Source organism: Carya illinoinensis, chromosome 8 (assembly GCF_018687715.1).
Source record: "Carya illinoinensis cultivar Pawnee chromosome 8, C.illinoinensisPawnee_v1, whole genome shotgun sequence".
NCBI lineage: Eukaryota > Viridiplantae > Streptophyta > Magnoliopsida > Fagales > Juglandaceae > Carya > Carya illinoinensis.
The window spans coordinates 852,064-913,011 of record NC_056759.1 but is presented as its reverse complement, the minus strand read 5'-3'; the positions used below and the strand labels follow the sequence as shown (position 1 = coordinate 913,011).

Here is a 60,948-nt window from a genome sequence, read left to right as displayed (position 1 = left end):
GATGGCCAGTGTAGTGGATGACGGTAAGATAGAAGTGGGGTCTCCGTTTGGTGGCGGCAACGGTGATATCTCAGTGGCCGTTGGTCATTCAACAGCTGAGAAGAGTTTATTCGGGTCTACGTTAGTTTCAGCAGAACATTAGTTTCAGCATGAGTAAATTTGATTTTTCAGCTCTTTGTTTTCAATCTTAATCTCCTGTATTTTAGTCCATGGTATTAATTCCCAAAATGCTGATGTGTCACAATCTGATTGGTGGGCTGGTATTATGAGATAAACAGATGGGCTGTTTAGCGTCTCTCAAAAAAATAAAGGGGAAATTCTTCAAATATGTGCTCGGGAAAAGGCGTTGATGATGGAGAGAGGGACTCCGATAGACTTCCTTTCTGAAGACTTTCAACCATTTTACTTAACTCTCTTTATTCTTCGAAAATATTTGGAGAAATTTGACATGGTTTCTCATTTCTCTCTTTGTAACCACGGAAGGCGGGGGGCTAAGCCCACAGATTTTGTTGTTCTAAAAAGCCAACAGAGTTTGGGCCTATTTGGCGAACCAAGATCGCAGGCTTAGGTCATGGAGTCTTGGATGATGGAAGTCGTTTCGAGCCCGCGTCTCGTTCCTCAGGAGCTCTTTGTTTTAACATTCAAAACTCAAGTCTCCAATTACCATTGGTTACAAAGCCCAACTCTATTGTACTTCTTGCCACTTTTGAAGCATTGCATTGGGTAAGACTCGATCGTTCGAGCATGCTGATATTTTTATTCGTACTGCCCAACGTGACATTATAATGTAGACGTGGCTTACTAAAAAAAAATTGCTAGAAAACATAAAAAGAAGGATACTAAAATTCTAAATTCTCTAAAATTCCCTCTATGTTTGCCTTTTTAATTTTTTAAATAAAGCCACATCGTGATGCCACGTATCAACTAGCACTACCATTTAGGTGGCATGCTAGCATCTCTCTTCTATTTATCGATACATCAAACACACTACTGGCGTGAAAACGTATCCACTAACAACATAAAAAACAATTTGTGTTTTAAATTTTATATCATACCATAAACGAAGTGTTTATACAACGATTTCTAAATAACAGAACTCTTTGAAAATACATCATCTTCAGCCGAGCTAAAGATCATTAGTCATAACCTATAAAATGATCCATCCATGGACCCACCAACAACCCCACAACAGCTCAACCTTGCATTGCCATTTGAAGCACCATGGCTCTATGCGTACCTTCCAACCTTATCTTCTAATGCCCAGCTCCATAATGACACCCAAGGTATGCCGACAAGGAAAACATTTGGATTGCAAATTCTCCCACTAATTATACATGATCACAAGTATCCCACGCTCAAAATAAATAAAATGTCTCCCTACAATCCATAATGATAAAGCGACTAGGGTCCCCTAATCCCCCACCTACCTTGACTTCAAAAGGACTCTCCTCTGTCATTCCCTCTCAATAAACTACATCTCTTACCAGTTCAACGTATGTATCCACAACTAATTAACAAAGGGAGAACTGCAAGAAGTAATTCCACAAGTTAAAAACCGAGAATTGTAAAGGCATATTTCCATTGAAGTAAAAATAGAGGATTTTACAGAGCAGAAACGCTGCAACCTTCCCAAGCAGCGATTTTTTTCCTACCCATAAGACAATATCAGTGAAATTAATCTGAAAGACAGTAATTTTCTATTTTGCCTATCTTTTTTGCTCGACTCTAGAGAACCCTAGTAAGTATCAAGATCAGAATGCCATTAAAGCTTTAAAGTCAAGGTTGAAATTGAAGAAGAATGAATCAAAGAGGAAGACGGAGGGATATAATGGCTTTGTCTGGCACTTCTGCTTGAAGGAGGTAGAGGATTAGCAGAAGATGCAAACCTACTTGACTGGCTCCGGAATTTCTTCTTCTCTCTTTCATAGACCCTATCTCCCGATTTAACTTGCCGAACTTTTGCTTCACTGACACCTGCCGGAAGGACGCAATTGCAGAGAGAACCTGTAATTCATTAAAAAAGAAAAGATGATTATTATAACATTATGTCGCATCTTCTTTTTTTTTTTATAAGTGAATGTCGCATCTTCTTTTTGCTTAAGTGAATAAACGGAGAACTATGGCTGCGGATGTTCATAAAAGTGGTTCTCATAAAGTGTCTTTTCCCTAGTATATCTAACCAAATATCTGATTGACGCTTTTCATTATTGATGTGAGAGAAAATCTACACAAAACAGCAATGGATTGGCTAAATAGGGCAGGTATGAAACAAAATGAATCAAACAATTGAATTCAGCAGAGTGAAATTAAAATGTATGCAATTTTCAGAAATAAAACCAGAGCTCATTTCATGATGCCGTTTGAATCTTGTTTCCTAATCTCTACTATCTGTCACTGAAAATTAGCCGCTTATTCATTCCTGAAAACAGCTTTGGTAGCAAGAGCTCAAATTGGGATGTTGAAGAACATAAAATGACAAGAAAACACAGTGGAACATAATGATAAAATGCATGCTAGAATTGGTTATGATATCTGTGGGTAAAGGAGAACCATTTGAGGGCCATCAATAAAATTGGGATACCGTCTTCTTCTTTGAAAAAAGAAAAAAAGAAAAAAAAAAGGGAATCACTAATCTCATACTCATGGTAACTTATGGGTAGTCACGTTAAAAAGGAAGAAAGCTGTGTTTATGAATTTGAAGGTCTTCTGTTGTCAAAGCAGCAGTAATACTTCAAAGGGTCTATTTCAAATTTCCAATTGTTGCATCAATGACTTTGTCACCTTGGCAGTTGCAGAAAGGTGGAGTTTGAGCAATGGCGTCAATTCCGGTGAAAAATGTGGCGTTTTTCCACCTTTGGCAACAGAAAATCCACATTTTTTTTTTTTTGATAAGTGACAAAAAATCAACATTGTTAAAGTTCTAGATTTAAAAAAAAAATAAAATTATACAATGTTCTAACAAGTAAACGGTTCATACATTCAAACAGCAATAGAAATTTACAACAATGCAATCTTATGGTCAGTTTCTTACCAAGTCGAGCGAGTCTGTTGACCCACCTAGGAATGGGTTTTCCTGTCAATCTGGTACAAACGTCATTGCAGAAATGGTTGCAGTTCTTCGTGATAAGATGGTAAGTGTTTCCATAGTACCCTTCAGCTAATTTCTCCATAAAGGCACGGACCTCCTTGGAACCTAGATCAGTTCTTCCTATCAATATCGATTTCCTGAATGTGAAACCGGGACAACGCTTTGGTTCCACTTCAAAAACCCCTGAAGTTCCATGATCGTGTGCACCAAATGCGTATTCAACATCATGAACTGTACCAAAATTAACAAGAAAATCACACAACTATCGAAAAAGTAAAAATCTAGAACTGCTTAGGATTTGATGGAGTTAACAAAGAAGCATATCTACTACATAATTTAATTCCCTCATTTACCATTTATTTGCTTGCCGAAAATTAAGAGTCACCAAATAGTTTCGACCATAATTTTCTTGTTCGCCGGAATACTAAGAAACTCGAGCCAATCCAAATAAAGTCACACAGTTAGATATATTTAATTAAAGCTTTTCTTTTCCTCACTTTCCAACAAAGAAATAATCATGCATTCAACACAATTACTTTTCTTTGGAATATATCACTCCTTACCCGATCCCACTTACAAAAAAAAAAAAAAAAAAAAGAAGCCTAAAGACGCATATTAATAAAAATCTCCATGGTAAATTCACCAATTTCTAAGCATCCAAAAGAAAAGAAAAGAAAATCTGGGTTTCCATCACTCAGCTACTAAACAAACAGACTACAGATCTGAACTTGAACCCAAGAAGAAAAATGCAACGAAACATGGAATGATAGGCATCTTATGACAGCCCCAAGTTCAATTAGCCGTTAAAAACCCAACTTTTCGTTTCTCTCATTAATCTTCCTTCACTATCTCAGCACCGAAAACCCTCAAAAACGTTAAAAATAAATAAACATCCCATGATTTAAAAAAGGAAAATAAACAGATAAATATAATAGCCCATGCTATAAAAGAATCTCACCTTGCACGCCGGAATGGTAGACCCCAAGGCCGAGCCAGTACGCGTAGCCATTAATCGGCGTCAGATCGTAAACATTGAGATAAACTGGCACTGTCCCTTTCTTCTTCTTCTTCGCCAGCGATACCATTCTACACAACATTCTTGACCCTGGATACTGTCGCTTCCGGGAAGAAAAACAGGATTTTGGGGTTTAGACAATAATTTCGAGGAATTCGAGGGGGTACAAACAAGGAATTTTGGGTAGTCGTCGGAATTTCTAGGTGAGCTTTATTTATTACTTTTTTTTCTGGGAAGAAAGATCTTCTAACTTGTGCTCTTCTGCAGCCGAACCCGAAAGTGCCTTTAATGCGTGCTTTTCCATCGGGACAATACTCCACTACCTCTTGAATCCTGATATTTTATTTATTTATATACTTATAAATATAAATTTATCAATTTTCACCATCATACTTACTACTTAAAATAATTTAAATTATTGCTATTACTCAAAAATTCGAGAATTTCATAAATTAATAAATTGCTTCTGATTTTTTTCTCCCTCTCTTTAATGTCTGCATGCTGAAAAATTAAAGATAACATCTCATCATTTTTACAGACTTTAATAGAATATTTCAGTATATCTAATTTATTTAGAGTATTTATTGTATTATTTGGTATAATTTTTACAATTAATAATTATTTAAAGTTAAGTGCAAGAATTAATTAAGGTGGGCATGCATCATTTAGGTTGAATTAAAATCAAAGTCATGAATATAGGATTTAGAGTAGATATTTTTTCTTCTTTCTTTACATGATTCCAATAGCTATAGACCTTGGACTCACCACTCAATGAAATGGGGAACAAAAAAAAAAAAATCTAATAAAGTAATGGATGGGATGTAGTCTAAGGTTTGTTTATTTTTTATTTTCTAAAAAATAAATATATATAAGTTGAGTGGCTCCAACGAATCAGATTCTTATTTATTTTAAGATAAATAATAATAATTATAATAATAATTAGTCCAGAAGAATTGAGGAAGAAAGGAAAGGACATGATTAAGAAGATGGGTGGACAACTGGACATGATGAAGAAGATGGCTCCAGGCCGGGGGAACAGAGACGCACGCGGAGCAGCATGGTGTGTGGGCTGCCCCCACGCGCAAACGGTTTTATATATTATTAATTAATGCTTATGCTTTTGGGCCCAAAAACAAAAACAATTTCCATCTAAATTTTAGACCACACAGTTACCTATGGTTATCAGAAGATAGATGATTCTTCTCTGCATATATTAATATTAATTTTATATTTTAATAAATATTTATGAAATTCACGTGTTATATGTATTTCATTCTTTCAATATAGATTTTATAATTTTTTGTATATATCGATACGTTGCAGTTGGTAAATGATCTGGGGATGGGCTCTTGTCTTAAAAAAAAAACGAATGATCTGGGAATGGGTTGGTTGGGCCCAATTCAATTAGTATTAGTTATTCCTGCAGAAAAGTTGGGCTTTTGCCGGCCTCACTCTACTAAATCAGTATGATAACAAACTTCTCAAGGAAACATTGATATATAAAAGTGCTTTTATATATTAGTCAGATTTCTACCAACTATTTAAGTGGGATCAAAGACTGACTAGGCCTTACGTGGGACCTGATTTTAGGTGGGAGGGAATATTTTTCACACACATCACACATTGTTAGTTCCATGCTTATGAAAATAAGATTAAAATAAGGGCGCTTACCGTCGGAAGTGACTGCTAGTTTATTCTTTTTTTTTTTAAAAAAAAAAAGAAGACAAATTCATTAATAATAAATGTTTTTTTTTTAAATAAAATAAAATGTCAACCACTGGGGGCAAACCATCATTTTTCTTAAAATAACTGGATAAAATCAAATAAATTTTAGAAGCAATACGGTTGCCTCTTGATTCTTGTTCGGAGCCAAATAGATCATGATCAGGACTAATGATATTTTGGATTGCATCTTAAGATGATCAAGACCTACCTAATTTGTCTTCAAGGAAACTAGCATGCATTAGGATGTCTGCTAATTTATTTCTCAAATAGTGTTACATATACTTATAGTTTTACTTACACTTGTTTATTGTTTTTTTTTTTTTTTAAATTTCTTTTAAACAAGTGAAGAAGGGGTGGCTTGGGTTCAATTATTTTCATTAATAACATTTATATATACATATATATTGTCATGAAAAATGTGATGCGATGTAGACTAGCTTATATATATAAAAGATAAGAATACAAGTAAATCTTTCATAGATTTGTTTGAGGTACATAATGAAAGTGACAAAGTACACGCTCCTCATTACACGACAAACATACTCTACATCTCCATTGGTTTGAAGATTAAAAATAGTGGAACACGTCTCTATCTAACTTTGCAAGTGTGAACAAGAAAACTATTTATATCTTAATCATCTAAATTATGTTCGATCCTAAGCTTATCCGACTCATCGTGATGCTTTTTTTGTACTTTTTGGTTCATATCTTCATGTATTCCGTGTAAGCTTTTTGTTTTTGGCCTTTTGTCGACGTTACCTAAAGCTAAGCTTTAAAAAAAAGAAAAAAAGAAAAAATGGAGTGGGAACTCCACGTAATCTCTTTCTCATTGGCCTTCTTTTAGCCAAAGTGATATTTCTTGACCCTGAGTTTTGGGGGATTCTAAAATGTTTTACGTTAATCACCTTCATAGGGAATTTGGGTTCTAATGACTTCAATAAACAACAATATTAATTGGGTAAACCCATTTGTTTTCTTTAATCAGAGAAGGAATTGTCATGCCTCGTCATGTGAAGCTTGGTCAACAAATTTTTTTTTTTTTGATTCAATCCTAAAAGATGAGACTGCCGCCAAGGCTTTTTGGAGGAGAGCTTGGCGTGTAAGTTTTAATGGTTACAGCTCAACATTTTGGTACATTATAGTTGGGCTATAGGAGCTGCAAGGTCTCAAGTTTTAATTAAAATTGTTGAATGTGGAAATTTCTGAAAAATGATCACTCTTAAATTTCTACAATTTTTAGCTCCAATTATTACAATTTCTTTTGATCCAAGCTCCACCTATAAGGCTATGTACAGAGGCAGATCATGATGATCCAATCTTAACTGACAACAATGCATTTTAATCCAACCAGAAAATGAAGTCAATTCCAACTCTCAACTACATGAATCCACAGGGGTTTTTAATATGAAAATATACAATTTAATACTGAAAGTAGAAAAATTTGGATAAACTTTTGACTAGGAACAAGAGTGAAGATAATAAAATAAAAAAAAAAAAAGTAAAAAACGAAAAAAGAAAGACGAAGCGTGCAGCTCTTAAAGCTTGAGAGATAAGTCAAGCTTCTTCATCTCCTCTTGATTAGTCCTGTAAAGAGCAGCACTATCTGCAGACCAAAATCCACTAAATTCATCATCACGGGCTGGAGAACCATTAATCGTTCTTAGCAAGCCAAATCTACCAACGCTGCCTCGCGAAAGCGATCCTACTGGTGTGTGAAAATTCCCAACTGCTGGTTGTTGGTCAATGAGGGGTCTTGACCAGCCCTGAGGTTCCCAGAACCCAACCGAAGATGATTTGTAAGAAGGCTTTTGGATCATAGAATGCGCCTGAATTCCGAGCGATCTGTTATTGTAATTAGCACCATGAAGAGGAAGAGAAGCCATGCTTGGGTAGTGCTGGTGGTGGTGCTGGTGGAGGGAGTGCCCAAAAGCTTCTGCGGAGGCCAATATGTGTGCTGCTATCTTTTGTCCTCTTTTTGCTAGAGTCCTCTCTCTTTTGTGGGCATTTTGGTGGCCTCCTAGTGCTTGTGAACTATAGAATTTTCTTTTGCAATAGTTGCATGAGAAAACTCGTGGCTCGGCATAAGAAGCCTGATCATCATGGGGATCAGTTTCTGATGATGGAATCTGAGATGAACCCACGTCCAAGCAATCAATGAGATTGAGCTCTGCATCAAACCCACGATCGGACTGATCCTCATGACTACAGACATTCAGATCTAAGAAGATATCTAGCTTTGTCTCCTTTTCATGACCTTCATCCTCTTCTGTAACTCCCAGGTGCTTGTTTTCTTCTGGGTTTTGCTGTGGTGTATTCGGACATGGATAAGCCTCTTGATTAGCAGAGAAGATGCTATTACATGGCTCAGTCTTTGTTGTTTTCATTGGAGGATACCTCTTTTTTCTTGGCGGTTTACGAAAAAGAGATTATAAAAAGTCGTTCATGGGACAAAGTAAAATGCCTTGTTATATATCCAACAGACATACAGCACTGTTCTAAAAGAGTTTAAAATAGTAAAAGCTGAGCCGTATGTTGGTAGGTTTACTTGTTCCCACACGCTTAATTCACGACACTTCGATCGACTTACAAAAATAGAACTGCTTAAAGTGCCATTTAAGTTCGATTAATGAGACTCTTGGGGGCATCTAAAAATATTTATAAATTTCTTTTGATTTTTCTGAAACAAATTTTCTTTCAGCGAAGCTATATATATATATATATATATCATGCAGTAGCAGAACTGCTCAAAGTACCCTGATGATCATCATGTGGGGACAGGCAACCATGCGTGTATGTATGTAGCCCGAACAACTTTTCTCTGCACCGTGACCCTGGTTCCATGTTATTAATGCATGTGTCCCTCTGCACAGTTTTGTGGGGGATCACTTTCCCTTCTAAAAATAAATGTGGCCGAACAAGGAATCATTGATACCATTTTATCTTATGCAGAGTCGAGCGAGCTACTTGATTCACTTCGGCCACTTCTGTCCCATTTCACCAAAAATAATTGATTTCGTCTATTTATAATCTGCATAACCGAATACATTCATTGAAAAAATCACTCCGTGTAGGCCCCAAACTATCCTTAAAATTTACCATCAGATCAACTAATCAAAAGGGTGAGACTATAATTCAATACTTGGGCTAGTTAAGATTTAAAAAAGAAGAAGAAGAATGCCATATATGCATACATGCGCCTTTGGCCTTAACACCGTTTCATGCGTAGCTAGCGATCCCGTTCTTCTGTTTATATATAAAAGCACCACAGAAAGGGTTAAAGCATGCTAGCTAGCTCTTACCAATTACCGTAACTGTCATATAATTTTAAGTTGAATATTGTTTTTTTTTTTTTGAAAAATAATCATTACATTAATTAAGCGTGGACTCGACATGATCAAATCGACATTAATATTAATTATTTTAATTAATTATAAATAAGTGAAATAGCTACAATAAATAGAACATTTGAAAAATTGTCATGATCATCTTATTTTAATCTCTGACATCTTGATTAACCAAATTAATCTTCTATATCCTAATTACTATATCTCTTTTTGTTTGAGGAGCGAGCTAGAGATCAAACTAAGAATAATAATAATTTATATAAATGTTTAATTTTATTATGGTAATTTTGTGATTTGCCATGATTAGTGGGGAGCGACAAATGGCCGACAAGTACAAAGGGGGAGGCTGATGAAGATCATCAGCCCCTCTTTTGCCATGATATTATATGGTGCTATATATATATATATTATATATGCTGCATTATTAATGTAACATGAAGATCATATAATCTCTAAAGTTAACCCTTGGGATACATAGCAATCTCTAATAATATTATATAATTACAAATAATATTATTCCCACAAGCGCCACAAATAAGAAAGTTTGGCATTTCATTTTTTTTTTTTTTTAATATTACGATTGAGCCCATTACTTCTTTAACCCCACAAATAAAAGTTGGCCAGAAAAAAAGATATGCATCGGAGTGGACTTTTCCATTTCACTTTCATAGGCTTAGGCAATACAATTGCAAACAGTACTGATGATCATCATATCTAACTTCATGTACCCTTTGCTTTTCTTATTAAAAAAATAGAACCAAATCTCTTTGCCAGATCTGTCTGTCCCCATAAAGGCTCTAAATAATTCCCGTTTCAAAGGCCAGAAAAAGAAATTGACAAAGTGCCATCACTTCCCGGCATAAAAATATCTGAACTACTCAAAAGAAGACAAATTAATGCCCCCTCTTCGTACTAATTAAAACCATCTAGCTTGTTATATAAACACCACTCCCCCTCCCCCACCTCTATCTCTCTCTCTTTCTCTCTCTCATCATGACAACTCGGACATGACAAGGCCAACATGGGCACGATGGAATATGTATTTGACTATGGAGTTCGGTAAACTCTTTATCTACTGATCTTATCTTTGTCACTACCGGCCTCTCACTGTCGTTTCTTTCGTATACTGTCTCTTTGTACAACAACCAGATTCCATGTTTCTTGTTTGTATGATATATAAAGATAATATATATTTACGTACAGTTACTATACCTAGCTAAAAGAGGTCAGATCAGACGCGTATATATATATATATATATATATGAGTAATGCTACATATAGTCACTTTTACATATTTTCTGCGCACTCCACTGATATGATTGGCTGGATTAATTTTTTTTTTAATATCCAATCCATCGTATCACTAGAGTGTACAAAAAAATACACAAAAATGACTGCACTTAAAATTTTTGTATATATATATCGAAACTTCTTGCGAGTAATGAGGTTAATTATAATGTATATTGATAAACACCAGAATTCTTTTCTTTTTCATTGGAGTAAAAGAATAAAATAGTTAGTAAAATTATTAGGTTTATGGTAAAAAAGCAAGTCATGTTTATTTGAAACAACGTCCTAGTTTCGACCATATTAGCTTTATGTTTTGATAAGAATATTGCTTAGGCATGTTTCGATGGAAACAAGATGATCATCACGAGCGTTTGACATGAAATTTTGTCGTGCGTCATCATATAATCTGTCTTTGTATTATCACATCTAAAATATTAGGTAAGGGCAAAGGAGTAAGCGAAAGAGTCCAAGCTTGAGAGGTCTCCAAAATTATTATTATTATCCATTAATATTGTATCCTGCATGTTCTAGAACCCAATATATATATATATAGGTATTATTTGTGAAATAAACTTATCAAATTGAGCTATTGCAATAGTACTAGTACGTACCTATTAGCTGAATTGTAATTAAATACTACTGTTAGCTTTATATAATTGGTTACAGATTAGTTAGAATAGGTTAGCTTATTAACACAGCACTTAAACTGATCAGATCATCAGAGTATTGTATATAAGAAAAACTTTACTCACCATATTCACACTACACATGACCACACATAATTTTTTTCTCTTATCAAATGTGTGGTAATGGATGATAAATAAAAGAATTTAATTAGTTTAGCGAAAAAAAAAATCCCAAAAAAAAAAAAAACTAAAAAAGATCAAAATAAGTGTGGTGTGTGGTGTACATGTAGGGATGATGAGTAACAAAATCTACATACAATCGTGAAATGTATAAACGCCGTATAATCATTTTCAAAATAAGTGAGATTCATTATTAAAAAATTAATTTTTTTTATGTGGGTCTTATATTTTACTCAATTTTTTTAAAATAATTATACGGCTGTTGTACAATTCAAGTTTGCAAATATTTTTTCTCCTTTAATTAAACACTAGCTCCCTCACTAAATTTTTCTTTCTAATTAAACATATATATATTCATCGTTTAATCCACCCACTTTTTTCAAACGTTAATAAAAATATTTCTGAAAGTTTTTCCAATCTAAACATATTTTAATGAATCCCATCGCTTTCACAAAATCTCATAAACTCCTGATGATCATCTTTAAATCTTTCTATAAAGCTAATTTACAAAAATCTTTCAAGAAAATGTTAAATTTACGTACACGTACATGATTCCCAAAGATAAGATGTACTATAGTATGCATTAATCATTCATGCTAGATATTCTATCTTTTTATAAAAGAAGTAGTACTACTTGTTATAAACTATCTTGAATTATATGATTATATTTATCTAATCGTCAAGTGCATAGTGCTAATATAGTGACAGCATAGTACTGCATAGTAACTGGCATAGTAAATGACCAACATAGCACAGTGCATAGTGCCAGCATAGTACTGCATAGTAACTGGCATAGTGAATAGCCGACATAGCACAGTGCATAGTACCAGCATAGTACTGCATAGTAACTAGCATAGTGAATGACCGACATATGTACAGTACTAGTATAGTACTGCATAGTAAGTTAGCATAGTTCCCTTTGTACGCCTATATATATCGTTGAATTCTTTAAGAAATTCATAAGTTTCATAACTTCTCTGAGTTCTATCTCTCTCTCTCCTTTTAGAAAGTTTTATAATAAATCTATCTCTTTCTTTCTTTACTTTTCGATAGTTTCATAACACGTTATCAGCACGAAAGTTCTGACGATTTTGAAGCTAGAAGTCCTCTACTTCAAGTAAGTTTTTTAATATATTTTTATATTCCTGATTTATATATGTAAAAAATGTCAAATCTTACAAAATTGAAATTCGTTGCTCTTGACATTTCTGGAAAAAATTATTTATCTTGGATCCTTGATACTGAGATCCATCTGGAAGCAATGAACCTGGGAAATACAATTAAAGAAGGAAATCAAGGGTCCCTGCAGGACCGTGCTAAGGCAATGATTTTCCTTCGGCACCATCTTCATGAAGAATTAAAAACTGAGTATCTAACGGTGAAAGATCCACTTATTTTGTAGAATGATTTAAGGGAGAGATATGAACACCAGAAAACTGTAATCCTCCCAAAAGCTCGTCATGATTGGATGCACCTGAGGTTGCAAGACTTCAAGAGTGTTAGTGAGTATAACTCTGCACTCTTTAAAATTAGCTCGCTATTGAAATTATGTGGTGAAAAAGTCACTGATGATGACTTGTTAGAGAAGACATATACTACTTTTCATGCCTCGAATGTGCTCCTGCAGCAGCAGTATCGAGAGCGAAAGTTCAAAAAATATTCTGAACTTATATCTTGTCTTCTATTAGCTGAGCAAAATAATGAGCTTTTGTTAAGAAATCATCAGTCACGTCCTGCTGGTTCTATATCATTTCCTGAAGTGAATGGTACTAGATTTACATCATTCTCAGAAGCGAATGGTGCATCTTTTCAAAGAAAACGAAGGTGTGGACGTGGTAGGAAAAACTATGGAAGTGGAGATCCTAGAAGTGACCACACTAAAAGGGACAATAATAGATATACACCGTACCACCAGAAGTGGTTCAACTCAGAGAAGGGCAAAGGTCCCCAAAACAAATTTTTAAAGAAAGATGAAGATGGATGCCATAGATGTGGTATGACTGGACATTGGGCTCGTATCTGTCGTACAGATAAGCACTTGGTTGACTTATACCAATCTTCTATAAAAGAAAAAACAAAGAAATTTGAAACAAATTTTACTTAACCATCATATGCTTTAGATTCTATAGATGGAGAAGATATTACAAGTCTTGATGTTTCTGATTTCTTTGAGGATTCTAGTCGTAGAGTTGATAATGAAAGTATTCCTTTTTAATTAATGTATTTCCTTTATCTTATTATAAAATATTTTTATATTCTACAATGTTTTGTAGTAATGAAAGTTTTATTTATTTATACTTGTTATAAATTATTGATGATATGATTTATCTGAGAATGGAAATAGAGCATCCCTGAAAGATCGCCCTAAATCAATAATTTTATTGAGTATCTCATATGAGTGATACTTGTACCAAAAGCTCATTATGATTTATGCATCTGAAGTTGCATAATTGAAATTGTGGAAAGAATATATATTTGAATGAACGTCTCGAATGTGCTCCTGAAGTAGCAATATCGAGTATGCTCCTGAAGTAACAATATAAAATGTAAACGTTCACAATATATTATAAATTTGTATCAGGTCTTTCAGTGACTGAACAAAATAATGAGCTTTTAATAAGAATCATTATTCACGTCTTACTAGATCTACATCATTCCCTGAAATGAATAATAATGAATTTATATCATTCTATTCCCTGAAGTGAAAAGAATAATGCGTTTCATTCAAAGAAACTAAGAGATTGGACGTGATAATGAATATCTTTTCGGGCCAGAAGCTCATATTGGAAAAGCTGTAAACTTTCTCTTTGAGATGATATTATACAAATTATTGAATCAAATATTATGATGCATCAAAAGGTGATATGATTCAAAATATTTATATCTTTTCATGGTTATCTTGATAATCCAAAATCAATTACGATAAGTCGAATGATTTTCATATGGACGTCCATAAAAGAATCAGAAGATTCTTTTACTATAAAGTTTTACCACCAGAAGTGGAAAGAAAAATTTGCTTGAAGCAAATAAGATGAAATTATTCAACGTTATCTTGATTATCATATGTGAACCAGAAGTTCAGATAATAATTAAATTTTGGATGCAATAAGATAAAAATGTCTCATATTCTAGTTGCTAAAATCCCAGCGAGGATTGAAATCCCTGTAGGACAATTAAGAAATTCAGCAGTCTAAAAACATGTATAAAGGTATGTGAGACTTATCGATACAAAAGATAGAGTATCTCAAAAGAGAAAGGCACAAATAATTTGGTGCTCCTGAAGAGACCATACCCACAAAACAAGTAATAAAGTCCATCCAAATTCTCTGTATAAAATTCTCCTATATAAACTCTTGAAGAGTGCCTCCTGAAGAGATTTTTCATGAAAATGTCTTCCCTTGAAGAGGGACAGATACCTGAAAATAACGAGATCTCGTTACATTTCATGAATAATGGAGAAATTATGGAAATAAAATCGTTGTCGACAACGTATTTCCATATGAGATGGCAATTGACATTACCAGAAGTAATGGAGAAAGTGAATCAAAAACCGTCGAAGAATACCGACGTAAAATATTGGCCAATATTTGAAAGAAACAATTCCTGCAGAATTGATTCACTAGTAAAATATGATGCATCGGGACTTATAGTCCAAACACCTAAAGAGGTGATGCTTGTTGAATGTCAGTGGGTATTTATGGAAAGGAAATAAAAATGTGATATATAAATCACAAGTCAGTTTCTCAATTCCTGCAGAATTGATATCACTAAGTAAAATGTGATAAATATGGACTTGAAGTCCAAACACCTAAAGATGTGATTTTTGTTAAATATCAGTGGATATTTATATACATGATATAAAAAGTCTGAAGTTTTTAATATGAAAATGTGATATAGAAATCACAAGTTAGTTTCTCGAAGAAACAATATTGATATGATTTTAAAGTGGTTAAAATCATATTGAGATTTTTATTAGCTTGAAAGTTACCGAGAGTTTGGATATGCATGTTTAACTGCATATTTATATGGATCATTGGATCATGATATATATGAAAATCCCTGAAGGATAGAAAATGTCTGAAGCTTCTAATATAAATACATCTGGAAATATGTATCTATCAAGTTTCAAAGATCCTTATATGACCTAAAGCAATCCAAAGGCAAATGGAAACAAACTATTATTGCAGTTTATATATATGATTTAAATGTCATTGAGGCTCCAGAAGAGCTCATGAAAACTACACATATTTGAAATATAGATCTGAAACCCTTGCGGCTTCAAGGGGAAGATGGATGATGTTATTAATCATGAAATACTATCTTTTAATACAATTAATATTTCAGATTCATATTATGAGTTTGATATGAAGTGTGCATTATTAAAGAAGAAATGAAAGGGAGCACACAGAACATCTACCAAAAGATAGAAACACAAATATGAATATTTGTGAAATATTATTTTATTATCTTGAAGCAAGAATTACAGAAATTTAAGGCACTTTGCCTCATTCTTCAAATACTCTTGTTCTTCAAGAATCTGCATGGCATCCCTATCTAAAGGGGTGGGCAATCGAAAAGAAGATTTAAGCAAGGATTTTAAATTCCTATTCTCTTGCTTTATTGATTCTATCTTCATGTTGGACTCCAGAAGAATTCGCTGAAGTATAGCAATATTCTCGTGGAGATTGTCAACTCCACAAGTTCTGAATTGCAGTCGCTGAGAAAATGCGACAATGGATGATGAGTATCGGGTACCGAGACTCACAAGCTCATAGATAGATTCATTATCTGACCTATGAGTCAGATCATTATATTGTATGATAGCACATGTGGTAGAAGCAGGAAAAACTGATGAACGAGGTGCAGAGTACCTCATATATTGGCCACGAGAAGATCGTTGAGCCATTGTAGGATAAGAATGCAGAAAGAGATTGCAGAGTAAAAATGCAGTATGATTACAGAAAAGTGAAGAAGATGAGATGCGAATGAAGATGAGCTGAATATCTCTTTTATAGAGAAAATTATGATACAGCATCTCTCGTGAAGCAGGAGAAAAGAGACGAAATATAGCTTCATAGCTCTGCGGCGCCTGACAGCTGCGGTGCCTGACAGCACGCCTGACACCTACAGAGGAGTTGAAAATTCACAGTGCTTGTCTGATCTTAAAAGGCTGGCCACCGTTTTTATTAAAAAATGAGGTTAGCGGTTTAATATTGATGAATTCTCCACTAACTGTGTTATTTACAAGAACTCCAGAAGAGTACAACTCCAGAAGAGTAGTGATGAGCAGAAAGATTCATTGTGATTATTTTATCAACATGGATCAAGTCCACAGTTAGTTGGATGTACAGATGCGAGTTATCTTTCAGATACACACAAGAAGATCATTGCAATTCATGATAAGAAAGTTGAAATTGATATCAAGAAGATACGGTCAAGTAAAAATCTGGTAGATTTATTCACTAAAGCACTACCAACTGCAACATTTAAAAAGATTATGCAGAACATTGGAATGCGGAGGTTTGAAGACCTGTTATCATGCACTACCAACTGCAACATTTAAGAAGATTATGCAGAACATTGGAATGCGGAGGTTTGAAGAGCTGTTATCATGCACTTTTCAGGGAAAGTAATGTCTTGAAGACTTGTGCTGATTGTACTCTTTTTCCTTCGCTAAGGTTTTATCCCACTGGGTTTTCCTTTGCAAGGTTTTAATGAGGCAATCCTAAAGCACTCGGCGATACACATGAATACTGTACTTTTTTTCTTTCGCCATTGGTTTTTTCTCACAGGGTTTTTCCTTGGCAAGGTTTTAACGAGGCATATTCTTTAAATATGGTCATCCAAAGGGGAAGTGTTATAAACTATCTTGAATTGTATGACCACATTTATCTAGTCGTCAAGTGCATAGTACTAGCATAGTGCCAGCATAGTACTGCATAGTAACTGGCATAGTAAATGGCCGACATAGCATAGTGTATAGTGCCAGCATAATACTGCATAGTAACTAGCATAGTGAATGGCCGACATAGCACAGTGCATAGTACCAGCATAGTACTGCATAGTAACTAGTATAGTGAATGACCGACATATGCACAGTGCCAGCATAGTACTGCATAGTAAGCTAGCATAGTTCCCTTTGTACGCCTATATATATCGTTGAATTCTTTAAGAAATTCATAAGTTTCATAACTTCTCTGAGTTCTATCTCTCTCTCCTTTTAAAAAGTTTTATAATAAATCTATCTCTCTCTTTACTTTTCGATAGTTTCATAACACTACTAAATTAGTACATGATCTTTCAACCAGAAGTCATCCTATTTGCTCGATCATTTTACCTCTCAAGTAACTAAGTGTTATAAAATCATTGGTCAGGCCTTTAACACTGGAGAATTATTGGCTGGTACTGTAGAATCATATATAGATCATCGATTCATCGAAAGTAAGAAACACCTGAACATTCCTAAAAATATATATTAATCATGTAATGTTATCGTAGTTACGTGTACGTACGTATACGTACGTGGCATGGCAAGTTTCAGTCAGCTCATCCCTTTCATCTTGGAAAAAAATGCAGTGCACAAGTTAAGAAAGGAGTCTTTATCTGAAATCTAACCCATGATACACTTGAAGAGAGGTCAAATTACTTGGTTGCACCATAGTATCAAGTACTGTTAGAACTTTTTGTTCCTGGGTTTATGTTTGCCCTATTAGACTACTCCCCGCCCTCCACGTAGTACTGTACCAGTCTGGCAGTCTTAATTAATTGATGAAAACAAGGTCTTTATAAGTGAAAGATACAATTCATGTCAAGTAGAAACTCTGTTCAATTCTTGTTCCTCTCCTCAAAAGATGCACTTTCGTAGACACAAGACAATAGGCAGTTTGTCTGCAAACATCATTGTTTATATTTGGAATTATATTCTAAGTAGATCGGCCCTTTGTCTCCACCTAATTCGTTACTTTCATGTAATTCATGTGTGCAAGAGTCCACAGGATGAGAAGACTTATGCAATTTATGTAAACACTAGGTACCCTCCAAACACATGCAACATGTATTTTCGATGCCACCTATGTTCCTAATTAGCGTCTGTTTACATATTTTATGTACACCCGAAGCAACATGTATATATACATCTCAATCTGTACCTTACCCAATATTGCATTGTCTCTTGGATCTAAATCCCAAGATATGGCTAACTTAGGATTCATACCACTTCTAACTCTTGTAATCTTCTACACAATTAATGTCGGAAATGGTGATGCAACCTCTGTGGCAATGCATCCCCCAAATTTTCCAATGTCTCCCTTCTTTTTCCCCTGCACCCATGCCCTACCCACTTGCACCAACTCCAAATTTTAACCCACCTCCTCCAAATTCTTATACCCCTTCGGACAGTTCGAAGCCAGCAGCACCAGCAGCAGCACCATACCCATATCATCATCCTCGTTCATCTCCAGTAATCAAAGCTGCCTATTGGCCATCTTTCGATGCATTTCCAGCATCCGCTATTGATACCTCATACTTCACCCACCTTTACTCTGCATTCCTTTTGCCCGAACCCATTACATATAAACTCAATGTTACCCAATTTGACCAAGTAAAGATCCCCGAGTTGATGGGTGCACTTGGGACAAAAAACCCACCCGTCATAACCTTACTATCCATAGGAGGAGGCGGTAATGACCCGATTGTATTCTCTAGAATGGCAAGCAGTTGGGCAACACGCAAAACTTTTATCGATTCCACCATTGAAGTTGCTCGAAAATATGGGTTCCACGGTGTTGATCTTGATTGGGAATTCCCAGCTAATGAGGAGGACATGTCAAACCTTGCCTTGCTATACAAGCAATGGCAAGAAGCCCTAGTTGATGAAGCTAGGACTTGTGGAAAGTCACATTTACTTTTAACTTCTGCAGTATACTATGCTTCAAAGTTTACCGACGTGCCTCGGTCGTATCCAACTTATGCTATAACTAGATATGTGGATTGGGTTAGTCCAATGTGCTTTGATTATCATGGGAAATGGGAAAATTTCACTGGGGCGCACTGATCAGCACTGCTTGATCCTAATACTAATCTTAGCACAATTTATGGAATCGGGTCATGGATCCAATCCGGTGTACCGCCCAGTCAGCTAGTTATGGGTCTACCATTATACGGGCGGACATGGACACTCCAGGATCCGGACACTAATGGGATTGGAGAACCCGCGTTAGGCCCCTGGCTTGGAGGTGGTGTCACTGGTATCTTGAATTATGATCAAATATTTGATTTCAATAGGTGGAACAATCCAACGGTTAAATTGACCTCGAAACGGTGTCCTATTATTCCTATTTTGGAGACTCTTGGATCGGGTATGATGATGTCCGGTCGATAAGGGTGAAGATCCAGGCCGCACGGTCTTGGCAGTTAAGAGGATATTTCTTTTGGGCCCTCGGGCAGGATAAGCCGATAAGGATTGGACCATCTCAAGACAAGGTAATATATATATATATATATATATATATATATATTTATTTATTCCCCTAATTTATTTTGTATAATTATTTCTTAAACAGCCTTAATTAAAGTGGCTACGATTAATTTGGACTAATATAATTTTCTTTTTGGGCAGCTTCGAATACATGGGACATGTCACATTGATGATTATCGATCTCGATTGGGAGAAAAATTGTGCTTTATTACTCGTGAACCTCTTAATTCTTCAAATGTTTTTATGAGTGTGATTTTATACCAAATGTTAAACAATTGTCACAAACAGATAAGAAATGATAAATTTAATTGTTTAATTTATATTATAATAGTTCGTAATTTATCTTGCATTATCTTTCAGCTTCATTCCTGGATTTTACAAGATTGACATGTGATGTAATCTATTTATACAAGATAACATTATATAAAGAATTATTCTACTCAGTAATCTTACGTGACCATTTATTCGCTTGCACAGGTTTCATTTTTAAAGCCTATTTATGAGTTTGATCTCTAGCGAACACCTGACCAATCGGACACTTGGATCATTATTGTTAGGTAATTACATTCATCACACTAAGATCCCGTTTAGATATAACAAGTGTTTTATCTTATTTCATTTTATTATTATAATTTTTTAAAATTTTTCATATAAAACATAATAAATAATTTAAATTTTAAAATAATAATAATATTAAAAAATAATTATATTTTAATAACTATTTTATTTAATTTTTAATTTTTATCTAAAATTATCTAATTATTTTATCTTATTATCCAAACCGCATTTAAGTCAACCTGCTCGTCAGACACTTATCACGTAATATAAGATCGATCTATATATTCTAGCTAATCCATAGTCATGGGTAGGCCCAATTCAATCCCGCACTCACTTATCTTGGTAAGTGTATGCCTAGCTCACTCAATTCATGGGAGAGATAATTAATAAAACATCAAAAATACTTATACTACATATAAAAAAGAATTATCTATCAATCGCGTCTACTAATACTTGACAATTATTGAGTTGACCTTAGCTTCACGTACGTCTGTAATTATTGGTAGGGATTGATCATCATCAATTCGATGGAGGCTTAACTCATGAGTCTGGCTCGAAAAAATTGACAGCCATGCATGTTTGAGTGGAACAAGATTACAGGATATATATATATATATATATAAACGAAAATACGGAAAAGCTGGAAGTCGAAGATATATATATATATATATATAGTACGAACCCACCCCAAATGTTATATATATCCCCGGTGGGAGACAAGTAGTAGACAAGATGTTAATTAGCACGCATGCTCATGAGCATTTTTATCAAATTAAAGTTGAGGGCTGAGGCCGGAGGTACCTGCCCTGTTCTTCCACCCTTCCCCATTTCCAAAAAACCCTATTTTATCAGTACTAGTCCTTGCATACTGATCACCTTAAATCATGCTAAAGAGAGAGCTAGGCAGCCATGTGACTCCAAAAGGAAAAAGCTAGGAATCTGATCAAGATTTTCCACCCAGCCTGAATCTTCTAGATATAATATAATATATTATACGATATAGAGTGTACTATATATATATATATATATGTTCGTGCTGATGGTTTTCTGACTATCATGCAAGTTTTGAAAGTACCCCTTCTTGATGTTAATGGGTTTGTTGATTATGATTATTATGCTTTTGATTTTTAATTGATAAATCTTTTGGTGGCTAGCCTAGCTACCTTGTTTGGACTTTGGACCCATATGGTACTGCATGATGTTCACTGGATCCTTATAAGCAAGCTAGCAAGATGTTGTCGGAAGAAAGAAACTCCTCCTGATCAGATTATAATTTCAAAATTAATGTAATTCTTTTTTTATTTTTTATTTTTCTAATTAATACAGCATCAAAGTGATTGGTAAATAGCTAATAAGAAAATTATAAATATTTTTTAAAAAATTTAAAGAAGAAAGGAAACATGTAATAATATTGGTGATGAATGCTTTTCGATCCATGCATTATCCTCTTGAAAGTTCCAAATCATCAAGACAAAGAAGAAACTAGAAAGCTTGGTAGGATGATGAAATTAAGATAAAAAGTTAAAGGATCCAAATGAATAGTGAAGAATGGGGAAAGTAAACATGATTAGATCAGATGACGCAAGTTTCCATTGATGTGTTTGAGAGAACCACGTGCTGTAAGTTTATTCGCAGTCGCGACACACCAAAAAATGTAGTGGCCATTTAACTATATGCTCATTCGCTATAGCTTTTCGTGCATCGATTGCCTTTAAATAAAAAATAAAGAAAATTACCAATTAAGTCATCGTACTTGTATCGCCTACTCTTTTTTTTCTTTTTCTTTTTTAAAACAAAAAAATTCGGAACCTCTCTACACCTTGTGTTCGTGTAAGATACGACCTATCTCTTTCAACTGATAATACAGCTATTTTTGTAATATTTCATTGGAAAGTTGTCATTAATGATGTTATAATTAGATTCTCTTTAATTCTTTTATTTAAAGATTTTTTAACAATTAGAGACGTGTAAACATAACACCCATACATCATAATATTTAAATATTAGGTGAATTCTAATATTAAATATAATTAAATGAACAATATTATATACAATTTTTTAGTGTAAATATCGTGTATTCCATTTGAAGAAAGTATAATCTGTTATGCAAAAGTTAATGTTTTCAGAAGGATATCAAATTTCTCTTACTTTTTTTTTTTTAAATAAGTATGAAAACTTCAAACTATATAAATAATTTCTTTAATTAAATTCATGTTGATTTATGCATGGAAACTTTTTTACAAATTTGCACGGAATGGGAAAAACTTTAATGAGTAATTCTAGGTATAAGTTCCGTGCAAGTCCTTTATAAAATATTTGGTTTTACTATTAAATAATAATTTTTTTTTAATTTTTAATAGTTGGATCTCATTTTTTTATAAAAATTTACGTAAAATTTATCTATTTAGAACTTAAACAAATTATTTCTTTTGTTATTATGTTTGTTCTTATGCAAAGAGTTTTCATAAAAATGCTTCAAGAGTCAACAGTATTTGTTTTTAGATAAATAATATATATAAATCTTAAATGCGCAAATCTCGTATAAGCTCTTTATAAAAAAAATGGACTACAGAAAAGTTTGAAATCCATACTCACTTTTTTTTTTTTTTTTTTTGGTGGGGCTCAAAGTTTTATAGAAGACTTGTACAAAAAGTATACCTAACGTTACTATTTTTTTAGAGGGGTGCATAGGGGATTTAATTTTGTAAAATTTTTATGTGTAATCATTTTTACTTATTTTTTTATGTATGTTATTAATGTGATTGATCATATTATTTTTTTAATATAAAATAACTGATTTAGTTAATCAATAAAATATATTATAAAAATATAAAAATAATTGTAGGTAATAGAAGTTTTATTAGGGGTGGGCAGCGAGAGCCCGCCCCCGTCCGCCCCGCTTCCGCATGGGTGGACGGGATACCCCGCACCACACATGCCGGGGTGGGGTCCCTTGTCCCGCATGCAATACACTAAGCAGGGGCGGGGGCCGGGCAGGGCTCAACCCCGCTCCACTTTTCCCCCACCCCGAACCTTGTACTTATATTTATAAATATATATTTATATTTTACAAATTGTATATATATATATCGAAAAATTTTCTTGTCATCCTCACACTTCACACACCACACTTATTTTAATTTTTTTTCATTTTTCCTATAATAAATATGTAGTGTGTGGATGATAAATAGAATAATTTAATTAGTTTAATAAGAATAAAATAAAATAAAAAATAAAAAAAATAAAAAATAATATTTTAATATATAAAGTGTGTGGTGTGGGATGATGTGTAGCATTCCTCTATATATATATAAATATATTACAAATTGTTAAACTTATTCACAAGAGTCACAATAGAGTGAGACTTGTTCATCACAAGATTGCATATGGTATGGGCACCATAGGCCACCTTTATATAGAACTCCAAAGCCATACAATAGTCTTATTTGAGCAATGTGGGACTTACTGTTCTCACTCTATTATGACTATTATGAACAAGTTTAACAAATTTAAAAATTAGTAACATAATTTTTATGTTATTAGTTTTTAAATTATTATATATATAAATTTTAATTTACAATTTAATTATTTAATAATTTGAGTCTAAAAAATATATTTATATATATATATATATTTTTAAATCTATTAGAACATAATATTTTTGAAGTGGGTGGGAGACGGGAAGGATGAGGTGTTCGGTTGTTTGCCCCACCCCCCAATACCGGAGCAGGGAGCCCCGCCCCTACCTCTTTATATGCAGATAGCACCCCTTTATAAAGAGGTAGGGGCAGAGCAGGGAGCCCCGCCCCTACCTGTTTATATGCAGAGATGGAGTGCGGGATGAAATTTTCATTTTCCGTATATGCAGATAGCACCCATTAAGTTTTATTATATGGTATGGGTTTGGGTTTGGAGAAATAGGAGGGAAATTAATGGGTTTTCAAATATCTCTTTATTGGGGATTGGGTGTAGCATTAGGCCCTAATAAAAAGGAAGAGGCTTTTTGACCCTCAAAAGAAGAAGAAGCTTATTAAAAGTCCCAAAACTGAAAAAGGAATCAGTTCAGAGTTCGAAAAGGCAGAAAGAGTTGGCAAAGCAGCATTCCTTATCTTATTTTTGGTATATTATCAGCAGGGAAGGAAGCACGCTTGCGCATGCTTTACGGAATCCACCAAAACAAAATTAAAAAAAAAAATTAAAAATTGAAAAATAAATTAAAGTCCCCTTTATTGTGGTATTGAGTCTCCGATGCCAACAACCAATTTCAATAATCCTAAAGCCGACCAAAAAAGAAATGCCTGTAAATATTATTAAAAAAACATGTTTGGTGTTTCCTTTTCAAACAAAAAAACAAATTCTTTGCCCAAAATCATTTTGAAAATGACCGACCGACGGCATAAGACTCCAAGAAAATCGAGGCCCCATTCGCACCAATCAAAACCAACTACATCACCATGAATTTTCCCCCGAAATAAAACGTGGTTCACTTTCGTAAAACATATTTTTCTATGTTGAAATTCCTTTTATTAATGCAAATTTTTATCCTTTGAGACTTCATTTGGACCGGACGCTGTCTACCTTTCACATTTTATTCTTAAATAGTAGATATTTATCTATTTTTAAAAAAATATGCGAGATTTACATATTTTAAGATTATATAAATTATTTTTTTTTAAAAAAAATCTTATGAAAAAGTAAAACATTAGCACATAAAAATTACTGGATAAGATCCTAATTACTTTTTTTTTAAAATTAGATGGTTTAGATTAAATATATTTTATATTATATAAATTTAAAAAATAATATTTACAGTTGTATAATGTAAATATCGTATAATTTTTTTAAAAAAATAAATATAAAATTTATGTTATAAAAAAAATATCTTTTTTAATAGTAACTTTATTTTTTTACCTTTTTATTCGATGGTTTAGAAATATTATAGCGGAACTTTCGTTTCTATTATATATAATGTATTAATTGAACGTTTAATCTAAAAAAAGTGAACATTTTTCCCTTTTTATTTTTCATCCCTTTCCAAATTATTGAACATTTCTGCTTGATCCAGAAGAAAATACTCGGAAATTTCAACGCCCAAGTTTGAGCTTCTCCAGCGCGTGAGTTATACGCAGTATTGACGACACGAAGTGGAAAATTTGTCAGTTTGGCAAGGTATAATATGCTATATTTCAGTGACGCTCAAATCTCCATTCTGCAGATTTCACAGTTTATAGATAGTAGTTTCATTAGATTCCTTTTCTCTCTCTTTCCCCGGTCAAATTGCCACTTTTAAAGACTCTTTCTCTCTCTCTCTGAATTCATATCACATACTATTACATAATCTTTGCAAATCCTTTTCTCTGCTTCTCTCTGTTCAGTAGATTCTGGGTTTGTTCACTACCATAGAACATAGAGCATATTGTTGGAACGGTCATTTTCCGTTGTTCTTGTTCTCTGAATTTTTTCCATCAGTCTGCTTGCAGAAAATGACAGTTGAGCCTATAATGGATGATTCCAGAGACCAGTTTCCTATTGGAATGCGTGTGCTCGCAGTTGACGATGACCCCACTTGCCTCTTTGTCTTGGAGACCCTTCTTCGTCGATGCCAATATCACGGTTTGCATCTTGTGGCTCTTTTCTTAATTTCTTTGCTTTCTATAATCAGTTTTTGGATATGGGTTTCTGGATTTGTGGTTGTTATTAAAGATCTTCTATACAAATTGTTTCTATATAATCAGTTTTTGCATCTTGTTGCTATAATCGTAGTACGTTGAATCTGTATGGGTTCCGTACAATTTTTTACCACACCCTTTGTTTTTTATGTCTACTTTCTCATATATTGGATTGGATTTCTCTGTTTGCGGAGATACTTTCTCAGATATCTGCCTATTACTGAGATTCGTTCTTTATTTCGTGAATTTTCTCTAGTCATATTATTGGACTATGGCTTAGTTCAGTAATTTTGGTTGTTTATGTAGCTTTGGGAGATATGAGAAAGCATTTATTTCTATTTTACAAACTTGGCCTGATCTTCGTCATGAGTTTTGGATTTTGCAGTTACGACAACGAATCAAGCAATCACAGCATTGAAGTTGCTGAGAGAAAACAAGAACAACTTTGACTTGGTCATCAGTGATGTTCATATGCCAGACATGGATGGCTTTAAGCTGCTTGAGCTTGTGGGTCTTGAGATGGACCTACCTGTCATAAGTAAGCCAGGAAGCAGGAGCACTAATTGATCTTCATCATATTAACTTTTCTTTTCTTTGTATATTGCCATTCTAGTATTCTGTGACTAAATTTTTCGTTGATTTGTCAACAAAAACCTGTAGTAGATTGAATAATAAGGGTTGTTTAAACTGGCTTTTTTTAAAAACTTTATCTTTGCGATCTTAGAAACTTCGACAATTTGATAAACTGTGAGATTTTTGTTTTTGAAAACATAATGCAGTATGTTTGTCTGATTTCCAGAGAAGAAACAAAGGGCATTTTTAAAAGCACTTGAATGTGTTGGTCCCTGTCAAAGTTTACAATGTGCTTACATTCTGTGAGTTTATTTTTAGATTGCGGCACTCTTTGCAGCATGCGGTTAGTTAATCGGGCTTAATTTTAACATTTGTAGTGTTGTCCGCCAATGATGACCCCAAGCTTGTGATGAAGGGAATTACCCATGGAGCTTGTGATTATTTACTGAAACCTGTTCGAATTGAGGAGCTGAAGAACATCTGGCAACATGTTGTCAGGAGAAAGAAATTTGATTCAAAAGACTCGAATAATTCTGGCAGTCAAGACAAGCCCCATCTTGGCATTGGTGGAGGATCAGGGTCTGCTGGGACACTTTCGGATCCGAATGGGAAGCTCAATAAAAAACGGAAGGATCAGGATGAAGATGAGGATGAGGAGCATGATGAAAATGTGCACGATGATCCATCAACTCAGAAGAAACCTCGTGTTGTTTGGTCTGTGGAGCTGCATCGCAAGTTTGTTGCAGCCGTTCATCAGTTGGGCATTGACAGTATGTTCTTTACCTATATCATTAAAGTGAAAACCTCTGCAGTAATTATTATTCCACTTTTAATGTTTCAGGCATGGAGCCTTTTCTTATAAGTTCATTATGTTTAATCTTCTTTTGGATGCAGAGGCTGTACCAAAAAAAATCCTAGATCTGATGAATGTTGAAAAGCTTACAAGAGAGAATGTGGCAAGCCATCTTCAGGCATAGAATCTGATCCTTCTTTTCTAAGGTCATGTGATATGAACTTATTATTGATTATGGGATGCTTACTACTTTATTTACGGTTGCAGAAATACAGGCTTTACCTTAAAAGACTCAACAGTATGGTAAACCAGCAAGCTAATATGGCAGCTGCCTTAGGTGGTACAGATTCTTCATATTTACGAATGGGTTCTCTGAATGGACTCGAAAATTTCCATACCTTGAATGGATCTGGGCAATTTCATAACACCAGTTTCAGATCCTTCCCACCTAGTGGGTTGCTTGGTAGATTGAACACACCAGCTGGTATGGGAATGCGTGGTCTTTCTTCTTCTGGAATGAATCAACTTAGTCATGCACGAAGTTCAAGCAGCTCTACTGTTGATCAGGCCGACTCACAGCAGGTCATACATCCTGGAAACCATAATGGGGATGTACTTCAAGGAATGCCGATGACCCTAGGTCTTGATCAACTACAACATATTAAAGGTGTTACTCATGTCAGGGAACTGTCCACTGCTATTGATAATAGAGCAATTTTCCCCATTTGCAGTGGCCTCCTAGATGCCAAAACAAACATTGGTAGCTCAAGCAATCCTCTTCTTGGTGTCGCAAACACAACATTGATGTTAGAACAAAACCCTCAAGCAGTTCAAGGTGGTGAAGTATTTGGAAATCACTCCCCCGTTTCATTGGCCTCCTTAAATTCTGAATTGTCTTCCCCCTTGCTGGATCACAGGAGATTGAATGAAAACTGGTCAACTGCTGCTCAGTCATCTGGGATTCACTCAAATTCTTTTCAATTAAATGACTGTTTTAAACAGACTACCCAGTCTACCATGCATCAAAGTAATGTGAGGGATGATATGTCTAAAAGGGCATTGCAAATGGGGAGTAATCTACATGATGTTTCTTCTGCTACTTCAGTATCCACTGAATTGCAGGATAGAAGGGCAGACATGCATTGCGGAGCAAGCCTGACCAGCAGTAATGCTGGGAAAATAAGTAATAATGCCGGACCTCAAGGGTGGGTAGACCATAATCCTGATAGTTCTTATCACTCCAATGTTATGTGTAATACAATGAACTCTATGATCCCTGTGCAAGCTGCTGTGGGTCCATTCGTTCAGAGTTCAGAACCAAAGAACTTCCACCCAGACATGGATTTCAATTCAATTGGAGAATCAAATTTTTTTGATCCTTCATACACGAAGCATGAAGAGGTCAATAAATCTAATGTTGAGACATCACTGAAGTTGAAGCAGGGGCTCAGGGACCAAAGGAAGCCACAAGAAAGTTATATTTCTAGTAGTTTTGGCTCACTGGAAGACATAGTGACTGCAATGGTGAAACGGGTAATATAATATAATATTTGCTTTAGCTTCGCTAGTAGAGCTGTCTTCTTTTATAGTTTGACTGTAATATCTTTGACTAGACGTGATTTTCACATTCTATTTTAGACCCCGGCCATTAGGTTAAAGAATCTGCTTTATCAACTTCGTGGTAAATATGCTGAAAGGAGAAAAGTCTTGGTTATTTAACCAGTGATTGCACTTTAGTGATATTTTCCCTTTGTTTAGTTGTTTCTTTGAAGCTAATCAAAGAATCAAATTAAAGTAGTTTCTTTCTGATGATATTATTTTGAAGGACCAGTGGGATGTTGTAGGAGAGCTTAGCATCATGGTATGATTTGATTATTTGCACACCCGATAATTATTTTTATGGTTGTTTTTCATCTCTTGGTTCTTAAACAACTTAAGATTTCATAATCAAAGGTTCAGAATTATCCAAATATTTGGGTGTGGTTCTTAAGCGTGAATTCATTTGGAAAGACTCAAATAAATAGCTCAGTAAGTAACTAATCCATTGTTCATAAGGCAAAAACTTAGAATTGCCCAGTTTCTACCTGTTAAACTGACGCTTTGCAAGCAGCTCTTGAATGAACTTGGAAATTTATGCTTTCCCCATAGTCTTACCTGCTAACCATCAGTCCTTTCATTATCATCTCTTCTTTGCAAAAGTATTTATCTCTTCTTCTTATTCAATCTAAGAGAGTGTTGTAATACTCATGACTAGTTTGAACGTAAAAGAGAACTAATTTGAATCGTTATGGCTATGCACATGCATGTGGGTGTCTGTGTAATACTGTTTTGTATGCATGTATGCCTCAGCAGCACGCCCCGGGGAACTGACTCGTGGAGGGCTCTTGTTCCTGCATGCAGCTACAAGTTTTGGAACAATCACGACCAACAATGAAAATTTGACAATAATCCGTTGTGTACCTCTGATGACAATATAAGCTTTTTTGGGGGCTCATCAATCCGGTATTTGTTCGTACGAGCAAATATATTCATTCAAGCCTACACTATTCTCCTAAGCGTGACTCTTAACTGATTAATACAAAGGAATGTGACATAGAAAGTAATAGGATTTGGTCAATAGAATTGTGAACAGTTACCGAGATTACTGTAACGTCATGAACAGAAACCGTGGACAGTCTTTTGGCTATTTGTTATTAATTCAAAAGAACAAAATGGCACTTTTAAGAGAAGAAGATGCTTATATTACTTAAATAGGGAGAAACTCGGTAGAAGATTTCAAAACTAATAAAGATCTGGATCACACTGTCAGGCGCCCCAAATGTACGCAACTTATGGTTTAGAAAACCTTCCCTGCTCTTCAAAAGCGAACTCTTCAAGCTAATGATCACATGAATTAATCAAAACCACTTTGAAGGGAAGCGATACTTTTGCCGAAAGGGTTTTGAGTGAGCAGAGGAGAGAGGGGCCATCAATGACCCAATGACACTACTCTTTTCAGCAGTGAAAATCGAGTGGAATTGTTTAAATTTAGGTTTTAGTCGGATGCATAGCTTTACCCCCTTTATTGTCTTCACTCAAACGATATACCATTGAAATCATAGAATGCACCATTCTAATTCATTTTTTGAAATAAAGTATACAACTCTTGATAATTGCATCCACATTACAAGTCTTTGGTTTTTGAATGAAACAAAATCTATACTGGAAAGTGCAAAGCCGAAGTATCAATCATTTCAAGCATTTCTTACCAACAATCCTCCTATGGAAGTGGAATGGAGGTTTTATACTCAGCCAGGCCAGGCTCAAGCCACTCCACCAAAACCCATAACCCATGACTTGCCAGGCCGGGAGATAACAGAGAAGAAGCCCCAGCCGGCCTAAAAAGGGAAAGACAAATAGCCTTCCCATGAAACTAGCACATTAATGAACAAAATACTAGTCGAAATACTAGTCGAAATCCTATCCCCTGCACGATCGGCCACATTAAATGCAATGTCGAATAACCAGCACCAAAATCGAGTCCTTGTAGCTGACAAGAACGATCACATTAAATACTTCGTCATGCTGTCTAAAGCAAGGGATGATCATTACTATAACAGAAGGGTCAGGATCCTTCAAGGGATTTAATATAAAGAGTAATGCTACATATAGTCATTTTTGTGCACTCCCTGCGCACTCCACTGATATGATTGGCTGGATTAATTTTTTTTTAATACACAACCAATCATATCACTGAAGTGCACAAAGGAATCCGCAAAAATGACTTGCACATAGAATTTTCCTAATATAAATAGGAACATGCTGGTAATGGAAGAAAGTTAATCACTTTCATAACTTTCTTATTTTTTCCTCTCTTAGTTCTCAACAAAAGATACGTTCTAACTTTGGCATCAGAAGTGTCATAGACACACCCAACCACCACTTCTTCCTCCTTTACAAGCATTCGGAGCGTCATCAGAATTGGTGGTTATCAAACACACCTTAACAGAAGTAGAAACTAAATAAGAGATTTTGTAAACTACCCATGAAGTTCCATTAAAATTAATTTGGTTTCAGGTAAAAATTGTTACTTTGAAATGTTATAGAGAGCAATGCTTCATGAGAATGTGTAAGAATGGGCGGCTTTAGTGATGTTACATGTATGTGTCAGTCATCCAAAATAATGACCCCCGGCTCTGATTTCTCTGTGCTTCCGTTGGGTATGGCATCGTCATTCCTTTCTTCCATTTCCACATCATCCACAGATATATCAGGCAAACTTGCATTTTCTGCCGTTGGACGACTTTGATCTGTAGAAGGTTGAACATTAAGAGGCGACTCACTGTGTATTTTTGCTGGGTCTGAGTCTTGGTCTGGGTTTGACTCCATCAACTTGCCGCTTTCGTTTAGAGGTTCTGTTTCCACATCCACCATCTCTGTTACCACCATGGAAGCAGGGCTGTGGTCATCATGCTGCGTAGATGGTAATCCAGTACCTGAAATGGTGTTCTGTGATTCAACTTGTGATTGTTGCCCCGTATTCATTGGCTGTTCTGAAGTGGGGGGATTCGTCTGTGCAGGAGAAAGAATGCGATTTACGTCTTCATAGATGCTTTCCAACGGCAGGAGTTTCTTTCCCAAGTTGACACTCGTCACAGATTGGTTTGCTAACGATGTCGGAACTGATTCCTGGGCGTTTTCCTCTACAATCTTGCACATCTGCCAAAAATATTGAACAGACGGTAAATAACTGTAACCTGTTGGCTAGCATGTCTTCCAAAAGTGTTCCGCCTCTGCATCATGACTTCTTTATCCCAACAAAAATGCAGCCAATATGCACGAACTGTGATGTAAAATGCGCTCAAGGCAAGGATTTACCTCGTTATAAAGCTGAGCCAATTCCAATCGATCTCGGTCATCATCACAAACAGCAGCAGCAATTTCTTCGGTAGCTGTATAGGCACAATATTAGTCATAACCGAGCCAGATCAAGTGACTCATATCAATCAATAGTAGAAATTAGACATCTTATGATGATGTGAAATTGATCAGGATATGCAACTCTTCCGTGAATTATTTACCACTGAGATTTGTAGCCAAGGACCAGAAAAATGAAAAATGAGCAAATGACCAGCGACAATATTTTAATTTTTTTTTCTTTAAGTGAAACCTGCATTGATATAAAATTCTGCTGGAACTGTTGTTAATGGTAAAAACCATACGATACATGATTCTGAATTTCATATTCTTGAAAAGAGGGGGAAAATCTGATACAATTTACAATATTGATCAGCGATCATTCCAGAACTAAAGTTAAGACTTACTTATTGCTTCTACTTGAGGCGATTGATCAATCACTTGGGTATCAACCTCCACATTGGGACTTGGCATATTTGTAAGCTTAGGTTCATTTTCAGGCTCCTCACTAGCAGTCTCGTTTGGTTTCACATCACCCTGAGGACACAATCAAGGAGAATGAAAACTATCCAAGTCCACAAGCAAGCAAGTGCCATCTCCTTACAAGTGATGAAATACACAATTCATATGCTTAAATTTAGCATAATGTCGCGAGAAATCCTGTTTACTTACTCTTGGAAATGATGACCACATATTTAAAGCCAATATGTAACCAAGGATATCAAAAGCATAGGGCTACCCAAGCTAGTTATTTGCAGGTTCAAACTTAAATACAGTCCATGCTGGTGGAAGAAATGTTTCAGAAACCTCTTTGTGGCATTAAATCCAGTCAATCGGCCAAGGGAGATGTACATAACATAGCAGGGAATCATGGAAAATGTAACTAAGATAAGCAAAGGATTTCAAACATAACTTTGGACGTAGTGACTCAGCAGGTGGAGGTACCTAGATTTTCCAGACTAACTTTTTAGCATTGCAATTTATTCCAAAAAGCATTCAACAAGATAGATGCTTAGAATTGAATAGGACTCGATAATGAATTATTTTTGTCAATTCTGCATGCAAAACAATCTTCTTCTTCTTTTTTGTTTTGTGTGTGTTGGGGGGGGGGGGGGGGGGGGGTTGTCTAAAAAGAGTAAGGGAAATAAAAAGCGCAAGAAAAATTAAAAAGCAACCATGGTCAGACAGAATGAAAACCAATGCCATCTAAGTAAGGCACGATGACCCTGTACGTGAGCTAACACAAGCTAAATAATAAGGGCTTGAGATGATTACAGCACCACTTATTGGTAGGAAGGGTTAGATGAGAGTATGAGGAGGCTAAAAAATAAACTAGATCGAAGTTGTCCCAAGTTCTGAAAAGTTATGGTATGATCACTGTATTTACATTAACAGCACTTCAGAGGACGTGACATCTGTCAAAGCCCAGAGGTAATTGGTTAAGATTCAAAGTACACGAGGACCTTATCAAAGCAAAACACTTTGCGGGAAGGGAAAAGATTCCAAATCTAAAGACAGGCCATGAGGTCAGGAAACTCTTCAAACTCTCAACTGCTGAGACCAACAGGAGATACAATGTTTATTGAACAGCCTGTCTAATCAGGTTGAGCCTGACTCAGATCTGGGTAGTGTTACAAGTACAGTCCATCTCGTTGAATATAGATTTAATTGAAAGAATCTGTCCTGCCTAGCAATGATTGGAAAAATGATATTAAGAACTCTGGCCCACATTCAAGACTGCAGAATGATTTGGGCTTCACCACAACTTGACAACAACGAGGTGGTGGACTGATGCTCAATGATCATCCCTCCATAGGGAATGTGCTTTCTGCCTACCTTTGAGGAGTTATTAATTGTATGCAACAAATAGGGTCTCCAGCAACCAAAAGAAGAGATACCTAAACAGATAATACAACAGGCTAGCTGTCCTTCATTGTTTGGTTGCTTAGGTTAACATCACTTAGCGTTCCTTTGTCTACCAATCCTAAATTGAGGTCAAGTATCTTACCCATGACTACATGCAACATTCATTATCTCATCTATGTTATCTGAATTAATGAATTAATATAACAAGTCCATAAGAAATATTGCAATTGGCATTAACTTTTACCGAGACAATAATATTTTAGGCTAATTTCCTTCAGGCTCCTACAGAATACACATAATAAACCAATATGCAGGTGCGTGAAAAATGTAATTAAACTTACGAAGTATTCTTTCTGGTACTCTGCATTGAGTCCCTTTTCCAAGAGAAGCACCCTTTTCTTGATAAACTCAACCTGTCTTCTCTGCATATCTCTGAAGTATAGTAGTATAGAAGGGTCTTGATGTAGCCGTGCTTGGTTTGAAGCATCAGCAGTTCCAGGTGCAACATCAGTTGCTATATCATTCCCACCACCATTTTCCTTTAACTGGGAGCCAGGCGCTACGGCATTAGCTGTATTTGTACCATTTTGTGATTGGGAAGCAGCTTGTCCTGGGACAGGTAGATTTATGAAGGGGAGATTTAACTCTTGACAAATCACCTCCTGAATCCTCAGATCCTTGTCATCAACAATAGCTTGCCATCTTCCATACCCATGCCTTTTATGAAAGCAAGAAGACGAAAGCAAGTGATAAGTAATTAAACAAATGTCTGTGTGAACTGAGTGTTTTAGCAAAGCTAAATTATCAAGCACTCAATGCAACTTTATCATATTCATTCATTTCTATTATACTTCATCTCCCCAATGTAGGATTTAGTGAGAAGTCACACAGATAATACTAAACATTCATAAACTAACAAACGTGTGCAAATGTGGTCACGTGTGTGCATGGAGTACAGAAAAAAAAAATAAAAAAATAAAGCAACGGCCAAGCACACAAACTATCTATAGCCTACAAATATCCATGGTCTGACAAACGAATTTGGCTAACAATCATGCGGAAGAGATGATGCACACCATACTGACTTTCCCATCTGAGACCTCCCTTTTCAGGCCAATCCCAGTTTGAATTATTTTTTTTTTTTCATAAATAAATAAATTATATTGATCAAAGAATGGCAAAGCCAGTACACAACTCTGATGCCCTAACTTGGTAGGCACATTAGAGGCAAGAAAATCATGAAGGGCTATGCCATTAAAATCCACAGCAATAGCCCAACTACAAAGAGTTCTAAACAGTTTGAAATATAATCAACTTCAAGATGATTGAGCACCTATATCTGCCAATCTATTTTCAACAGCAACATGTAGAATGCATGGTTGAAATCTCATCGGTTCAAGAACCCCAAACTTGAAGCATTCTTTTATAGGTAAATACACTCATGTGATAGGATTTGAACCTATGATCTCATTCTCTACCCCTTGTTTAAGTGGTGAGAAGATGCCATTTGGTCCAATGACCATTGGCAGAAGTAGAAGTTTAATTAGGCCACGCTATTACAAACAACACAGTAGCTTACAAAAAACACTGAATGTAAGAGAAGTCCGGCTAACAATGTTTTGCGATTTAATTTACTAACTATCAAGCCCTTCAAATTGAATATGAAGTATTTCCTAAAATTAACAGAACAACTACTCGTTTCTAGCCAATTATTGCACCACACATAAAAGAGTTCCATACATGCATAGAAAAATAGTTACTCGTACACTTATGCCTGAGTACAAAGTACAAATCACAGTCAATCTCAGAACCTATAAATATGAAGCCTCGTTTGGATTTGAGATGAGAAGAGATGAGATGAAAAATCTGTGAATGGTAGTGAAATGGTGTGAGTAAAGATGTTTTTATGGGGTTTTGGAAAATGAGAGAGAAAAAGTTGAATAAAAATATTATAAAGTTAAAATGTTGTTAGAATATAATTTTTTAATATTATTTTTGTTTTGGGATTTGAGAAAATTTAATTGTTTTTTGTGTTTTGTTTAGAAATTTGGAAAAGTTGTAATGATTAGGTAATGATTAGATAAAAAAGTTGACGATTTGAAATTGAGAAGCATTTGTGTTTTAGTGATGTTTAGATGTTGAGATGAGTCTCATCTCATCTCAACATCCAAACCAGCCCGCCTTACTATACAACTAGGAGATATTATATTACAAAGGAAGGATACAAGCAAACATGCGTAACAGTTTATAAATTATTGCAAATAGTATAAACCAGTAACAGAAACATACTTCAGTACAGCACGCAACAATAACGAATCATGTTCCTCCTTCCAAGATTTTCCACCCTTCAACCCTGGGTACCGAGATATGATGTCCTCTGTGAAAAGTGGAGTGCCTGGATTTTCTGATGAGAACTTCACCTATCATTACACCCAAAAAGAAGGGAAAAAAGAGTTTAGCCTCGAGAAATGTAGAGAATTGGAAGGTAAGCTTTATCAATAGAAATGTACATTTATACATAAAGAATTGAATTGAGTTTCTCCAAAGCCCTGATATGAGATATATCTTCCTTTTTTATTTAACAAATGCCCTGGAATCACACATACTCAACATGCACATCTTCACTTTGTTAGAATTGTTTAAAATATGGGTTGCATCTTCCACAATCTACCCTTCCACATGAAGAACTGATTCAGGATAAGATATGGTCACTTTTTGCGTTCCTCTTCATCATTAATTGTAACAACTTGCACATCTCTACTTTCCTATTCTAATAAATATACATTCAATACATTGCAATTTAGTTCTTCCTGCCCAAGTTAAAACCATGGAGTCAAATTCTCCATTGTAGGTTTGAACTTAAAACTCTGCCCAACACTATCAGACCAAAGAACTATACTAATATATCTACAAGAATGCCCATACTGAGTTAATTCAAACTTAATGCAAAGAAAACAATCTGTAAGATAAGTCTATTGCACATAAAAATTCAATTCTTTCATTTCACCCCTGTTCTCTCACATGCTTAAATGAGGTGCTACGAGAGCCCTCCTATCTCTAGGCTCAGGAACTACTTAGTGAAAACCATTGCTAAGTTGGCCAAATAAAAAAAAAAAAAAATCAATAATACAACTTGCATAATGTAAATTAACAAATCCCAAGCCTTGTGCTTATAGGTATAAGCTTATGCCTCAGGAGATGAGAAAAATCATATCACATAATGACCATTTCCCTAAAAGACAAAACAGGGAAAAGAGACAATCCACATCCATCACTTGGTTGAGTCATACAAGGATCCCTACAATGTACCCCAACTACTAAAATCAACAAAATAAATAAATAAGGATTTAAATGTATAACTCAGAAAAAAAAAAAATTGAACATTTAACCAAGGAAAGAACTAAATACAGCAATATTCTTTTACCAAAACTTACTTTGTCCCTTACTAGCATCAGAACTGCAATCCTAACAAGCACATCTTGTATTCTGAGTCCTTCCTTAGGAACACCATCTATAACCAAGATAAGTAGTAGATAAAAGCTTTAGCAACAGAGCAGACATGGTTACAGACGAAGGAAAACAAAATAAGAAATGGAAGCAGCAGGTTTTTATGACCTGAAAAGGTTGGGGTGTCTGTTATATCTTCAGCAATGTGAGACAAGAAGAGAACCCCATAACTGAAGAAAAAATATAACTAGTATATCAACATACCAATTATCTACTTCAAAGAAAATGCAAAGAGTAAACATACATGCATACATATGCAATTTATCTACCTTATAATATTATTTTAACTTTGTGCCTCAAGATCATAATCAAGTCTAATCATTACAGGCATGTATAATAATATACAGAACTCTTTTTGGCAGTGTGGAAAAGTTTCTAGGGAAACAAGAATCAAACCCAACTGCACTTACATCATGGTATAGTTGAAGTAAATTTATTTATTTTTTATAAGTCTAGTTGGAGTAAATTTATGGCAGCTCAACATTAATGCATAAGAATTAAGACCACTTTTAGCTTCAAATATTCGTTTTACAACATGCCATAAAAGATGTTAGAAAACTTCACTAATGTTGCAGAAAAATGGCATGCTCGAGAGAATCTGAATATATTTAGTGTGGAAAAATCTCCTCAATATATTTAGTGAATCTGAAATGTGATATACAATATTTTGCAATGTGTCAGTTTGATACAATTGCAATTGGAATAAAATGAAATGAACACATATAAACCTATCTAGTCTTTGTTAAATTTTTCATGCTGTACTAAATTGTGTGATTCAACAGTATGGACTTATTATTAAACCTGAACAAAAAAGGTGGAAACAACACATTGGAACGCTTGACACCTCAATCCTTGCCCCTTATTGACTTGATCCCAAAACATTTTTCATATTAGGAAAAAGTAATCAAATTCATAGAACTGGCCCCGTTTGGTTTCACAGATGGTCTTCAACCTATCTCATCTCATCTCATCTCAACATCCAAACATCATTCAAATACAAACACTTTCAATTTCAAATTTTCAGCTTTTTCATCTAATCATTAACTAACCATTACAACTTTTCCAAACTTCCAAACAAAACACAAAAAACAATTCAACATTTTCAAATCCAAAAACAAAAATAATATTAAACAATTATATTCTAAAGATAATTTAATTTTCTAATATTTTTATTCAACCTTTTCTCTCTCCTTTTCCAAAACCCCATAAAACATCTTGACTCAAATTATTTCACAACTATTCACAAACTATCTCACTATATTATTCACAGATTTCTCATCTTATCTCATCAGTATAACCAAACGAGGCCTAAAACAAGTGAATCTTCTGCAAATTGAGTTTATCATTCCAGTAGTTTCTAGAAAACAAGACAAGTGTATTAGCAGTCCTAAAGCAAGTATACTGGCAGTCCTAAAGCACATGTGCATGGTCATCCCATCCTGGAAAGTGTGGAGATAAAATGTTTAAACTTATTGCCCAAACAAGATGACAAAGACAAGGCCACCATAAATTCCAATAACATTTTTTTTTTTTTTTGTAAGTTAAGAAATTATAATGTGATAAATTCCAAAGACATTTTAACTGCAATTCAAGAAGATTAGCAAAAGCTATAAAGAATACTCTTTTATTTCTTCATAGGTCTTCTGCTTCATGCGAGATGCAAACTCCTTCCAGTCAAAATCACCAACCCCAAACCTGTAAATCATTCAAGAGTAAGACATTCGCAAATTGGAAGTGATCAGACTTACATATGCCATTCCAAGAAGTTTCAGTTTCTTGCAATAACATACTCAACAATTCTACAAATTTACATGTGTATGATTTGTGTGTCGTGTGTTTTTCTTTCTTTTCTTTTCTTTTTGTTTTGGCCCCGGGGGGGGGGAGGTGTGGTTTACATCTAACAACTACTGTAAAATTGGTTACAAATGTGAGAGAGAACCTCATCAAAATTTGCACAAATGCTGCCCTCTGATTTTGATTGAAACCTAGCACCCTGAATGATCTACCTTCGCCTTCCATCAAAGGAAGTGGCTCGGTGCCATCCACTGTAAAAGTAATCACAAGGAACAAGGAAGTGGCACTACAGTCAGCACATGCTGACCAAATCGTTGTGATTAGCTTATTGAACAATACTTGTACAAAGAAGTACCACGAGATTTCTTTTTGTAAGGCTTTCTCCCAGAAGGAGCTCCTGTTGTAGTTGTTTCACCATCGGTCAGCTCAGCTTCATAGTTATCATCCTCACCATCAGAGCTCACATCTTCCAAACCAGCTAGGTCATCTTCTTCAACAGATACCATCTGAACAAAATCCCAAAAGCACACACTAATCCCCCCATATCCATGGAGAATTGAGACTGGAATAAGTAACAAAGATGGGAACATTCTCCCAAAAGAAAAGTCATATACAGATCATTTGACATCTTTGAATAAAGATTTTCCTTAGAATATGAGTGCTCCTGTGCATGCAAATACACTACTGTAGCATTCGAAGTATATAACAGACAATATGGAACCAAGTGATTCTAATTGATGTCATAAAGACCAAACCAATACCTGCTTTCGGCTTCTCTTTCCCTTGCCCAAAGCATTGAACTCTTCAATTTTGTGCACTTCATATCTGTCTCTTAACAACTCTTCCCAGTAACTTGATCTTTCTGAATTGCTTGTTGTAGTCTTATTGTCAACAGTTGGCTTCTGTGCTTCCTCCTCTGGTACAGCCTCTGCTTCATCAATATATTCAAAATTTGCCACCTACAAAATATAACACTTTATTTAATTTTTTAGAAAACAAGAAAGAAGCAGAGAATATAATGATGAAATCCTATGCTGTTCCACAAAGCTGTTCAGAAACAATCACAAATTGGATGTTCACATATATTAAAACAATCCCAATGGCGGAAATATTAAATATTTGTATGATATCTAAACATTGGGTGTAGAAGAAAGTCATCTTGCTAGAAATAGAAAGGGATGAAAGAAAATCATGTAGAGTAAGTCCATTAATGTCTATGTGTGCTGTCACGAGAAGCGTATATATTTGTCTGATGAGACCAAAAAGGAACAGATATGAACTAGCACAAGGAAGAATGCCTAAAAAGTATGGAACAATAACTAAAAAGTAACCAGAAGCTATTATCAGACATATGTAATGCAACATAATATTCAAAAGACTCTGAACATATTGATACGAGGATGTCATAATATTTGGGATTCCACAAGCCTTAGCAATAGCACTGCCGAAGCCACACCAATAGCATGCTCTGCTGTTTAGCTAATTTAATGTCACCATTGGATGGTACAATTCCATCCAAACCAGGTCAAATTTATGCATGAAAGTAAAACAATGGTAACCAAAGTGACTTCCATATTTGGATTCTTTCTATATGTAAGCAAGACTGACACTTCCTCCGCCAAGAGTCACTCCTCCTTGCCAACACCACAACCCTATTTTGGTCTTTTCTTTTCTATGTAATCAAAGACAACTGTGTTAAAACATCACACCAAGAAGTACAAATACAAGTATGTCGGACATAGGGAAATAAAGCCCATAACTTAAATACTAGAAGCGCAATGATGTAATGCATATGATACTATAAGATTAGATAAAACCTTAAAGGCTTTTAAAAACCCATCTTCTTCTTCATCATCCAATGTAGCATCATCATCTCCAGCATGTTCACGATCAAGTAATCTGTTACATAAAAAATGTAACAAAAGAATTTTGAGCCCAAATGGTCATGAATCGAATCAAAACGGTAAGAAAAGAACTTACCTATCTATTGCAGCATCATCATAATGAATTTGTCTGGATTTCCCTGCTTCGTCATTCTCATCAGCAAATAACTCCTTTGAGCCATACCTTATGATGTCATCTAACTCTTCCTAAAGTAAAATCAGAATCACTTAGAATTTTCATCATTGTGTATGTAAATACATTTAATCAGATAATTTTAGTTCCTCAGTGCAAACAAACAATCTCTGGCTTGCATTAGACTTCTATCAGAAGTCGTCATTCAAAATAGGGTACTTTTTTGTTTTTATATAAGAAAGACAGTTTTATTAATACGAAAGAAAGTTTTATTAATACGAATGAAATAGGTGATTGATGCCCATTTACACAGGGAGTATACAAAAGAAACACCTAAATACATTCTAAGAAGCAGAAAGCGACAACAGAAAATCATGAGCATTATGCCATTAGCTCCGTTAAACAAAAGCAGAAAACCAGAGCAATAATGTGTTCACAAAAAAATTTCGTAGTTCCTCCAAAGTTCGCTCCTTATAATTAAAACACTGATCATTCCTTTCCATCCAACATTAAAAATTAGGTACTTGAAGCATACAGCACACCCTAAATAAAACTATGCACATATAAAGAAGAATCAACCAGTAAAATCAATTTTAACAGATGGGCTTGTCACCATTCAGCAGATTTATACCTCTATAACAACATGTCGTGATAGCATGTATCACAGTTTCTTTTTCACACTTGTCACACTTTGGAATTGATTCTTGCAATTGAGAATCCGCTTTTCAAGTTTAAATTATAGTCATATAACATGCTACTCACCACTGAAAAAAGTTGATCTGACTAGATGGGAGTTTTTTCTTAGAAAAATCTATCATGACTGGTTTTAAGGAAGATCAAGTGATCGACAATTACATTCTACTTTTCAAACTGCTAATCCAAAGGCTGGGCTGCACAATCTCCAGTACAAACCTCTTGAGATACTAGCATCCAGAGATATTTCTTGAAGGGGAATGAAAAGTACACAAAAACCAGTTGATCAGGATTCAGTACACCAAAAGTAGTGAAACTGTAATATTCCTGATTCTTGCAGCATCTTTTGGACAACCATTGTTTTCTAGTCATCTAGCATGTATACGTCGAAGTAACTTCATTTTCTCTGGTCTTCACTTGAAGGAGCCACTTTGAGGAAAAGCATTGCCCCCTTTATATAACAAGGATATATCTCATGGTTGCACAATGACTAGGGATAGCAACAGAGAGATTTGGCCAGATTCCCAGTTCCCACTGGAATTAATAGTGTGCTAACAGATCCAGCCCAAACCATGACCTGCAATATTCCTAATAGCAGGAAACTGTAACCCTAACCCAGCCCTCAACCCATCTAATCCATCTAGTTCGTTTAAATTTCATGATTTACCTATTTCAAATTACACTTATGTACAAAGAAAATAAAAATCAAAGACAAGCCTGAAATATTATAAAAACAAGCATCAAGGCCACAAAAATTTGGATAATTATGAATATTTCTACCATGGCAGAGTACTCGAAACATGTCAACAAAGCTTATCAAAAAACAACACTACCATAAATAGAGAGATTGAAAAACTTGGAAGATTTCAAAACCAATAAGGAAAAAATATATATTGCTGACAATGGCATACCTTTTACAGAATATAACAACAGCATTAGTATCTAAAAGAACATCATTTACCTGGTTAATGTTTTGAGCCTTCAGCCTCCCAACAACGAGATGTTCTAACACCATTTTCTTCTTAGTCATTTGCATCATCCTTTCTTCAATGGTTCCTCGTGTTACGAGCCTATAAATCATCACCTGCAGCACCAAAGCAAACTCAACCTTAAAGCAAGCAAAGGACCACAATAATAATTTGTCGTAACAATATTGAGGAATGATATCAACCTTGTTAGTTTGCCCAAGTCGATGAGCTCTAGCCATAGCTTGTAGATCGGCATGGGGATTCCAATCACTGCAAAACGATAAGGTTTTTTGGTGAATGAAAAAATGCTTGACAAATAAAATAGAGAAGTTATCTCACACATATTAGAACAACATATGACACATCTTTTTCTTTCAAATAAATCTAAATCTAAATCTAAAAGTGCAAACTCATTTTCAGTACCGAGATAAATGAAGAGTTACCACCATCATTTATTACCCTGAGGATAACACTAACTCTGTTGCTGCCAACGATGAAGCCTAAGGGGAGCCCTCCCTCCCTCCCTCTCTTAACAGCATACAATGTAAACCACTAAAATCTGAATTAAGTGGCTATGCAGTCTTTGAAATAGCATTAGAGAGATCCAATGACAGGGCACAATCAAAACCAACCCATTGCCATGTCAATGCTACAATGACTACCTAGAAGAAACTCGGCTATCAGGATGTAGTCAATACAACATTAAGAAACAAGACACCACATAATAGAGCTCTAGCCCCTGCACAATGCTAGAATGACCCACCATCCTATGGCCCAAGTAGCATCACTATATGAAGAAGTGATTCAGACCGTGTAAAGCACATAATCTCATAATCTTTTGAACTGATTCAAACCTAGTGAAATTTGTGACTTCAGGAAGCACCTCTGCATGCCACATTTATTTCCAAGGAAACTCTTCATGTGTAAAAGAGCACACTTCCATATCCACCATAGAGCCTCCATCTCATCATACCAGTATCGGAATCTAGTCACTGGAATACAGAGATAATTACTCTAAACAACATCTTTAATTTGCATTAGGCCGCTTGCACCTTTACAACAATTATAGCTAGAACTAACATTCCATAGTTTCAATCATGGCATCGCTGAACCCAAAACCCCTTCCCATGCAATCATCAAATTCCACCATATAGAAAACCACGATGCGTGGAAAATTACTAGTTCAGCCATTCATTAAATGCATCTTCACTGTCTTCATAAACTCTAGGTTCACAGAACCATGACTTTATATCCCTTTGAAGCAACCAAAGAGTTTATTACTTCACACACAAAAAAATATCAACAATTGATTAATGATTATCAATTAGTAATCCAGAAATCAAACGCCAGTAGTAGGTCCATCACAGCTATAATATTTTAAAAGAAAAGGGAAGACATGTCAGAGAGTAAGATTTTTACCTATCATATATGATAACTGTATCAGCAGTTGCAAGGTTTATTCCCAAGCCTCCAGCTCTGGTCGAGAGCAAAAAACAAAACCTGGATGAATTCTTGGCATTAAATCGGTCTATTCTAATTTGTCTTTCAGCTCCACCAACTTTGCCATCTATCCGCTCATACATCCATTTCTGACCCCATAGAAAAAGTATGAAGCAACATTAAACAACTTATATAAAATGTTTCTGTGTAATATAATTAATTCCAACTAAATGCATACATAAAAGTACGCAGGCAAGATAATGTTGAATGTAAACCTTATAAGTGCAGTAATCTTCGAGCAAGTCCAGCATGTGTTGAAATTGTGAATATATGAGAACTCTATGACCTTGCTCTTTCAGCTTCACCATCATTTTGTCCAACAATTGCAACTTCCCTGATGATTCCAGGAGCTGTCTGTAAAACAAAAAAAGAAAAGTAGAAGCAAAAAACAGAGGAACATTGTTATAGCTTACTAAGAAAAAATTATGGTAGATACAATCTGGCACATAAAAATCAGAACAAATTCACTGTATCTATTGCCAAACAATCCTGCCGTCCTCATTGAATATAGATGGCAATATTGATAGGAAGTACATAATTACTTGAAAGATTCTTTTGTATCTTCTATATCAGGTTCAACTCCTTCTAACATATAAGGGTGACAGCAGAGCTTTCGCAATTCCATAACCACATTGATTAGAGAAATCTGAAACAGGTATTCAACCACAGTAACATGTTAGATCAAAAATAAAATGAAAAGCTATTAAAATATTAAACAAGCAACCCTACCTGTGCACCACCACGTCGAGTTAGTATCTGATAGTTCCGAGTCAGAATTGCTTTATAGTATTCTTTCTGTTTGTTACTCAGTTCAACACGTAAAATAAGTTCCTTTTTAGGAGGAAGTTCCTTCATTACATCTTTTTTTACTCCTGCAATAGCATACAACATTTACAGCCACATCTTCAGTAATGTAATATAATTTCAAAAGGTTAGAGGTGAATTAAGATAAATCTCCTCTTACACCGTAAAAACTTGGGTTTGAATTTTTTATTTTTTATTTTTTTTATTTTTATGACACCCAACCTCTTCAAGGCAGGATCCTTTTGACCCACCCTTAGGGAGTGAGCCCTAGATACACAACCCCACCATCAAAATGTATATGACGGTAATGAACTAAATGAAGTCCGAGGATTGGGGAGGATGTCCTTCCCCTAAAAAGGAAATTTGAGTTCAAGGTAAACCAAAAGTATCATACAGAAGAGAAGATTACTCTAATCACTTAATTTTTCGTAACTTCTTAAGCAGAACATGATAACTTCTAAAGGGTGCTATGTTGAAGTGTTTTCAGCAATTATTGCCACAATAGAGTTTGTAACAACATTAATAATAATTGAGAGCAAACATTAACTTCATTTAGGTTCAATAACTTCTTAAGCGGATGGATGCATTAGAATTTATCTATATTTTTTTTTCTAGATTTTCTCTCCGTACACACCCCCTCGTCCCTGCATGCATGCTACCAGCCTCCACTCCGGCGCCCTTCACCGGAGTTGATTCCCCCTCACTTTCTGTTACCCACTCTCCCCCACCCTTTTCCCCTTCCTTATACTTCCTTCCTTCTACTACTACCCAACTGTGATGGAAAGTAGTAGGCAATTCACTATGGAATCTTCTCAAAGATGAATGTCAACTGTTATCGTATTCTTGAGAAGAACATACGTATGGCTACTTTCCTCCTCATCAATGGAGCGGCAGCTTCATGGGTGGTTAAAATGGTAGTGGAAGCCACCTAGACTAGGTGGCGCGAAAATTTCTTCAAAAAGATGAGGACTGGAAACGGGGTCCTCACTCTTCATCTCCTTAGCAATACTAGGGGCTATTATCTTCATTTGGAGGAGTTCACCAATGCCAAGAGAATAGGTTCTTTAATCATCCCTGAAGGTGTCAAGAGTTGTGGCTGGGAGGACTTCGCCTACAACCTTAGGAAAGTAGTCGAACGTGTGGTGGTGCACTCAGAGGGTGTGCCGTCGCAGGATGGGAAGTCAGTTTCCTACGCCGCCATCTGGTCCGGCGCTGTGGCAGAGGGCAGCTCTGCCATGGCGTCGATGGAAGAAAAAATTGGTCACTACCCAGTGGACGAGGAGCTTTCTGACAAGGGTACAAAGTTAGGTGAAATCGAAGGGATTTTCTGGGATGTCAAAGCTAAACTTTCGGGTATCCTTTAGGAAGTTGCTTTTTTGATGAAAAAAGTATATATGGGTCTGGGCATTGTGATGGGACTGGGTAGGGAGACCACTGTGTTTACGCCTGCTGCACCCCCGAATGCTTCGGAAGCTCCAAAAGATTTACTTCCCGAAATGGGAAGGCACGTCTCTGCAAGGGCAAAGAAAGAAGTTTATTTTAAGCCCTCATCAAGCACCGGGCCAAAAGGGCCTTTGGTATGCATTGGGCCCAATGGGCCTTTGAAGCCTCCAAGGGCTGAAAGCCCTCACTCAACAGCACGGGCAATAAGCCCTCTGCTTTCTCACTCCCAGGCTGGGCCTTCCACTCGGATTGGGCATACAACCCAGCAGCCCAACTCCCATCACACCCCAGCCCAACACCCTGGCAGCCCTAAAACTCGACTCGGTAGCTCCCCCACAAGCTCGACCAGCCAAACCTAGTCAACATCCTCGCTGGCAGCACAGACAGCGCCGACGGCCCCCGTCAAACCTTCTGGCAACAACAACACAAGGCTTTTGGGCACAACGGCGTCACACAAGTCTTCGGCAGAGACGTCTGGAGAGGAAATTGATGCCACCGTCGTTTCTCAAGCCTCCAAAGGATCGAGGCCATCACAAACAGGGCCGATCTTCCCAACAGAGTCCCTAGGAAGCCACCTGCCTTCACGGGAAGAAGCCTACTCTCTCCCAGTGGTCTGCACAGGCCACTCCTTGACCGAAGCTTCCGTATTTCCTTTAAAGATTCTCTGCACTGTTGAGGAAGAGGAAGATCTACGCTCTGAAAAGGAGGAAGAAGAGGAGGGTGATTGTGGGTCAGGTCAACTAGTGCCTATCACGAAAATGGGAAACGAAGGGGATGATCCTAGTCCCATTTGTTCTCTACCCCCCAGCACTACCGTGGTCTGACCCACAAACAGATTGGGTGCTGAAGAAGATAGAAGACATTCGGCATTGTGCAGGGATCTCTTGCATCGGCTTCGAGGATCAACTGACAGCTCTTTTCACAGCTATTGCAGTGGAGCAGTCACACATTCACCGTTCCGCCACCAAAAGAGAAAGGGAATTAAAGAGACTCTCATACTCTGTAAATTATGGCTCTCGGGAAGGAAGCACTGGTAGGGAGAAGATTGTCGATAGGTTGAACCTAGGGGATCCATGAAGCCCAAGATCCTCTCATGGAATGTTCGGGGTTTAAATAACCCGAACAAACGCCTTAAAGTGAAGAACTTAATCCGGGATTGGAAGGCTAACATCGTTTGTTTACAGGAGACAAAATTGAAGTTTGTGGACAGGACAATTATTAGAAGCTTATGGAATTGCACTTATGCGGGATGGACTAGCTTACCTTCCAAGGGTGCATCAGGGGGTATTATTGTGATATGGGACAAGAGAGCAGTTGATTTGGTGGATGAATCCATTGGCGGGTTCGTGGTTGCATGTTCCTTCAAGTCACTGGAGGACGGGTTTGAATGGGGTTTTGCAGGCGTGTATGGTCCGAAGAATGACAATAGCAGGAAGTTTCTATGGGATGAGATTGTTAGATTGTGCAACTGGTGGGAGGGCCCTTGGTGCATTGGAGGTGATTTCAATACCACTCAGTTCTCGAGTGAACGGTCAGGGGTCACTATTTCGGGGTCAGACATGGGTCACTATTTCGGGGTCAGACATGGCCGACTTCACAACCTTACTCTTTGAGCTGGATTTGATCAACCTTTCCCTAGCAGGGGGCGACTACACATGGTCAAACGGGAGGGCATGGTCTCGCCTAGACAGATTTGTTGTCTCCCCCTCCTGGGAGACACTTTCCCATCCTATGTCAAAAAATGCCTCCCTAGGCTTTGCTTAGATCATTTTTCACTTTTATTGGACTGTGGGAGTCTTCACGAGGAGCGGAGACACTTCAAATTCGAGAATGTGTAGCTGAAGACGGAGGGGTTTATGGACAAAATCAGATCTTGATGGTCCTCCTATAAGATTTCGGGCTCCCCCAGTTTTGTCTTAGCTGGGAAACTTAAAACCTTGAAAAATGATCTGAGGACATGGAACAAGGAAATTTTTGGGAATCTAAACGATCAAGGAGAAAACTTCTTTCAGGAACTACAGAGACTTGAGGACAAAGACGTGACAGGGGCTCTCACAGCGGACGAGAAGGAAAGGAAGACGGTGGTAGTAGTTGAATTGGAAAAAATCACGTTTATGGAGGAGATATCGCAGAGACAAAAATCACAGGCCCTTTGGTTGAAAAAAGGGGACAAGTGCACTAAATTTTTCCATCGTGTTGCCAACTCTCATCGATGAACCAACACCATCGAAGTCCTACACACCGAAGGGAGGATTATCTCTAACAGGGTAGCAATCAAAGAACACATCGTTCACTTTTATGATCAACTTCTTAAAGAGCAACACCCCTAGCGACCTAAGGTAGATGGACTAACTTTCGACTCTATCTATGCACCAAGTGCAGTGTGGTTGGAAAGGCCGTTCGAAGAGGAGGTGGTGTGTATTGTTCTAAAAGGGATGGAAAAAGACAAGGCCCCAGGTCCCGACGGTTTCACAATGGCATTCTTTCAAGCTGTTGACATCGTCAAAGACGATATTATGAAAGTATTTCTTGAATTTCACTCTTTCTTGAAATTTGAGAAAAGTCTCAATGCCTCTTTTATTGCCCTTATTCCAAAAAGGGCAAGGTCAGTTGAGGTGCATGACTTTCGCCCCATCAGCTTGGTGGGTGGGATCTATAAAATCATTTCCAAAGTGTTAGCCCGGCAGATGAGTGCAATTATTGGGAAGATTATATCGAAGTCCCAAAACGCCTTTGTGAAAGGGAGGCAAATTCTTGATTCCGTCCTTATGGCTAACGAATGTCTGGATAGCAAGGTTAAAACTGGCAATCCAGGTATTTTATGCAAGCTAGACATGGAAAAAGCCTTCGATCATGTAAATTGGGACTTCTTGTTGTACATACTTGGCAGGTACGGCTTTGGGGAAAGGTGGTGCCAATGGATGAAACATTGTATCACTACTGTCAGATTTTGTGTCCTGGTGAATGGCACCCCTGAAGGTTTTTTCAAAAGCTCCCGGGGTCTGCGGCAAGGGGACCCTCTATCCCCTCTTCTCTTTATTTTAGTAATGGATGTCCTAAGTAGAATATTGAATGGAATGTTGAAGGGTGGTTTCATCTCGGGCTTCTCAATGGGCGGCTCCACCCATGGGAATCTCTCAGTTTCCCATCTTCTCTTTGTTGATGACACTTTGATTTTTGCGAGCTGGACCCTGGTCAGATTCGCTCCCTAAGGGCTCTTTTGCTATGCTTCAAAGCCGTCTCAGGACTCGAGGTCAATCTTGCAAAATTTGAAATTTTTCAAGTTGGTGCGGTGGATAATCTAAGCGAATTGGCTGGTTTTCTGGGCTGTAAGGTGTCATCCTTGCCTATGAAGTATCTTGGTCTCCCTCACAAATCCAAAATTATGTGGGATGGGGTGGTCGAGAAAATCGAACGCAAACTTGCGAATTGGAAGCGACTCTATCTATCCAAAGGAGGCAGAGTCACTCTTATTAAGAGCACACTTTCTAATCTTCCCACATATTTTCTCTCCCTATTCCCCTTGCCTGCAAATGTGGCGCATAGATTGAAGAAGACCTTTTGTGATTTCTTATGGGGTAGTTCTGAGGATGTGAAAAAATTCCATTTGATCAAATGGGATAAGGTATGCACACCTATGGCTATTGGAGGTTTGGGGCTCCGCAACTTGAGAACTTTCAATAAGGCCCTACTAGGCAAATGGCTATGGAGATACCACAGGAAAAGAGATGCCCTTTGGAAGGAAATAATCAATGGTAAATACGGGAGCCTACGGGGAGGTTGGTGCTCCAATGTAGTAAGAGGGGCTCATGGCATAGGTTTGTGGAAATTCATACGCAATAGTTGGGAAGTTTTTCTTACTAATTGCAGAATGGTGGTAGGACGAGGCAACCAAGTTAGCTTCTGGCACGACACTTGGTGTGGCGAGGTAGCCTTGAAGATCACTTTTCCTTCCCTTTTCAGGATTGCATTCGATAAGGAGGCCACAGTTGCCGACAATATGGACAGCTCCTCTAATTCCACTCATTGGTCAGTAAGATTCACTCAAGCGGCACAAGATTGGGAGTTGGGAGACATGCATGTTACAAGTGTCAAATCCACAAGTTGATGGAGAAGATCATCTGCTTTGGTTGCCAACAAGGAACAAGCGATTCTCAGTGCGTTCCCTCTACAAGGTACTATCGGCACACCCCTCCACTGCATTCCCTTGGAAGTGCATTTGGAGGACTAAGGCTCCTCTAAAAGTTGCCTTCTTCGGTTGGCTAGCATCCCATGGGAGTATTCTGACTATCGACAAACTGAGAAGACATGGCCTCTACCTAACAGATCGGTGCTTCATGTGCAAACACAACAGTGAGACAGCGGATCATCTACTCCTACACTGTGAAGCAGTTACGGTCTTATGGGATGACATCTTCACAAGACTAGGCTTGGCATGGGCAATGCCTAGAAAGGTGATCGAACTGTTGGCATGTTGGAGAGGTGTTCGGGGAAAGGGGCAGATTGCAGACATTTGGAAAATTGTGCCACTTTGTCTAATGTGGTGCACTTGGAACGAAAGGAATAGTCACTGCTTTGAGGATAGGGAGCGTTCACCGGAAGGGTTAAGGGATTTCTTCTACCACACTTTAGTATTATGGGCCTCTTCTATTGTACTGAATGGCACTTCCTTTACTGAACTTCATGCTGCCCTTCGCAGCTCTTAGACTGTAGCTAGGCTCTTTGTATACCCCCTGTGTACTTGGGCCTTGCCCTCTTTATGATTTAATATATATCTTTTTACTTATCAAAAAGAAAACTTCTTAAGCAGAACATGATAACTTCTAAAGGGTGCTATGTTGGAGTGTTTTCAGCAATTATTGCCACAATAGAGTTTGTAAGAACATTAATAATAATTGAGCGCAAACATTAACTTCATTTAGGTTCAATATGGAAACATATTGGCAAAACAGATGAAAAGCGTATGCATTCTGCAATCTAAGAATGCCTGTAAATTTAAAAAAAGAATAATAAGACAGTATTAAAAGCAGTCAAGCTATGTAACAGCACATGCTGGTCACCCAAAAAAAGTTAAGCATGGGTTTTGCTATCACATAGATGATGCATTCTTTGCAACACATACTAAGATACATGGATCAGTTACAGGACCTACATGCTTCCAGAAAAAAAGCTCTGGGGCCTACCGATCCTCCCATCCAGACCCATGCAACAACAGTAACCATTGCAGATAAAAGACAATAGGAAGAATAAAAAATAAATAAAAAATAAAAAATAATTGAAAGATAAAGGGAAAACCAAAAAAAGACTAGAAACTTTGAGTTGAGTTAAAAATTCATATTACATAGCTATCATAAACCATTGCTTTAGCCAATACACCCAATAATGAAACTCATAACAAGGTGATAAAGTGAAATTTTTGTCACTTGAAAGAGTTTAAGAACCATACTTCTAAGGAGATGGGGGGCCAACATTTTATGAAGCCTAGAAATCTGCTCTTCTTGATTGATATCCTTAAACTCTTCCTGGAACTCCTCTAAACTTCCAAACTGCAGAAAATAGAAATCATGAGCAAGAAAACAGTCATGATGTCCATGAATCAATTTCTATAACATACTTTTAAGGAAATGAACACTAACATCCACAGCACGAAACTGCTGTGCTATATACTAACCTTTCCAGCGTCAAGGAAGTGCATAAGCATGAAAAGTTCATCGAGATTATTCTGAAAATGGAAAAGAAGGGTCCCCCCATAAACAGGTTTGTATGAATAACTAAGCCGCATGTAAAAAGCAACTGAAGTCAGAAATAAGCATATTAATGCAAACATAAAAGCTACTAAATAAATAAAACGAAAACAAGTATTATTTTTTTATTCCCTAGAGATGATAATGCACATGCTTTCCGATCAAACATATGCGATAATGACAAATATTCATCTATATAACTTGCATCAAGCAATGAGTGAAAGATAGCATAAACACCAAAAAGAAGAAAAAGATAAATCCAAATTCCAAAGTAATAATATTAATACGATAGCAGACATTTATACTAGGATGAAAAGTCAGCTCCTTGCACATTTTAACCGATAACTCGTGCCCCCCCCCCCCCCCCTCTTCCAATACATGGTGTATTATCATGAGATGAGAACCCAAACTAATAATACTGAATTGATCTTTTTTCTGCCACTCACTTAAAGAACAGGCTGTATGATTAATCACCGTCCTATAGTAAAGTCCATTCTGATGTTTAGTGACTTACAGAAATCACAGCAATGTGGAGAAAACACATCATGCATTCATCCAAGGAGAAATAAAAAACTCATATCGTAGAATTTGATCCCAAAATAATAGCATAATCTGACAATAAACCTGAAGAGGAGTCCCAGTCAAAAGCACTCGATGTCTACTTGAATACTGCTTCAAGGAAGAAAACAATTTTGAATCCTTGTTTTTAAGACGATGACCTTCATCAACAATCTATGAACAGAAATTAGCATTAGGGGAAAAAATACAAAGCACAAATTGAGGACAAGCAAAGAATGCAATGAGTTGGAGATTGTTACCATGCACTCCCACTTGATCGGTTTCAAGGATGCTGAGTCCAAGTTAATCATCTCATACGATGTTAGAAGGACATCAAATTTTATCCTATCTTGCTTGCTTTCAGTAACAACTTGACCAGATTTCTTTTTCTTGATTTTCTTGTGACTTTTGGGAAAGTAAAATTCATATTCCCTAATAACAGCACGAGCTTGGGCAGACCCAACATACATAACCTGCAGAAAGGAAGCTTTAGTTCAGGAAAATATTGACCAGCCAATGAAAATGCTAAATAGACAGATCCAATGTACATACAACGTTCATTTGAGGAGCCCATGTTGCAAATTCACGTTCCCAATTTCGCAGAGTTGAAAGTGGAGCAACCACCAAATGGTGAGAAAGGTTCTCTTCAAAAAGAGAGGCCAAAAAAGCAATACTCTGTATAGTTTTTCCTGCAACCAACAAAGAGATCGCAAAATCCAGTCATGAAGATGCACAGACAGCTCCTCAAAGAGAGGAAGAAAGAAGACTCACCAAGTCCCATCTCATCAGCTAGTATTACATGAGTTTGTTTGGACCAAGAGAAACGTAGGAAGTTCAATCCTTCAAGCTGATATGGATGTAGTGTACCTTCATTTATACCGAAATCCAATCAAGAGTTCACAATTATCAAACCAATAGCATATAGAAAAAGTGAGCCATGTTAGAGAGTATATATCAGACAATATTACCTCCAGAAAGAAAGTCAGGACTGTGTTCATACTGTTGAAATTCTTTCTGCTTCTTCTTTGATTCCATAGCATCTTTTGGGCTGCTTTTCTGCTTACTAGACTTGGTATACCTAGACTGAATTATTTTAAATTTCTCTATTTCTGGCTGAAATGCAGAAATATCTGATTCAAATTCCCAGTAACATTCATCATATGAAAGTTCTTTCCACTTCACAAGATATTCCTTCTCATCATCATCACCTCTGTAGCATTCAGTAAATGACATCAGATTCCAAAATCAGTTCCATTACATGTTCAAACAGATCGAAATGATAAATAGAAAAAATAAAAATAAAAAAACAATTTGATAACAAGCTCATAAGAACCAATTGTGAAGTCACCACTTGTCCCAAAAGCTTAAGCTGATGGAAATATTTAATTATTTATATCATTAACACTTCCCCTCACATGTGGGTCAGACTCTCTCGCAATAAGTGGACCCAACACGTAGAATATTTAATTAATGGAATGAAGTGTAAAGTTAGACTTCGAACTCAAAACTTATGCTCTAATACCATGTGCATCACCACTTATCCCTAAAGCATAAACTGATGGAAATATTAATTATTTATTTCATTAACACCAATCAAGACTAAGAAATGAATTTATGACAGTAAAACCTTCCACCCCATTATTTTGCAGTGTACAAGTCAAGTGATTTGAACTAGTCCACTTTGTGATGCTACGATAAAAAGAAATTTAAAAGTTTTATGATAAAAGTTTTTTTTTATATAGCAAGGTGATTATATCAATGAGCAAAAGGCATTACCCACGTACAGGGGGAGTATACATTAGAAACACCTGAGATGGATGTTAATATATCAATAGAAAATAAATTAAAGGCTTGTCCCAAAAGAAAATTTAAGAACGCAGCAAATAGCAGGCAAACCATATGCCAAATAGTACTAAAACTCTCTAACCACTCACTTTTTTCTTTTTTCCCTACGCTCACTTCAACATGGTACTTTTTTTTAACACTTTGGCATTGATTTTAAACCTTCTAAAAATATTTCAAGCCCTAGAGCATTGGAATTTTGCTCAAACTCAAGTTTAAAGCATTGAACTCAGAGAGCAAAATTGAAGCAAAATTCATCTCATATTATGTATTAACAAAACTTTGAGATGGTTGCACCTGCAAGCAAGAATCCGATCAACTGTAGTCCATTCAGGTCGAATGGCAACAAAGTCTTCCTCAGAGTTATTGTTAGATGCCATTTGACGATGGAAATTGTTTACTTTAGTCTTTAGACGAGGATGTGTCTTAAAAGCTTTTAGGAACTCTTTCTCTGGCACCCTGTATTAAGATTGTATGGCATGTAATTGGAAAGCATCACACTAACAAAAATTCAAGGAAAAAGGTTGAAAAGCACGGCCATACTAGCAATTACATAAATATATATTCCAAATAGCACAAAGAACAACAAGAAAACATAAAAAAAAACATATTCCAGGATTAAAAAGATTTACTAGAAATCAAAGTCCTTTTAGAAGTATTGGTCAACTAAACAAAGTTTTCCCCTAAAAACATATTCTTCGATAATCATTAGCCAGGAAGTTACCAGGTGGAATGCAAATAAGATAATCCTTTCCACTTTACAAGATATTGTTTTACAAAAATTTGCTTTGATCCCAACGTTGAGGCATCACTATCATCAGCAACAGTAGGGCGCATTTCACAGTCCAATATCTTCTCGATATCATTGAGTGGACTAACCTGAAAATAAAGCATGTTCATCAGCAGCTATAACCAACACACAAAATCCATAGTTCGCTTGACAAAAGCAAACAATAGTTCCAGATATGGAATCATACACATTCAGGACACCTCCAGTTGCCAGGAAGAGGAGCTTTAAGAGGAGGAAGTAAGCACTTGGAATGATAAGCATAAGTGCATGTTTCACAACAGAGAAGATTCCCGCTTTCTCCACAAGCTTGACATAAATTCTCCTTCTATGTTTTTTAAAAAAAAAAAAAAAAAAAAAATCAATTGTTAGATTAACAAAATATTTAAAAAAATGCAAAAAAGATAGATAGCCAGAGTAAATAAAATTTTCTATCTATAAGACAGATAAACCGATAAACCATTAGACATGCAATAAAATAACCTGAGAATAACATGACAAATTAAAGCCTTTTCTGTCATGCACCAAAGTAACATGACACGATATTTGCCATCAAATGGCCAAACACTGCCACCCACTTGCTGTCATTGCTATGAAGTTCAAAAGCCCTCAAGCAACAATGAAAATACATGTTTTGAACACATTAAAGCATATCACATAAGTAATCTGGATGAAGCCCAGATTTTCAGGTTACATATGCCACAAACTAAAGGGGGTTGAAAATTTTCCCAGCATCACTTTTTATTATAAAATGCTTAATATCTAAATTGACAAGTTTCATAGAATAAACCCCAGGGTTTGGCTCAAGTGGTAAAGGCTTTGGGCTTGGGGTATGCTCCGCCCAAGTCTAAGGTTCAAATCCACTTGGGTGTAAACAATCTCTAGGAGCTATCGAACTAAGAGATTTTCCCTTTGAATTACCTGATGTGCACTTGCAGGAAACTCCTTACTGAGGGCCTATGCACCCCCGAGATTAGTTGGAACATTGTTTCCGGACACCCGGTGCCAATCAAAAAAAAAAAGTTTCAAAGTATATTTCGATTTAGGATTAATTTTTTTCTCTTAGAAAGAACTTTATTTTGTATACTATAAATATTTTTTTTTTATAAGTAAACGGTAGTGTTAATAATAATAGGCATAGCCCCAGTACACAAGATGGTATACAAGAGATAAGAACCTATCATGTCGCTATAGAAGACGCAAGGATTGTATACTAAATATATTTAGCATTAAAGAAAAAATACTTGAGGTACTTATGAGAACTGATTCTCAAGCACCTCATTTCAGAGGATGCATAACCAAATTTTATGAGCCAACCAAACAATTAAGAAACTCAGTATTGAAGGTGGCAACAATGTTTCATTCTTTGAAATTCATCATCTAGAACAAGTAAACAAGTCCAATAAGGGCGAAGAAAAGAAAAAATAAGCTCTAAAAGAACAAAAACAAAAACAAACCGTATCGCTCCTGACTATCTTTTCAAACTTCTCATGAGCAGTCCCATGTTTTCCAGGCAAAAGATCGGCATCATCATCTGATTCATCAATGTTGTATATTGGCTTCCGGTCTGATCTAGCACGAAGCCTCTCTACCAAGCTACTCATATTCTAGGAGGAAGAAAAACATCTTTTGAATTCAAATCTACTAATGGCAAGTGAATGATTAAAAGAATCTTACAGTTCAGATCATAATAATGCTCTGAAATCAAAAGATATTAATTGGTTTTGACTGACACAAATCAGTCCACAAGCAGTGTATAATGCCTTCAAGTATCCGTGATAATACTTATAAAAAAAAAAGTATCCGTGATAATCGGGATTCCTTAAATATCATATGCCATAAATATATTTCTATCTTCGTGCCCAAATCGGCAGTCAAGCCGGACTTGAAGGTACAACTCCGCTATAAGAATTTTTTGATAGGTATAACGTACAACTCCGCTATAAGAATTATGTAACCAATTTTGCCATATGCTGAAGTTATATTTATTCCTTGCCAATTTCGTAGAGAGATGAAAACACTGACACAGTTACGAGTAAATTAAACAAAGCGTTCAAATCAAATATCTGTCAACGTATCAGAATGTCCCATGCATCATATACATGTACGAGAACAGACTTACTGGAACTGTATCAGTTATAAATAGGAAAACGCACAAGGGCTTATACACGTAGTTGTTGAAAAGATACCCAATAATGAAAAAGGAGAAGATAATGTGAGCATCTATCCTAAATGCATGTGTGCGTATGTAAATATGCATCGCATATACGCAGATCAATGTAATTATATACACATATACATAAAATGTATGTATTTGTGTGGTGTATTTGTTTGTATGCATTTATATGTATCACATAATATATATATATATATATATTTATATTCACTTTATTATACAAATGTATGTGAGCGTGTGTATACACGAATACTTTGTATTTATGTATATCTGTGTTAAGTACGTACGGTTTTGAGATACGGTATTTTGGCCTTCCAGTTAAGGGGATATTCTTTTCTTGAGAGGATATATGCGTATATCATTGGCCCTCCAGTTAAGGGTTTGTATTCTTTTCTTGAGAGGATATATGCGTATATGATATTGCAGGTTTCAGAACAAAGAGGGAATTCATAATTCCTCATTTCGGTTTGGAAATGAAAGATTCCTCACCAAAAAGAAAGAACAAAGTAAAATTGGAAAAAAAAAAACTATAAAAAAAATACGAGCTAAAATCAGAGCAATGCAACCCTAACTTCAAGCCCACACTGAACCTACAAGTAGCAAGCAAAGCGATATGCAAAGGATGAGTTACAGAGGGAACCACATCGCAATTTCAGTAAGCAAGTATCGTATAATGCAAAAAGGGCATTTCCTAGGACGACAGGAAGTTCAAGGTTCATCGACCATTTTCAAGATTTTCTTTCTTTTGTGGATAATTAATCTGAGATTTTTAAGTTAACGGCAGGTGAAGTGTTTAGGACATGGTACTGTAAGAATCGTGGAGAGGAGAGAGGGAATTACCGGAAGTAGCCGGATCTGGGGGCCAAAGTGCGTCCAAAATTTGAAGCACGGACCCAAACCCGGAGTAGGGAGAGGGTTAGAGGGAGCAAAAGGCGGTCCGTCCTGCAGGAGAGAGAGAAGGTGGTGCTAACCTCACCAAGACAGTTGATTTTTTAACTCCAAATACTTTTTTATATAAGCATTTTGACAATGAAAAATTATTAAATATTTTTACAATATAAATTCTTATACTATTTCCTCATCTAATTAAAATTATTTATATAAATTTTAATCTTAATTAAGATGATATTTTATAATATACTTGGAGTATACCATATCAGTATATGAGATTATTCAGTAATTATTTTTTGAGATCTATCTAATAATGGATATATGGTGACTTTAGATTTAGATGGGATATTATGTTTTTTTTATTGGGGGTTTTGTATTTTCTTAAATAATAATAATAATAGTACTTAACACTATTGTCAAAATACAACCTACACATAATATTCAACTTTTTAATTACATTTTTTATATAAATAAATAAATGATTATCTAAGTGTGATGGCAACTCGGTAATTGTTACTTGTATAGAGTAAAATAAAAGTGTAATATATAGTATTATTCTTTAAAATTATATCATCACCTGTGATCGAAAGGATTTGCTAGTCAAGTAGTTAATAAATATCCTTAAAAGTCACCTAAATGTGCCAAAGGGATACATACATACATACATATATGCATACATACATACCTTAGACTTAGAGCACACTCAATGAACATTCACCAAAGAAGCTAACCTATTTGTTACCATGCAAATTCATTGTGCAAGAAACTTTACCATGCATGCCAAAATAGGTAGCATTTCAATTGTTAGCATAAAAGGATAACCCGTATTTGGTTTCTTAGTTTTATATTAAAATCATCATTATGTGAGAAAAAAAAAATGATATAAAATTGATAGTCCCAAGTGAGCAATGAAATCTTTAGAAGAAGTCATTAAAGTTCTACCTATTTACCAAAACATTACATTTCCCAAGTAAAATCACCACTCATCTATTTGCTACAGTTGACTTATAGGTAGAGATGGTAATGGAGAAGCATTAAAGCGCCTTAGACTGTTTAGATTAAGAAATACTCTCAATCTATGACATCTCATCATTATAATTTTTCTAAATTCTTACATAAAATATAATAAACAATTTAATTTTTTCAAATCTCAATTTCAATTTTTCAAATTTTAAAATAATATTATAATAATATTTTATTCAGCTTTTAAATTTCATCTTAAATCATCTCATTTCATCTCATCTCACTATCCAAACAATCTAAGATAATAAAGAATTGGGTTTGAGAGTATTTAATAAACATATATGCATTAGAAAATATATTACTTGCAGGTAAAGGCTTGTTTAAGAAGATGCTCAAAGCGTCCATCCATTTAACTTGAGATTTTGAATTTATTTTTCTATTGGGGACTTAATTCATGAAATGTTTTCAAGCTCTAGCTTACTCTTTCGACCCTCAATGCTTCAATTTTACTGATTGAGGCATTATGCTTCTATTATGTAACAGCCAAACATAGTAACAAGCATGCTTTCTAGAAATTTTTTAAAATTAATATGATTGGATAGCCCATTTGAGTTTTACAAGAAACTTTGAATAGGTCACAGGTTCAAAATTTATTTTGGTAGAATATGAATTTTTGAGCAAAAATTTCATTAAACGGGCTAATATTTCAAAAATTTCATTAGAGATTTATTGAATAATTTATTATAAGCCCACGAGCAAAAATTTTGGTTGGCCAAAATTTTTAAGCCCATTTTATAGACCAAGTGGGCTTTTGTTTTAATTTAGTAGTAGCCGACAAGAAGTTTTGCTAAAAGCCCAAGCCCATATTCTCAACATCCTAACTTGCAAGTATGTTCCAGGCATGGTTATGCCTTCCCCTTTCCTTTCCTAGGATCAATCTAGTATATGTAGTCATGTATACCCTCACATTAGTAGAAAACTCCCCAAGTTAGGGTTGATGCACATTTTCCATAATTTACCATGAAGCAATGCTCAGTCACGCCACCTTCCGCCCCCACATCTCATTCCCACTTTTTCCCGTTTAGGAATATCAGCATGTACCTTTGCATCACCTCACCGAAAAGCCTTTGTTTTTTCATTTTCCTTCATTCTTCTTTCACGCC

At 35.9% G+C, this 60,948-nt stretch overlaps 4 protein-coding genes and 1 pseudogene across 7 annotated transcripts; 2 read left to right on the top strand and 3 right to left on the bottom strand.

Annotated features, from left to right (window-relative positions):
* Positions 1-1,562: 1,562 nt before the first annotated feature.
* On the bottom strand, positions 1,563-4,434 carry LOC122319085 (deSI-like protein At4g17486). Its single transcript, XM_043136973.1, has 3 exons — positions 4,047-4,434; positions 3,032-3,319; positions 1,563-2,004 (listed from the first exon to the last, which is right to left on the bottom strand). The coding sequence occupies exons 1-3, from the start codon at positions 4,183-4,185 to the stop codon at positions 1,763-1,765; spliced, it is 669 nt and encodes a 222-aa protein (XP_042992907.1). The 5' UTR covers positions 4,186-4,434; the 3' UTR covers positions 1,563-1,762.
* A 2,730-nt stretch (positions 4,435-7,164) lies between these two features.
* Positions 7,165-8,401, bottom strand: LOC122319084 (zinc finger protein 3). Its single transcript, XM_043136972.1, has one exon. It carries the CDS (start codon positions 8,210-8,212, stop codon positions 7,364-7,366), a length of 849 nt encoding a protein of 282 aa, XP_042992906.1. The 5' UTR covers positions 8,213-8,401; the 3' UTR covers positions 7,165-7,363.
* Positions 8,402-18,595: 10,194 nt separating this feature from the next.
* LOC122318649 lies at positions 18,596-19,914 on the top strand (annotated as a pseudogene).
* Positions 19,915-25,308: 5,394 nt separating this feature from the next.
* LOC122318992 (two-component response regulator ARR12-like) lies at positions 25,309-29,161 on the top strand. 4 transcript variants are annotated; one of them, XM_043136829.1, is made up of 6 exons: positions 25,309-25,471; positions 25,783-25,915; positions 26,357-26,509; positions 26,922-27,314; positions 27,439-27,515; positions 27,605-29,161. In XM_043136829.1, the coding sequence occupies exons 2-6, from the start codon at positions 25,786-25,788 to the stop codon at positions 28,877-28,879; spliced, it is 2,028 nt and encodes a 675-aa protein (XP_042992763.1). In that variant the 5' UTR covers positions 25,309-25,471; positions 25,783-25,785; the 3' UTR covers positions 28,880-29,161. The 4 variants fall into 4 exon arrangements, with proteins under 4 accessions (XP_042992763.1, XP_042992761.1, XP_042992764.1 ...); XM_043136827.1 differs by having other exon boundaries at positions 25,772-25,915; XM_043136830.1 differs by lacking the exon at positions 25,309-25,471 and adding an exon at positions 25,496-25,687.
* Positions 29,162-31,142: 1,981 nt separating this feature from the next.
* LOC122318991 (CHD3-type chromatin-remodeling factor PICKLE) lies at positions 31,143-58,907 on the bottom strand. The gene is made up of 31 exons (XM_043136826.1): positions 58,772-58,907; positions 57,213-57,362; positions 55,946-56,083; positions 55,693-55,847; positions 55,266-55,427; positions 54,095-54,336; positions 53,898-53,993; positions 53,679-53,815; positions 53,387-53,599; positions 53,193-53,300; positions 52,496-52,546; positions 52,271-52,370; positions 45,307-45,449; positions 45,120-45,223; positions 44,793-44,931; positions 44,497-44,666; positions 43,281-43,347; positions 43,071-43,193; positions 41,381-41,490; positions 41,218-41,299; positions 40,162-40,359; positions 39,756-39,906; positions 39,546-39,651; positions 39,227-39,301; positions 37,715-37,776; positions 37,534-37,610; positions 36,389-36,519; positions 34,441-34,816; positions 32,641-32,770; positions 32,195-32,268; positions 31,143-32,035 (listed from the first exon to the last, which is right to left on the bottom strand). The coding sequence occupies exons 2-31, from the start codon at positions 57,357-57,359 to the stop codon at positions 31,484-31,486; spliced, it is 4,419 nt and encodes a 1,472-aa protein (XP_042992760.1). The 5' UTR covers positions 57,360-57,362; positions 58,772-58,907; the 3' UTR covers positions 31,143-31,483.
* Between the last annotated feature and the right edge of the window lie 2,041 nt (positions 58,908-60,948).

What these genes read in the sequence shown, in the direction of transcription:
- LOC122319085 (XM_043136973.1), bottom strand. Translation starts at nt 4,185, where the DNA reads ATGTTGTGTAGAATGGTATCGCTGGCGAAGAAGAAGAAGAAAGGGACA. An exon ending in CTACCATTCCGGCGTGCAAG is followed by an intron (nt 3,320 to 4,046) that starts GTGAGATTCTTT and finishes ATTTTGGTACAG; the next exon opens with TTCATGATGTTGAATACGCA. An exon ending in CAACAGACTCGCTCGACTTG is followed by an intron (nt 2,005 to 3,031) that starts GTAAGAAACTGA and finishes AATGAATTACAG; the next exon opens with GTTCTCTCTGCAATTGCGTC.
- LOC122319084 (XM_043136972.1), bottom strand. Translation starts at nt 8,212, where the DNA reads ATGAAAACAACAAAGACTGAGCCATGTAATAGCATCTTCTCTGCTAAT.
- LOC122318992 (XM_043136829.1), top strand. Translation starts at nt 25,786, where the DNA reads ATGACAGTTGAGCCTATAATGGATGATTCCAGAGACCAGTTTCCTATT. An exon ending in TCGTCGATGCCAATATCACG is followed by an intron (nt 25,916 to 26,356) that starts GTTTGCATCTTG and finishes TGGATTTTGCAG; the next exon opens with TTACGACAACGAATCAAGCA. An exon ending in ATGTGGCAAGCCATCTTCAG is followed by an intron (nt 27,516 to 27,604) that starts GCATAGAATCTG and finishes TTACGGTTGCAG; the next exon opens with AAATACAGGCTTTACCTTAA.
- LOC122318991 (XM_043136826.1), bottom strand. Translation starts at nt 57,359, where the DNA reads ATGAGTAGCTTGGTAGAGAGGCTTCGTGCTAGATCAGACCGGAAGCCA. An exon ending in AGCTGATGAGATGGGACTTG is followed by an intron (nt 53,816 to 53,897) that starts GTGAGTCTTCTT and finishes TGTTGGTTGCAG; the next exon opens with GAAAAACTATACAGAGTATT. An exon ending in CGATCAAGTGGGAGTGCATG is followed by an intron (nt 53,301 to 53,386) that starts GTAACAATCTCC and finishes TTCTGTTCATAG; the next exon opens with ATTGTTGATGAAGGTCATCG.